The sequence below is a fragment of the Papaver somniferum genome, chromosome 4 (genome assembly GCF_003573695.1).
Source record: "Papaver somniferum cultivar HN1 chromosome 4, ASM357369v1, whole genome shotgun sequence".
NCBI lineage: Eukaryota > Viridiplantae > Streptophyta > Magnoliopsida > Ranunculales > Papaveraceae > Papaver > Papaver somniferum.
Genome location: NC_039361.1, coordinates 118,644,318 through 118,710,129, shown reverse-complemented (window position 1 = coordinate 118,710,129; position 65,812 = coordinate 118,644,318). Strand labels below are relative to the sequence as shown.

The 65,812-nt window shown below is 36.8% G+C and overlaps 1 protein-coding gene across 4 annotated transcripts; it reads left to right on the top strand.

Moving 5' to 3' along the window:
- The first annotated feature begins 39,079 nt into the window (after positions 1 to 39,079).
- Positions 39,080 to 49,686, top strand: LOC113276437. 4 transcript variants are annotated; one of them, XM_026526037.1, is made up of 21 exons: positions 39,080 to 39,544; positions 40,281 to 40,343; positions 40,939 to 41,249; positions 41,381 to 41,480; positions 41,559 to 41,636; positions 41,757 to 41,816; positions 41,930 to 42,034; positions 42,416 to 42,526; positions 42,998 to 43,039; positions 43,265 to 43,393; positions 43,472 to 43,668; positions 44,456 to 44,745; positions 44,818 to 44,939; positions 45,242 to 45,284; positions 45,387 to 45,478; positions 46,477 to 46,525; positions 47,532 to 47,602; positions 47,703 to 47,822; positions 48,013 to 48,101; positions 48,604 to 48,649; positions 49,214 to 49,686. In XM_026526037.1, exons 1-21 carry the CDS (start codon positions 39,326 to 39,328, stop codon positions 49,262 to 49,264), a joined length of 2,388 nt encoding a protein of 795 aa, XP_026381822.1. In that variant the 5' UTR covers positions 39,080 to 39,325; the 3' UTR covers positions 49,265 to 49,686. The 4 variants fall into 4 exon arrangements, with proteins under 4 accessions (XP_026381822.1, XP_026381821.1, XP_026381824.1 ...); XM_026526036.1 differs by having other exon boundaries at positions 43,469 to 43,668; XM_026526039.1 differs by lacking the exon at positions 42,416 to 42,526.
- The last annotated feature ends 16,126 nt before the right edge of the window (positions 49,687 to 65,812 follow it).

Here is a 65,812-nt window from a genome sequence, read left to right as displayed (position 1 = left end):
GAAAAAATAAACAAAGTTGATGCGAAGATTATAGAGAGATTGGGACTAAGGATCTCACTATTTACCTATATCAAGTGATTTAAATTCACTAATTATAATCATGCAATTTACACGTTTAAGTTGATTCTAAATTAACAGTAGATTTTTCGGAAATAACAATTGTTAATCCAAAGCATGGGACATCAAAACCTTAGGCTCAACATGCTCCATCAATAATGAACACAATTGTGTAACAAAAAATCGTAAAATCAATTTTAATCTAGGCAAATAATCATAAATAAGATTGCGCAAATTAAATAATTAAAAAATACCATTTTTGTGTTGCCAAAATAGCTTCCTCTGTCGCCCCAACGATTAGATTTAGCTCATTATGTTGGAAAATCTCTCAAAATATTAATTTATTGCTCAAAGTGTACAACCGATGAGAAGGAGAGAAAATGGTGAAAACCGGAAATTTAGAACGATTATATTCGTTGCAAATATCACTGTTACATAAAACGATAAAAAAAATGCGTTGCAGTTACTGTTGGTCTGTCGCTAAAATATTGTTGCAAATTATATGAAAATATGACAGTTTTTTACGACTGTCTTTGGCAGCACTTTGTTCTTTGTGTTTTTCAGTTATCACCGGCAACAAAATTTTCTGAAAATCGATAATTCTTCACTCTGCTCTCTCCCAAACTCTCTCTGTTCGAATCTAGTACTCCCATCTACCTATTTATACACAACAAGACTAAGAATCTCCCCTAATAACTCCCAAAATCTCCGTAATAAATAAAATAAATCTTCACGGGAGTTATTGCTTCTTAACGTGTTTGTTGGTGTCAACACACTCCCAACATGTTGATTTCATACCTCAGCTGACGTTGAACACGTTGTAGCTTCACGCCAACCTTCCAAAAATAGTAAAAAATCCTGAGATATCTTTAACTGAAATACACGTTGTTAGAGCATTGCTTGGTTGAACCCACCAAGCGTTGGTATGTCAAGTTTGGTTGTCATATTTTTGTATCAAAACTCAATTAGGGTCGCTTGAATAAATGTACTAGAGTCAACTTCGTTTAGGTTAGACTAGAAATTTTAGGAATGTTGAGACATATAAGTTTTACCTTGAAGAACGTAAAGACGTATCGACTACAATGAAGACATCATCCTTCCATTCGAGGTTACTGATACTGACCTGACTTGTTTCCATTCCTATTGTTACTTTCAAGTCATGCGAGGTTATATTTAGTACTATAGTATTAGACTTGGTCATTTTATTATGATCAAAGTGTCAAGGAAGGATATTTAGTTATGAAGTATAACGTTTTTCTTTTGAACTTCGTAAATGTGACATCGGCATAATCTATGTAACTCGTTACTTGATTGTGTATTGGATATAGGTGTGATTTCATCCTAGGAAACTATGTTTCGTTACATATGTTTAAAGGAAGTACATACGAAACTTGTTTCGTAATCGAAATGAAATCAATACGTGTTTTGGTCCGGTTTTCTATGAAAATCTATTGGATGACCAATTCGAACCTAAGGTGGGAATTCTGATACAACCGATCTTAACTTATGTTGATAGTTATGGTAGAATAAATCCCTGCCTACTTTGGGATTCATGGTATAACCGATCCTAGCTTTTGTTAAGAGTCTTGGTAGAACCAATCCGTACCTATATTGGGATTCTTGGTAGAACCGATCCTAGATTTTGTTGGGAGTCAAGGTAGAAACGGTCCCCACCTATATTTCGATACTTGTTAAAACCTATCTTAAAATATATATGTTAGGAGTCATGGTAGAACCGGTCCCAAGAGCAAAACCGATTTTCAACATTCACATAGTACTTACGGTTTTGTGTAAGTTTGGAATGAGGCTTTGCTAAATAGGAATGTTCTAGATGTCGACATGATTTGTACATGTACATAATTTTTATCTTTAATTCTTCAAAGATATTCCGATCTCAAACCGAAATATTGAGAATCTTTTAAATAAGCTTTTCGAATTATATGTTTTTGATTTTCCAGCAATCAAAACATATCTATTGAAAAGCTATAATAATTAAGTGCTAAACTAATATTGGATAGTTTCTAAAGAGATATTTCAGAATTACAGGTTGGATATTAGTTGGAAATATGAAAACCGAAATTAGGTACTTATTGCATATCTTGAGAATCTTTCGGTTTTGGAATTTCCTTGTTATCCAAACAAGCTTGGTCTATAAATAGTTAAGTTTTCATTTATTGCAAACTATCCTAAGAGTCATGCAAACTTCATTCGTGTTATTTTTGGTGGAGCCGACTATAGGAAACTACCGCAATTAGGCGAAATCTCTTAAGTCCTCTCATTTAAAAACTTATGTCGGATCAAGAAGCTCTATGAGTATCGTTGGAGGGAAACTAGATAATTGCATTGTTATTTTAGTTTTCGATTAATGATTTGATTGGCTAATGGTTGTTGAAACTTTGATTGCACCTAGTTTGATTATTCTTGAGAGCCTTCTCTTCTAACATAAGGTCACTCAAACTATATCAAAGTATTGGTGGGATCTTCAAACTGTTTTTAGATCTAAAGACATCTTGTGATCATCCATTGTTAACGTACTCCATTCTGTGTGTGATTGATCATAAGTAGAATCAAGTTTGTGGTGTGCAGGTACAACAGAAGGCAAATGAAGATTTGAAGACAAAAAGATTTTTATGATTTGTTTTCGCATCTCATGATATTTGTGCACACATCTTGATCGGCTGGGATCTGACTAAGATCTAATTTATCTCTGATATATTTTATCATATGGTCGTTTATATCGGCAACTATCATTTGGTGGTATTCTTCAGTATCCGGATCTGATAGTTGTGAATCTAGATCTGATTATTTCGGATTTGGATTGATCTTACCCGACAAAGAAATTTACAATTTTAAAAGGAAGAGACTTTGTCAAAACTCAACATATCTTTGCTTAAAATATTATAGGAGTAGTTACCAAAAATCATTGTTCCTTTACTGTTTGGAAGACGATCAAAATGAGTTGTGTTAGAGCATTGCTCGGTCGAACTCGCAAGCGTTGCTATCTCGAGCTTGTTTGTCAAGTTTAGTTTCCAAAACTATAAGTCTTGATTTCTAGTCTACTTATATCTAAGTCTCGGATTAGGATAGTAATTGTAGTTGAGCTTTAGACTCCACGACGTTTATCAAATGAAGACGAAGAACTACTCAAGGAACTTGTGGAACTTCATCGACTAAAAGGTATGTGGATACTTGAACTTATCTATCACTCAAAAGTCTATCTATTTTATATCATATTTTAAGACAAAAGTCGTATTACTATATAGACTTCAATTATACACATTTGCCATTTCGATCCGGTTGGTAAGCTTTCGCTTTGGCCACGTTCATCTTTACTCGTGACGAAAGCCATGTTGATTATTTAAATAACTTGAAAATCGCTTTGATGAAAATAATTTGTGGATAATGACTATTTTAACATCCTTTAAGAAAGTTTCAATGATTGAAATGAGAGTTTAGAACAAGTAACCATGTTTGGATATAAACATAGTGTGTTCTCACATTTGTGTAAAAGTCCAAAACCGGGAACCTAAAGTATGTGTACCTGTACGCCTACCGGTGGTTGTTGGAAATCTGGGCAAGTATGCGTACCCGTACGCATACTAGCGGAAGTTTCACGTCCGTGAATTTCTGCTGGAGTTTGGAAGTGTGAATTGGTACGCGTACTGGTGTAACCAAACTCGGTCCGGCTACTTAGGTATGCGTACCCGTTTGCATACTTAAGTAGGTTACTTTCTAAAATTGGTTTGTTCATGAACTAAAACATTTATATAATAAGAAATGCAATCTTTGCAAACCGTAGCTATAATGTTCATGATTTGATTCGAGTGAATCAAAATCGATTTTGCTTCGATTTTGTCTTGTATACTTCTATGAGATCTAAGCAATTGAAAAACTCTCTAACTAGTTCATTTGAGTCATTTGAACAGGTTATGGTGAAGATGAATAAGGTTGATATGAAAGTGTTCATATGAAGGTGCATTTCATTTGTGTATAACAAGCTATGTTCGATCTAACGGTTGAAAGATATTAGCTTGAATCTAATCAGGTTTTCATCTAACGGTGAATATTGAATGTTTTGTTACCAAGGTAACTTAAATTGAAAACCCTGATTTGAAATCTATATAAAGGAGAACTCTAACAACTGGGAAACCTAATCCTCACACCTCCTGTGTGATACTAGTTATATAAGCCAGAGTCGATTCTCCTTTAACCTTAGGTTTTTCACGAAACCCTGTAGGTTAACGACTTGAAGACTTCATTGGGATTGTGAAGCCAGACCAAACTATTTTCTCCGTAGTTGCGTGATCTGATCTTGATGTTTTCTATCGTGTGTGAGTACAATCGTAAGATTGGCTTGAGATTTATATCTCCGATAGGAAAGATAGAAAAGTAGTCACAAGCACCTTCGTCTTATCGTTTGTGATTCCACAATATCTTGTTTCGTTAATCGATTAAGATTATCGTGAGTGATTGATAATACTAGGATGTTCTTCGGGAATATAAGTCCGGTTATCAATTGGTTCCTGTTCACCATGATTTATCAAAAGACGGAACAAAACCCCGTAGGTATATCTGTGGGAGACAGATTTATCTATTCAATAGACTTTTTTGTGTGAGACAGATTTATTTATCAAGTCTTCGACTTTGGGTCATAACAACTCTTAGTTGTGGGTGAGATCAACTAAGGGAATCAAGTGTGTAGTATCCTGCTGGGATCAGAGACGCAAGGAGCGAAAATGTACCTTGAATCAGTGTGAGATCTATTAGGATTCAACTACAGTCCAGACCGAAGTTAGCTTTGTAGTGGGCTAGTGTATGTAGCGGCTTAATAAAGTGTAGTGCTCAAATCTGGACTAGGTCCCGAGGTTTTTCTGCATTTGCGGTTTCCTCGTTAACAAAACTTATGGTGTCTGTGTTATTTCTTTTCCGCATTATATTTTGTTATATAATTGAAATATCACAGGCTGTGCGTTGTATCGATCAATTGGTAAATCCAACCTTTGGTTGTTGATTGAAATTGATTGACCCTTGAACATTGGTTTTTGGTACCGTTCAAGTTATTTCTCTTATATTCAATCAGGCTCGCAAATTCTTATTTGTTTGATTGCGGATTGAATTGGAAGATTGAGATATAACTCTTTGATATACTTTTCTTAAGATTGAGTCTAATTGTCTAGTTTATTCTCTTGAAAGTATATTGGAGTTAGTCCATACAGATTGCTAAGCGGAATATTGGGTGAGGTTGTTAGACCCCCGGTTTTTCAATTGGTATCAGAGCAGGAAAACACGTTCAAGACCTTATAAGTCTGTGTTTGTAGCGATCTGAATCTATAGACATAAGTGTTATCTTAATAAACATACCACCAGTGTTCGATGGCTCGAATTACTTATGGTGGAAAATTGTGATGCGTCATGGGTTTACGTGGTTAATGGCTATAGTCCTCCGGTTGTTACAATAGGCACTGTAACGGTTCCAAAGGATATTGGAGATTATGATGATGCCGAAAGATTCTTGATGCGAAGAAAAATTCTGACGGATTGAATGCAATCATCCATGCCATAACCCCATATCTTCAGCATCATGTGACTACTTGCACAAAGTCTAAAGATGTTTGGGATATCTTAGAAACCGTATTTGAAGGGAATACCTGTGAAAAGGAAGCTATGCTTCAAAACCTAAATTCTGATTGGGAAAACATTTGTATGGCAGATGAAGATTCATTTGATGAGTTTAATCACAAAGTTCCTGAAATTGTTAATGCGTATTTTGCATTGGGTAAGACTATTCCTGAAAAGGACATTGCGATGAAGATTCTCAAATCTCTGCCATCTAGATACGATTCTAAGAAACACGTCATCGTTGAAGGAAATAACCTTGATGTGCTTTCCATAAATACTCTTGTTGGGAAGTTAAAGATCTTTGATCATGAGCATATATCCAAATCGGGAAAGGATATGCTTTCAAGGCACAAAAGAATACTAAATTGCTTGATAAAAGTAAAAGTGTTGGCATCTCCGATGATGATCTTTCTGAGAATGATTCTTCAGATGAAGATCTTGAAAAGTCAGTCTCATTGATCACAAGGCATTTTAGAGATCTTCTTTTGAAGATAAGTAAATGGTTCACTAGAGACAAACCTAATTCATCAGTTAAACCCCATAGTCATATTCTTCCTAAAAACAGGGATACTGACGATACTGATGATGAGGATATGCCACATTGCTTCAAATATAAATGTTTTGGTCATTTTACAAATGAGTATCCAAATCGTATAAAGTACATTGGAAACAAAGTTCTTGCTGCAACTCTTGATGAAATGTTTGACCATTATGATTCTAATGAAGACGAAAAATCAAATGTTGCACTCTTCTGTGCAAAAAACGGTTTTTATAACTGTAGAAATATGTTCATCAACCTCGATATTCTTCCAGAATAAACTTTGAAAACATTGGAGGATAAAATGGATTTATCTTTACTCTCTGGAAACTCTGTTTTTAATTTTGCAGGTTCTGCAGTTTGTCTAGCAGCCTGCACAGATGAGATGTATAAACCTTCCTCCAGTTTGACATGTTCTTATTGTACTCTCAAAGGTCATGAGTTATCGAAATTTTTCAAGTACAAACATAAGATAAGATATGTCAACAAACTTCAACGAAGAGCAAACCGATTAGCTAACAATCTCAAACTTGTTCAAAAATCGACTGAGGTATGTAATCTTAGCTCCTCTTCAAAGAAGTTAATATCCAAAGATGTGTCTAGAGAATTAAGAAAAAGATATTGGTCGGAACAGTCTGGGAAACAGAGAACTAGGAATTCCATTCAATAAAGGTATGGTGGACATATTGTTGTTCACCCGAGCACAAAGTAATTGTGTTGGTTAAGTGTCTTGTCTCACGAGCCTGGTTCAAAAGAGACAAGAGTTGGCACTCCACGGGATTTAGAAAAAAATGGTCTTTTTTGGTTTTGTTGTTGATTTTTTTTGGAATTTTTCCATCTTTTCATATTTTATTGATATTGAAAGGACTCTTCTCCATTTTATCATTAAAAATGGGTTAAAATAGACAATTCTACCTTTTTTAGGGTAAGAGTTGTGCGTACGTGAATCCTTTAAGTGTATAAATATTCTGTAACCCTACATTCTTTTTTCCTTCCCTAGAAACTCTTTTATCACAAGTTTGCTTGTAGAGCTTGTTCTGAGAATTTCCTCTCACAAACCCATATTGTTATGGAGACTCCAAGCATCATAAATTCTGATTGAAAAGATGTTAATATGATTGTTAAGCCATCAATCATGAAGAAAAAATATATTCCTCTTGTTCACTCAAACTTGAAAAGAAAAAGGAGGAATGTGAGAAAACCAAGAGTTGTCCCTTCAAATCTTCAGAAATTTTCTGGTGTTCTTGAAGAATCGAAGGAATTGATAAAGGAAGTGCAACAAATAAGGCTTTTGCGTTTAGGACTCTTGAGATTCAGAAGGCCCTGGTTCGGCATCAGTCAAGAAGGTTTGTTGATATCAGCTTCTATCTTTATGAACCTTATGTCCCAATGGTTGTTAACGATAAGGAGTTCGGGGATGATAAAGAATTTTTCAAAGGTCTTAATATCTAGGAAACTTCTTGTGAGAATTTATTCTTGTGTCTTAATAAGGATAACTAGGGTTTGAAATAACAATTATTGTGAGTACACATAGCTACTTCCAACGATTTCATCTTGCAATTTTTTTAGATTTATGTATTTAAATTCTAAAGTTTATTTGGAAGATGATTTTGTAGTATAAATCTATATGGTTTCAAATATTGCAACTTGTTATGGGATATGTGTGTTTGCATCCGTGAACTATGATTGTCCCATACATGGTCAAAAGTTAAGTCTTTTATATGTCATTATGCAAGTATTGATAAAAGATTGAATGAAATTTTGACAAACAAAAGTTAAGCCTATTATGTCATTATGCAAATATTGATGGAAGATAGGATGAACTTTTGTTTACAAAGATTGAGTCTATTATATGTCACTGTGCAAATAGTGATGAAAAATATAATGAATCTTTGTTTATTCCGCGGTATTGATCTTCCATGATCCATATCTTTATGAAAATACTGTGTGGTTCCGTAAGTTCTCTTATATGAGCATTTCCGATTAAATTAATATATCATGGGTTCTCTTGTGGTTAAATTAATTGAGATTTTTGGATACAAATTTCATGGTTCATGTGATTTGTTAATGTCTAAAGAGATCCTTCTTTTCGTGTGAAAGTAAGGTCGCTCTTGTTGTACTTTCGGGAATGAAATTTTATGGGGGAGAGTTCTTAATTGAACTTGTACTTAATTGCCAAATCTTTGTGGGGAGTGCGGCTGTGGAATATTATAGGGGTTATCTTGTATCTTTATAAACTCCTTGATGAATGCATTTAGTCTCGGCTATATGATTTCATATAAAAAAGTTGATATGTGCTTTTCTTTTGGTCATGAAGTATCTCTATGGAAATTTCATTAGGATCCCACTAATTTTCGTACCTTTGCCAATTTTATTGACAAAAAGGGAGAGAATTAATGTGTAGTTCACACTACAAATACATATGGTTTACGGATCATTATGTAAGGGGGAGTGGTTTTCATGTGAGATGAAGTATTGACTAAGGGGGAGTGATACATATCATCATAGTATTGTTGTCAAAGTTGTGATACAATTGAACTTTGATGCTGTGTAATAATACTATGACATTGTATAACAATGATTGAGAGTTATTGTTTTCTCATTGTTATAGCTACGGATCTTCCATAACAATGATGCTGAACTGAACATCTGTAAAATCATTGGAGTACTTGGAAGTGACGAAGATTTCGAGTAATGTTGAAGAACCAAGGAGATCAAGCATTTGAATGAGAAGCTACAAAGTTTATTTATTTTGTATTCCAAATGTATTGATAGTTTTGTCACAAAAATTGACAAAAGGGGGAGATAGTTCGAGCATTGCTCGGTCGAACTCGCAACCGTTGCTATCTCAAGCTTGTTTGTCAAGTTTGGTTGCCAAAACTATAAGTCTTGCTTTCTAGTCTACTGATAGTTAAGTCTCGGATTAGGATAGTAATTGTAGTTGAGCTTTGGACTCCACGACTTTATCAAATGAAGACGAAGAACTACTCAAGGAACTGGTGAAACTTCATCGACTAAAAGGTATGTGGATACTTGAACTTATCTATCACTCAAAAGTCTATCTATTCTATCATATTTTGAGACAAAAGTCGTATTGTTATATAGACTTTAATTATACACATTTGTTATTTCGAGCCAAGTTTATCTCGCTTATCTATTTCTCGAAATATGTGTTGGTAAGATTTCGCTTTGGCCAAGTTCATCTTTACTCGTGGCGAAAGCCATGGAGAAATCGGCTCGAAAAGTAATAAAGACACCCCATTTTTGGATAAAGGCAACCCCAGAAGCATGTTGAAAAAGCCCCAGAAAACTTGTTAAATAACATCCAAGGAATTTGCTAAGAAACACACACAGATTGCTAAGGGGCACCCCAATTACTATCGCCACCCTCAACAGACTGGTTAAGGGGTAACCTTCTTTCCCATTTTGAATTCTATTTTTGGCGAGAAATAGTGTTGCAGCAAGAACAGTTTTAGGGTTTAAATGTTGAGGGAGTTTGAAGGAGATTTAATCGCCAAGTCAAGTTGGAATGAGCTCGATTTAGCTAAACAGGGTTGATACAGTTGTTTGGATCCACCAGATTGGGTTGTATTATGGATTCGAAACATAACAGGGAGATATATATTTACGGGAGTTTCAGGCGAGATTCAGAGGGGTTTTAGTCGAATTAAATTGTTGGATTGGACAGGGATTGGAATGTCATGGTAAAACAGGCCTGGTATTGGAGTTCAAATTGATTAACTTGGGATGAATCATCGATGGGAGCGAAACAGGGGACGTGTATCACCGGAAGAGGTAAAATACGAGTTTTCTTGTGTTTGTGTATGGATGAGACGAGATGGGAGAGTTTGAGCTAGAGTTTGATGCGTGGAAGAGTTAAAAAAAGGAATATAGACAATCTAAAGATGCGTGCAGAGACAAATCACACCCATGGCCGGCTGGAATACAGAAGTTTTTCACCAAAAAAGGAAATAAGGTATTCAGAGTAATTTCAAGAGATTTCTTGTCGATGTTGAATATAAAAAGGGTCCTTGGGAGACAGAGAAGGGATACAGAGAGTTAGGGGAGTCTAGGTAGCAGAGAATCGAGAGTTACCAAACCTCTCTGCTGCTGCCATTGAAGAGGAAGGACGAAGAACATTTAGCTCACCAGAACAGTCGCAAAAGTAGTCTTATATTCATCCACAGAAACAGTTTATCATTGCATAATAATTAGTGAAAGACTTTTTGTAGTTATCATTAGTAGTTGTGGTGGATAACTACCTTTAGCGACTGAAATCGTTGTAAGCATATTTACATCTTTTGAATACAATGATTAATCGATTTTTCTCCAACTTTCGATTCATGGGTTGCTAAATATAATTTCTAGGGTTGAGGAGGAAACTACTTTTGACATGTAATTTTTAGTATTTTTTTTCTTTAGTTATTACTCTACAATTAGTTTTAATTGTCTAAAAGTTTTCTCTTCTTTAAATGCTTCATAATAACTGTTTTGGATCGTCTTCGGCGGTCGATCTTTTATAAGCGAAGGAAAACTAGGCCTTAGATTATCGACTTAGTCGCATTGATGTTTCATTAACGATGAATTTTCAAAGGCATGATATTGGGTTCAAAATGGTCTTGTGTAGATTTGAGAGTAGATTAAAGAAAATAATTATTGAATTTACAACCGTTAGAAGTAGTGAAATCCGAAATCCTAGACCTCTCTCTCTTCATCTTGTTACGCTATTTTATTTTTAGTATTTTCATTTATTAAGTCTAAAATCAAATCTTCAAAAAAAAAAGTCTGAGCGAACGATACTCTACTTAACACTTGTAAAACTACATCACGATCATCATACAAAGACGAATAACTACTCAAGGAACCGGTGGAACTTCATCGACTAAAAGTTATGTGGAGACTTGAACTTATCTATCACTCAAAAGTCTATCTACTCTATCTCCTATCTTGAGACAAAAGTCGTATTGCTATATAGACTATGATTATACACATTTCCTATTTCGAGCCGAGTTTATCTCGCTTATCTATTTATCGAAATATGTGTTGGTAAGCTTTCGCTTTGGCCAAGTTCATCTTTACTAGTGCAAAAAGTCATATTAGTTTCAATTACTTGAAAATCGCTTTAACGAAAAATAGCTTGTGAACAACAACTATATAACGTCCTATAAGAATGTTTCAATGATTGAAATGAGAGTTTAGAATATAACCTTGAAAGGATATAAACATTGTGTGATAACTCATACGTGTGTAAGTCCTTATTCCTCGAACCAAAGTATGCGTACTTTGCTGCTCAGGAAAACCGGAACTGAAGTCCGCGTACCAGTACGCGCACTGTCGGAAGTTTCCCGTGAATTTTTGCTAGAGTTTGTGAACTGAAAACAAACTTATTCAGGGTACTTAAGTCCGCGTACCCGTATGCGTACTTAAGTGGGTTAGCTTCTAAAAATGATTACTAACGAATGCATACTTGCAAACCGTGGATATAAAGTTCATGAATTGATTCGAGTGAATCAAATCGTTTTTGCTTCGATTGTGTCTTATATACTTCTATGAGACCTAAGAAATTGAACAACTCTCTAACTAGTTCGCTCAAGTCATTTGAACTAGTTATGGTTAAGATGAATATGGTTGATATTAAAGTGCTCATATGGCTAACCATTTAGTTAACCACTGTTGAACCAACTAAATGTACATGTTTGGGTACGGTTACACAAACCTAAATAAACGTGCATTTCATTTGTGTGTAACAAGCTAAGTTCGATCTAACGGTTGAAAGATATTAGTTTGAATCTAATCAAATTTTCATCTAACGGTGAATATTGAATGCTTTGTTACTAAGCTAACATTAATTGCAAACCCTGATTTGAAAGATTATATAAAGGAGAACTCTAGCAACTGGGAAACCTAATCCCCACACCTCCTATGTGATAATAGTTGTATTAGCTAGAGTCGATTCTCCTTTAACCTTAGGTTTATATCGAGACCCTGTAGGTTAACGACTTGAAGACTTCATTGGGATTGTGAAGCCAGACCCGACTATTTTCTCTTTAGTTGCGTGATCTGATCTTACTGTTTCAATCGTATTTGAGTACGATCGTAAGATTGGCTTGAGATTAATCTCTCTGATAGGCAAGATATAAAAGTAGTCACAAACACCTTCGTCTCATCGTTTGTGATTCCACAATATCTTGTTTCGCTAGTCGATTAAGATTATTTTGAGGTGATTGATAATTATAGGCTGTTCTTCGGGAATATAATTCCGATTATCAATTGGTTCCTGTTCACCTTGATTTATCAAAAGACGGAACAAAAACTCGTAGGTATTTTTATGGGAGAAAGATTTATCTATTACCTGTTGACGGTGGTTTTTAGTTCAAGGCTAAATTTTTAAAACCCTGCATTTAATGTGCCGTATCTCTGCAAAGAAACAGAGCCATGTAAAAGTGATGAGTGTTCAACCTCTTCACTGGCGCATTTATTGAGCCACATATATTCACATGAAAGTTATCAAGAATGGTGCATGTAGCAACAATCCCACATGTTCTGTAAATTTTGGCACCTTGCATGTATTATTCAGTTAATATAAGTTTCTTTGAATGCTTTCTGTGCTATGTTCCCTGGCTGAACCCTTAATGTTGATATGGCATGACAATTAGTGTTCACTCACAGCAGAGTAGCACGAATTTCCAAGTATCAAGGTTAAGGTCCTTGCATAAAGTATTCAATCGGAAAGCATACTACTCTCTGGCAATGAACTTAAAGAACTTTGTGTCAACACGTAGAATTCAATCAATTTTGTGATAATTCGCAAAATTCATATATTACCCTGACTAATTTACATAAATTAGGGTTTTGCGCCCTGCGCAGTATAATAGACCTCGCATGTCAAAATTAAGCCTGGGCAAACTACGCAATTAATCCTCCATGGATTAGTAGGTGCAAAATCCTACCCATAATCAGAAAACAAAGAATAAAAGGAGCCGCGGAATAGGAGTAACAACAAAAGGAGGTGTGGACATTCCATAGGCCAGCCGGCGCCAGTTGCAAGTTCCCACACCCCATGCTTCTCTAACCGGCCCCTATTCTCGCCACATGCACATGAGTTGTGGCTGGGCCCATACTTGCCGGCCCTATTTCTCATCGACCAATAAGGTCGCTCTAAATCCGCCACACGCACACTGGAAGTGTGGCCACACATATGCTTGTCCGCCCTCTTTTAATCGACCAATCAGGTCGCTCCAAACCTACCACAGTATCAAAAGAGGCAAAGCTGCGCCAGATAATCGCTTTCCGAAGTTGCGCTAATGCGCTAATTGGCATGCCAAACGTGCCATTCCGCTCCGGTATATTAGTGACATGCCGAACATGCCATGCCTCGCCAAAACACTAATCGGCATGCCAAACATGACAAACATGCCACTTTGCCTCAGAAGCATGCCGAATGTGGCAACTTACCATAAATAGCGCACCAATGTGCTAACCCATTTCTTGTTCGTGGCCAAACGCCATAACATGTTCCAATTAGGGTATTCCAAACACGGCTCTATCTTAGTGGCGTTAGCCGTAACCCTAATTTCCAGTCGTAACCCAATTACACCACTTTGGCCCTATAACATGCCATGAGCCATGTGGGACCCGCCAAACCCTTGAAATGGCGCCATTCTATAACCACCCGTGGCCATCCTTGCGCATGTGGTTATTCCCATGTTATGGCCTGCCATAATTCCTTTAATGTGGCCATGTCACCGATTGCATAAAGTACCACCATGCCACGACCATGCCACACGCACTAATTAGGGTTTCGACATGCCAAACCCTAATATAACTAAATTTGCTACGCTGACTAAGTCAGGTAATTCTCCTAAGGCCTTAAAGTTTGATGTAACAACAGGGCCAATGTTACCGGAGTCGTATTTGGGTCTAACACCAATATGCAAAAATAGCTGCCATGGATATGCTTGGCGCCACTGGCATGTCGCTATATGCCACTACGCCATTGACATGTGCCGATGATGCCACTGTGCTACCATCAGGAACCAACAGAATGTGGCCATAATCAATGGACACCCTTTCTCATAATTTACGATCTCAGCCGTCTAAATTCGCCACAAAATTGACGGGCATGTGGCAAGTTTTGGGCGACCAACCAAGACAAGATAAATAGCATCACATGCTATTCTCCAGTGGCAAGTCTCCTAACTTTGAATTCCCACACATAGCAACCCGCTACACGTTTTCCATGAAAACACTCGGGACATCAAATATGTCACAAACTGGGGGATGCTCATCAGGGTATTAGTCCAGCGGTTTACAGCGTGCGGCGCACAACACTCCCATTATAAGAAAGTGTCAGAAAGCAGGGCAGTTAGTGGCGGTAAGAAATAGTAGGTGTAACTAACGAGTTTCCTACATGGTGGGAACGTGGTCTCTGTCCTTTACACATGATCCCACTTCTCCATTACTCAATCATTCCCACTTTCTACGAGATCAGGGTGCGTTCAATATGACTTGTTTAAACAGGTTTTACCTATTTCCACAAAACAACAAGTTTTGGTGAGAACAACAACACAATATCCATAAAAATACCAAAGAACTGATAGCTTTCATTCTGCAAGCCAGTTCCAAATTTTGATACAAGTCATAAAATAGCCACACCTTCAGAATTAACCATTCTGGTCTTAACACCTTCTTCGCTTCCCTCCCTAAGACCAACCCTTCTCCTTCATTTTGTGACCGAAGCAAGACTGGAACGGCCATTTCTTGGTTTAGGCCAGGAAACGACAGATTGATCTCTCGAATCTAAAGTACTCCCGTGCAGTGAATTTGTTTTAAGTTTAGATTTGTTTCTCATCCACATACCCAAATTTACCAAAACCAGCAGAAATAGTTTTTACCCATAAACAACTGGCGACCACAGTGGGAGATTAATCTCTCGGTTGCAAAATCAATTTTCAATTTTCAGTTTCATTTTTTTTCAATCTCAATTTCAAGATGGTAGAACTCAGATCCAGATCAGCAACAAGCCCTGATGCCACCAACGCTGAGAACGTCCTTGGTATCAACGTCCCTTCTAGTGGCATCAATTTACCACCTGTCAGCATGACCAAAACCAGCGGCGCAGGAAACGTTACCTCAGGTGTTACACCTCCGATCACCAGAGCCAGAGCCGCTGCAGCCACCCCCAACATTTCTTCAAGCATGACGCCCCCAGTTGTCACTAGAGCTGCCGCCACTCCACCATCGGGACGAGAAACTGGAGGAACCAGAGGAGGCCAACCCCCTATTACCATTGCTGATTTGATGGAAAGACATGAAGTTCTTTCTGAGGCTCAGACGGACATGGATTCAACTCATAAGGAGGTACTCACTTTCCTCAAGACGCTAACGGAGCGGCTACCGCAGGAACCACGCCAACCAGAGCCAATGAGGAGCACTTTTAATACCCCTGGCGCCAGTACCTCAGCAGGGCACACCCTTGTAGCTGAAGAAGCCCGCCCATTGGAGAGGAATCAGCCATCCAATTTCATCACACGTGAAGATTTGGAACGACTTCTCCGAAATCGAGACAGAGAAAACCCAGTGGACATGCACCAGCATCAACCTCTGTATCCTCCTGATGTGCAAATATTCTTCTTCTCAATTCTCCCTTTATAACGGCACTGGTAATGCACGTGAACATATCTCTCGATTTTTAGAATTCTTGGGTGAGAACGAATACAATCATGTTCTCCGCTTGAAAGAATTTTCAAAGTCACTCACTGGAAGAGCGTACACCTGGTACAACAACATTGCACCAAACAACATATCCAACTGGTGTGAGATGGTTGCAGCTTTCTACAATAAGTATTTCTTTGTGTCTGAGCAAATCACCTTTTCAGACTTAGGAAGGATGTTCCAACGAAACAATGAACATCTAAATGATTACGCCAAAAGATTCAGAATTTAGGCACTAGATTGTCATGACCCAAACGTGACTGAGCAACAATTGGTGGAGTCCTGCATCAATGGCATGGTTCCCATTTACCGCGCCTTATTGGAGAATATACGCTTCCAGACATTCTCTGAACTTTATGAAGCCTCTAAGCGGTCGGCCACAACAGCACCGGCATTGTTAGAAAGAACTTGTCCGGCCAAGAGTGAAGACGCACGCAAAACTCGAGGAAACAGACGCCTCATCAACAAGCAATATAGCACTGTCCCCTCTGTAAGCGTGGTGGGTGAAGGAGGAAAAAGGAAAGCTCCACCTCGAAAGGCCGCGCCTAAAGCTCCTGTACAACACCAAGAAGCTGGAGAAGCTGCCATGGATTTTTCATTTCCAATCGAGGAGGTAATTGAACTCTTGGAAGCATGGATTCAAGATGATGCCATCAAGCTTCCTCATGTCAGACGCCCGCCAACCGAAGAGGAAATGGCAAATCCCAAGTATTGTCATTACCACAGGTTCGTCCATCACCCGACCAATGAATGCAATAGATTGAAACGCATCTTCAAGGTATGGGAACTTCAACTGGGCAATGAGGGAGTGGGTACTCCGTTCACAAAACTGTGCAGTCCATGATGCAACGTGTATGCAAAATCCTTTATTTCTCCAAGGTGCAGCGTCAAGACATATTTGCAGCCCTCAATCGCGTTGTGTCGGGAAAACGGCTTTTCTCTGTCGAAGAAGCCATCCCTAAATCCGGATCTTTCTTGGGAAACACTGTTGGAAAGTGCAACTGGGGACTGCTGACCACTGCTCACCTAAAGGATGTCGAGTTCGATAACACACTAATCGACGCGACCTCCGACTTCAACATTGTTACCGTCAAAACTTTGATATCTGCAGGGGTTTCAAAGCAAGAGGCTACTCACTCCCCAATTGTGGTCAAAAACCCAGAAGGAGAAGCAATGAATGCTCACAGCTACATCAATCTCGAAATCAAGGTGGGAGATGCTTTAACACACGGCAAATTCCATATTGTCAAAGAATGCCCAAATTATGACATGATTCTGGGGCGCTCGTGGGTACATAAAAATAAATCAAAATTAGGAGTGTGCCCTCTGCCAGTGTCAATACCTGAGAGGATTTGCAACAAGCCATCCAACCCTGAAGATTATCTGTTGTCGTACCAGCAACTTGCCAATGTGACGCAATTACCTGGAGAGAGCCCATCAACATACATTCGAAGGTTTAGAACCCAAGTAAGTCTTATTGAACAACCCTTTCTGCAACCAGTCACTCCTCTTTCCGCCAAGGCTCGGGGACTCGCCCCGATCAACGACCCAGCCGCCACTGGGAGATGTGAATGGGGGGGGGGGGGGGGTGGTCCTTTCAAGTGCTTTGTCAAAAATTTAGAAGTTGTCTCAGTCAAAGATAACGGGCTCAAGAATCAATTGGTTGTAAAATGCCCAAACCCATTTCAAATTGGAGATATGGTAGTCAAAGTGACCTCGTTTCAAGTTGGAGATGTAACAGTGAAGGTAACCGCTCAACCTGATTCGCCTACAGAAAGGGAAGACGAGACATACCTGGTGGCATATGTTATCTTAGGTGGTTACTCCAAACTCATCAATGCCGACAAATTGGAAGGCGTGATAATTCACTAACGATGGCTCAATCCCTTCAATACCTAAAACGTTGTGCTACCTTTTTCTCCAGCGTTTTCCTTTTAGTATTTCCTTCAGCAATTTCCCTTTTCATTCGATATTTGTAATTCCTCTAAAAATGATTGCACTGCTTGCATTCATAATTAGGGTTTCAATTTCAATTAAGAGCATCTTTCCTTAAAAATAAGTTTTCCTGAATCATCTCAAAGGAAAAATACCAAGTAAATCCAAACCCTCACAGAGCCATTACCCATCAATTAGAAACCAATTTTTTTATCAAACCCTACAAGAAATATCTTATTCAAAAAAAATACTGAAGAAGGGAATATGCAAGGAAGAAGATCATCAAGTGACGGCACAGACACCTTCCTTCAAGAACATATGGCTTCAACTTCCGCCCATCGAGGTTTCTCTACTCCTCACGACGTGCTTCCCAGCTTGTGACGGCTCACATTTCTGCATACCTAGGCGGCATGTCACGGACGTCCGGTATAATTTGCAAGGGAAGATCCAATAAAAGGTTGGTCAAATCCTTAACTATTGCCACTGTTTTTCCCTGTTTTGAGTTACTGTTGCCAACGGCATGCGGGGCATTGCTATGGAAGTATCTAAACGGAGAGAATATGACACACCTACTAGCATTATTACTGCGCTATTTATGTGATTTGGCTTCCCATCTGCTAAATCGCTCTGGAGGAATGGAAGAACTTATTTTTCGCAAAAGGGATTTTGGGATTCTTTCGGGGATTTTATCCATTCACCCAATTAAAGATATGAAATTATCAAATCAACATAAATGAAAGAATATTACTCTGTGAAGCATGGATCCAGTCACACGAGCAAAAAAAAACCTTGAAGTATCAAAAACATCTACGAGCTACGAGAAGATTGTTTTCTCTACGGAAGAGAATCACAAAATAGGAAAACTAGTTGTCAATATCAACGCCAAGGTCAGCAGCGCCTCCACTAGGGTTCCTTTAAGCACCTGCTCCAGCATCCTCTCCGGCAGCAGACATCCCCTTTGGAAGTCGTTCCAGCATCTACCTCGGCATCCTCTCCGACGGATGCCTCAGCGTCTTCTCCAGTGGCTGCTTCAACAGCATCCTTAGTTGCTTCATACTCTCCATAAGCCGTTTCGTTTTCCTTCTCGCGGGCCGCACCGGCGTCTTTCTCAGGAACTGATTCAACAACTTCTTGAGGATACTCCGGTTCGTCAACATCAGAATCAAGGATTACAATACCGTTATGAACAGGGTAATCAAATTTACTCCCGCCTGGAGGTTTCTTATGTTCGACCCTGCGCCGCTTCAGCCGAGCTGCGAACCTTTTATCCCTGGCGCTAGGTTGCTGAGACGTTTTGACAGGTTGGCGTGCCTTAACACACTGGGATGCTTCATCATGTCTCCACTTTTCTTTCATATTGACCGAAGCCATGAAAGCTTGAGCACGCGTCCGAACAATGCGTAGATGAGAGAGAGGCATACCTTGTATGATCCGGCCAGCTTCACGAAATAAAGGATCGATTTTTTTCAATACTTCCTCATGTGCAGAAACCCTGGGTTTGTCAACTTCAAAGCTTTTCTCCGAAGAATCGGAAGAATGATCATCGTCAGGAGTTCCCACTATATACTGCAAAGAAGCATTATGCCTGCATCAACAACCTACGTGGTAAAAGAAGATGAAAGAGGAGCTACGAGAGTATGGAACAATACCTGGAAGAAAGATGAATGCAATTCTATGGTGATCTATATGAAAGAAAAGGCTTAAAGTGGTCTTTTATATCACGCAGATTGATGAAACCTGAGAGTGAAAACTCTTTTGCCTGCCGTATATTAAGGCTCTGGATATGGGATGTTAACTGGATTAGATATTTATCTATATGGGATAATTGACTTGTGTGGACTACTGATGGAAGGAAGTTCGCCGCTACGGAAGCAAATCAGATGAAGCAAGGAATGAAAGACGGACTACACCTTTTATGTGTGTAACACTTTTTGAATTCGAACAGAAGAAGGTTTCCTTTTGGGCCACTCCCAGAAGAATGCGTCTGGGCCTGCAGTATCAATGTTCCATGACACCAATTACCGTGGCCAAGCCAGCAGCGCCAGCGTCAACAGTCCATGTCCAAAGTCGCGGTGCCAGCATTAGCACTCAGTGCCCAAAATTGTAGCGTCGATGCCAACACCCTATGGCCAAGCCGGAAATACGCCAGACCGCCAACACAAGGATCCTATCATGCCTCCTGCCAAAGGTTAGTCGAATTTTTCCTGGCAATCTCTCCATGTATTTCCCTTTTGATTTTATCCTTGTCTATCACCATCTCATGCTTACCCGCAACAATGCTACTATTACGTGCTAAGCAAGGGACTTAATGTTGATGGTGGTTTTTAGTTCAAGGATAAATTTGTAAAACCCTGCATTTAATGTGTCGTCTCTCTGCAAAGAAACGGAGCCATGTAAAAGTGATGAGTGTTCAACCTCTTCACTGGCGCATTTATTGAGCCTCATATATTCACATGAAATTTATCCAGAATGGTGCTTGTAGCAACAATCCCAGATATTCTGTAAATTTTAGCACCTTGCATGTATTATTCAGTTAATATAAGTCTCTTTGAATGCTTTCTGTGCTATGTTCCCTGGCTGAACCCTTAATGTTGATATGGCATGACAATTAGTGTTCACTCACAGCAGAGTAGCACGAATTTCCAAGTATCAAGGTTAAGGTCCTTGCATAAAGTATTCAATCGGAAAGCATACTACTCTCTGGCAATGAACTTAAAGAACTTTGTGTCAACACATAGAATTCAATCAATTTTGTGATAATTCGCAAAATTCATATATTACCCTGACTAATTTACATAAATTAGGGTTTTGCGCCCTGCGCAGTATAATAGACCTCGCATGTCAAAATTAAGCCTGGGCAAACTAGGCAATTAATCCTCCATGGATTAGTAGGTGCAAAATCCTACCCATAATCAGAAAACAAAGAATAAAAGGAGCCGCGGAATAGGATTAACAACAAAAGGAGGTGTGGACATGCCACAGGCCAGCCAGCGCCAGTTGCAAGTGCCCACACCCCATGCTGCTCTAACCGGCCCCTATTCCCGCCACATGCACATGAGTTGTGGCTGGGACCATACTTGTCGGCCCTATTTCTCATCGACCAATCAGGTTGCTCTAAATCCGCCACACGCACACTGGAAGTGGGGCCACACCCATGCTTGGCCGACCCTCTTTTAATCGACCAATCAGGTCGCTCCAAACCTACCACAATATCAAAAGAGGCAAAGTTGCGCCAGATAATCGCTTTCCGAAGTTGCGCCAATGCGCTAATTGGCATGCCAAACATGCCAAACGTGCCATTCCGCTCCGGTATATTAGTGACATGCCGAACATGCCATGCCTTGCCAAAACACTAATCGGCATGCCAAACATGCCAAACGTGCCACTTTGCCACAAAATGTCGAACGTGGAAACTTACCATAAATAGCCGCCAATGTGCTAACCCATTTCTTGTTCGTGGCCAAACGCCAAAACATGTTCCAATTAGGGTATTGCAAACGCGGTTCTGCCTTAGTGGCGTTAGTCGTAACCCTAATTTCCAGTCGTGGCCCAATTACGCTACTTTGGCCCTATAACATGCATGAGCCATGTGGGACCCACCAAACCCTATAATGGCGCCATTCTATAACCACCCGTGGCCATCCTTGCGCCTGTAGTTACTCCCATGTTATGGCCTGCCATAACTCCTTTAATGTGGCCATGGCACCGATTGCATAAAGTACCACCATGTCGCGGCCATGCCACACGCACTAATTAGGGTTTCGATATGCCAAACCCTAATTTAGCTAAAGTTGCCACGCTGACTAAGTCAGGTTATTCTCCTAAGGCCTTAAAGTTTGATGTAACAACATGGCCAATGTTACCGGAGTCGTATTCGGGTCTAACACCAATATGCCAAAATAGCTTCCATGGCTACGCCAGGCGCCACTGGCATGCCGCTATATGCCACTACGCCATTGGCATGTTCCGATGACGCCATTGTGCTACCATCAGGCGCCAATAGAATGTGGCCATAATCAATGGCCACCCTTTCTCATAAGTTACGATCTCAACCGTCTAAATTCTCCACAGAATTGACAGGCCTGTGGAAATTTTTGGGTGACCAACCAAGACAAGCCAAATAACATCACGTGTTATTCTCCTGTGGCAAGTCTCCTAACTTTGACTTGCACACATGTTACACGTTTTCCATGAAAACACTCGAGACATAAAATATGTCACAAACCGGGGGATGCTCATCAGGGTATTGGTCTGGCGGTTTACAGCGTGCGGCATACAACACGCCCATTATAAGAAAGTGTCAGAAAGCAGGGCAGTTAGTGGTGGTAAGAAGTAGTGGGTGTGATAGACTTACCAAATATGTCACAAACTGTGGGAGACAAATTTATCACAAACTGTGGGAGACAGATTTACCTATTATCATAGACTTTTCTGTGTGATACAGATTTGTTTATTAAATTCTTCGACTTTGGGTCGTAGCAACTCTTAGTTGTGGGTGAGATCAGCTAAGGGAATCAAGTGCGTAGTATCCTGCTGGTATTAGAGAATTAATGAGCGCAACTGTACCTTGGATCAGTGTGAGATTGATTGGGGTTCAACTACAGTCCAGACCGAAGTTAGTTTGTAGTAGGCTAGTGTCTATAGCGGTTTAATACAGTGTCTGTTCAATCTGGACTAAGTCCCGGGGTTTTTCTGCATTTGCGGTTTCCTCGTTAACAAAAACTTCTGGTGTCTGTGTTATTTCTTTTCCACATTATAATTTGTTATATAATTGAAATATCACAGGTTGTGCGTTGAATCGATCAATTGGGAAATCCAACCTTTGATTGTTGATTGAAATTGATTGATCCAGGCAAACACGTTTAAAGACCTTATAAGTCTGTGTTTGTAGCGATCTGACTCTATGGACAGTAACGATATCTCAATAAATGCACCACCAGATCCAGGGATTTTAGAATTCTCTTCCATGTCTGATTTAATTAAATATTTAGAAGAAATTCTATTTAAACCTCCACCAGGTTTAAAATCCTTTGAAGTTTTTTTTAGGAATTGAAAAGAGGCTTGAAAGCCTATCTTATGATGTTGATCCATAGCTCCAGATTAAACAAGAATCTCTTGATAGGCTAAATCAAGTTATGATGAACAATAGTCATGTTGAGGTCGATATTGATTTGTTAATCAGTAAGAGCAATGCTCCTCCTCTGTGTAATCCAATCAGTTGTAACAAACTAAACGATTTACAAAAGGAGTCTATATCTCAGTAATATGAGTTTATCAACTGGTGAAATTCAGGTTGTAAATCTCAGTAATAAGAAGACCCAAGACCATCATGAATATAACCCATTCATGTTGGTTCATAAACTGGTGAAATTCAGGATCGCTAACAGTACGATTTATCAACTTCTTTTGTTAAGTGATACTATGAAGGTTGTAATAACTTTTATTTAGCTTTGGATATTTTTTCTTCATGCTAAAAGTATTGCATCCATGAGAAGTTTTTAATACCTGTTCAAAAGTTTTCTCTATTATGTCGGTATGAATGTACTAATAGAAGATAGAATAAACTTTTAACATTACAAAAGTTAAAGCCTTTTATGTCATTGTTTTGATGGAAGAAAGAATAAAACTTTTGTTTACGAGGATTATGTCTATTGTATGTCATTGTGCAAATAGTGATGGAAAATAGAATGAATCCTTGTATATTCCGTAGTATTGATCTTCCCTGATCCATATTTTTATGTATATACTGTGCGGCTCCATAAGTTCTTTTATGTTGAGCATTTTCGATTAAATTAATCATGGGTTTTCTTGTGGTTAATTTAATTGAGTATTTTTGATTCAAATTCATATTCGTATGTGATTTGTTATGTCCAAAAAAATCCTTCTTTTCTTGTGAAAGTAAGGTCGCTCTTGTTGTTCTTTCGGGAATGACATCTTATGGGGGAGAGTTCTTAATTGATTTGTGCTTAATTGCCAAATCTTTGTGAGGAGTGCGGATGTGGAATATTACAGGGGTTATCTTGTATTTAGCTTCGGCTATATGATGTCATCTAAAAAGTTGATATGTGTTTTCTTTTGGTCATGAAATGTCTCTATGGAAATTTCATTAGGATCCCACTAGTTTTCGTACCTTTGCCAATTTTATTGACAAAAAGGGGGAGAATTAATGTGTAGTTCACACTACAAATACATATGGTTTTCGGATCATTATGTAAGGGGGAGCGGTTTCCATGTGAAATGGAGTATTGACTAAGGGGGAGTGATACATATCACCATAGTATTGTTGTCGAAGTTGTGATACAATTGAACTTTGATGCTGTGTAATAATACTATGACACTGTGTAACAATGATTGAGAACTCTTGTTTTCTCATTGTTATAGCTACGGATTTTCAACAACGATCTTACAACCTTTGGAATTATTGGAGTACTTGGAAGTGACGAAGATTTCGAGTAATGTTGAAGAACCAAGGAGATCATGCATGTCGAAGAGAAGCTACAAAAGTTTATTTATTTATTATTTATTCCATATGTATTGATAGTTTTGTCACTAAAATTGACAAAGGGGGAGATTTTTAGAGCACTTCTCGGTCGAACTCGCATGCGTTGCTATCTCAAGCATGTTTGTCAGTATTAGTGATCAAAACTATAAGTCTTGATTTCTAGTCTACTATTATCTAAGTCTCGGACTAGGATAGAAAGTGTAGTTGATCTCTAGACTCCATGGCGATCATCATACAAAGACGAAGAACTACTCAAGGAACTGGTGGAACTTCATCGACTAAAAGTTATATGGAAACTTGAACTTATCTATCACTCAAAAATCTATCTACTCTATCTCTTATCTTGAGACAAAAGTCGTATTGCTATATAGACTATGATTATACACATTTGATATTTCGAACCGAGTTTATCTCGCTTATCTATTTATCGAAATATGTGTTGGTAAGCTTTTCTTTGGCCAAGTTCATCTTTACTACTGACGAAAGTCATATTAGTTTCAATTACTTGAAAATCGCTTTGACGAAAAATAGCTTGTGAACAACAACTATATAACGTCCTTTTAGAATGTTTCAATGATTGAAATGAGAGTTTATAACATAACCTTGAAAGGATATAAACATTGTGTGATAACTCATACGTGTGTAAGTCATTGTTCCTGGAACCAAAGTATGCGTACTTTGCTGCTCAGGAAAATCAGAAATGAAGTCCGCGTACCAGTTTGCGCACTGTCGGAAGTTCACATCCCGTGAATTTCTGCTGGAGTTTGTGAACTGAAAACAAACTTATTCTGGGTACTTAAGTCCGCCTACCAGTATGCATACTTAAGTGGGTTAGTTTATAAAAACGATTATTCGTGAACTTAAACTTATTTAAACTAAGGAATGCATACTTGCAAACCGTGGCTATAAAGTTCATGAATTGATTCGAGTGAATCAAATCGTTTTTGCTTCAATTGTGTCTTATATACTTCTATAAGATCTAAGCAATTGAACAACTCTCTAACTAGTTCTCTTGAGTCATTTGAACTAGTTATGGTTAAGATGAATAGGGTTGATATGAAAGTGCTCATATGGCTAACCATTTGGTTAATTACTGTTGAACCAACTAAATGTACATGTTTGGGTACGGTTACACAAACCTAAATAAACGTGCATTTCATTTGTGTGTAACAAGCTAAGTTCGATCTAACGGTTGAAAGATATTATCTTGAATCTAATAAGGTTTTCATCTAATGGTGAATATTGAATGCTTTGTTACTAAGCTAACATTAATTGCAAACCCTGATTTGAAAGATTATATAAAGGAGAACTCTAGCAACTGGGAAACCTAATCCCCACACCTCCTATGTGATAATAGTTGTATTAGCTAGAGTCGATTCTCCTTTAACCTTAGGTTTATATCGAGACCCTGTAGGTTAACGACTTGAAGACTTCATTGGGATTGTGAAGCCAGACCCGACTATTTTCTCTTTAGTTGTGTGATCTGATCTTACTGTTTCAATCGTATTTGAGTACGATCGTAAGATTGGCTTGAGATTAATTTCTCTGATAGGCAAGATATAAAAGTAGTCACAAACACCTTCGTCTCATCGTTTGTGATTCCACAATATCTTGTTTCGCTAGTCGATTAAGATTATTTTGAGGTGATTGATAATTATAGGCTGTTCTTCGGGAATATAAGTCCGAGTTATCAATTGGATCTTCTTCACCTTGATTTATCAAAAGACGGAACAAAAACTGGTAGGTATTTCTGTGGGAGACACATTTATCTATTAACGTAGACTTTTCTGTGTGATACCGATTTATTTATTAAAGTCTTCGACTTTGTGTCGTAACAACTCTTAGTTGTGGGTTAGATCAGCTAAGGGAATCAAGTGCGTAGTATCATGCTGGGATCAGATACGTAAGGAGCGCAAATGTACCTTGGATCATTATGAGATTGATTGGGATTCAACTACAGTCCAGACCGAAGTTAGTTTATAGTAGGATAGTGTCTGTAGCGGCTTAATACAATGTGTGTTCAATCTGGACTAGGTACCGGGGTTTTTCTGCATTTGCGGTTTCCTCGTTAACAAAACTTATGGTGTTTGTGTTATTTCTTTTCCGCATTATATTTTGTTATATAATTGAAATATCACAGGTTGTGCATTGAATCGATCAATTGGAAAATCCAACCTTTGGTTGTTGATTGAAATTGATTGATCTTTGAATTGGTCTTTGGTACCATTCAAGTGATTTCTCTTGTATTCAATTAGACTCTCAGATTTTTATTTGCTTGAGTAAGTATTGAATCGAGAAAGTGAGATATAACTCTTTGATATACTTTTATTAAGATTGAGTCTGACTGTCTAGTTGATTCTCTTGAAAGTATATTGGAGTTTGTCCATACAGATTGTTAAGCGAAATATTGGATGAGGTTGTTAGACCCACGCTTTTTCAATTGTTATCAGAGTAGGCAAACACGTTCAAGACCTCATAAGTCTGTGTTTGTAGCGATCTGACTCTATGGACATAAGTGTTATCTCAATAAACATACCACCAGTCTTCGATGACCCGAATTACTTATGGTGGAAAATTGAGATGCATGCCTTTCTTCAAGCGCGTGATTTTCAATCATGGGTTTACGTGGTTAATGGCTATAGTCCTCCGGTTGTTACAATAGGCACTGTAACGGTTCCAAAGGATATTGGCGATTATGATGTTGCCGAGAGATTCTTGCTGCGAAGCAAAATTCTGACGGATTGAATGCAATCGTCCATGCCATAACCCAGATCTTCAGCATCATGTGACTACTTGCACAAAGTCTAAAGATGTTTGGGATATCTTAGAAACCGTATTTGAAGGGAATACCTGTGAAAAGGAACCTAGGCTTCAAAACCTAAATTTTGATTGGGAAAACCTTCATATGGCAGATGAAGATTCATTTGATGAGTTTAATCACAAAGTGTCTGAAATTGTTAATGCATCTTTTGCATTGGGTAAGACTATTCTTGAAAAGGACATTGTGATGAAGATTCTCAGATCTCTGCCATCTAGATACGATTCTAAGAAACACGCCATCGTTGAAGGAAATAACCTTGATGTGCTTTCTAGAAATACTCTTGTTGGGAAGTTAATGATCTTTGATCATGAGCATATATCCAAATCGGGAAAGGATATTTCTTTCAAGGCACAAAAGAACACTAAACTGCTTGATAAAAGTAAAAGTGTTGGCATCTCCGATGATGATCTTTCTGAGACCGATTATTCATATGAAGATCTTTACAAGTTAGTTTTATTGATCACAAGGCAGTTTAGAGATCTTCTTTTGAAAAGAAGTAAACGGTTCACTAGAGACAAACCTAAGTCGTCAGTTAAACCCCATAGTCGTATTCCTCCTAAAAACAGGGATACTGACGATACTGATGACGAGGATATGCCATATTGCTTCAAGTGTAGAGGTTTTGGTCATTTTAAAAACGAGTGTCCAAATCGTAGAAAGTACACTGGAAACAATGGTCTTGCTGCAACTCTTGATGAAATGTCTGACCATTATGATTCTAACGAAGACGAAAAATCAAATGTTTCACTTTTCTGTGAAAATTTCGATTTTGATAATTGTAGCAATACGTTCATCAACCTCGATATTCTTCCAAAATAAACTTTGACCACATTGGAGGATAAAATGGATTTCTCTTTACTCTCGGTAAACTCTGTTTCTAATTTTGCAGGTTCCACAGTATGTTTAGCAGCCTACGCATATGAGATGTATAAACCTTCCTCAAGTTCTTACTGTACTCTTCATATGAAATGTTCTTACTGTACTCTTAGAGGTCACGAGTAATCGATTTTTTTCAAGTACAAACATAAGATAAGATATGTCAACAAACTTCAACGATGAGCAAATCGATTAGCTAACAAGCTCAAACTTATTCAAAAATCGACCGAGGTATGTAATCCATATGTATTGATAGTTTTGTCACTAAAATTGACAAAGGAGGAAACTGTTAGATCATTGCTCGGTCGAACTCGCAACCGTTGTTATCTCAATCTTGTTTGTCAAGTTTAGTTGACAAAACTATAAGTCTTGATTTCTAGTCTACTTATAGCTAAGTCTCGGATTACGATAGTAAGTATAGTTGAGCTTTAGACTCCATGACGTTCATCAAATGAAGACGAAGAACTAATCAAGGAAATTTTGGAACTTCATCGACAAAAGGTATGTGGAGACTTGAACTTATCTATCATTCAAAAGTCTATCTATTCTATCTTCTATTTTGAGACAAAATTCGTACTGCTATATAGACTTCAATTATACATATTTGGTATTTCGACCCGAGTTTATCTCGCTTATCTATTTCTCGAAATATGTGTCGGTAAGCTTTCGCTTTGGCCAAGTTCATCTTTACTCGTGACGAAAGTCATGTTGGTTATTTCAATAACTTGAAAATCGCTTTGATGAAAATAGTTTCTGGATAACGACTATTTTAACATCCTTTAAGAAAGTTTCAATGATTTAAATGGGATTTTAGAACAAGTAACCATGTTTGGATATAAACATAGTGTGTTCTCACATTTGTGTAAAAGTCAAAAACTGGGAACCTAAAGTATGCATACCCGTACGCCTACCGGCGGTTGTTGGAAATCTGGGAAAGTATGTGTACCCGTACGCATACTGGCGGAAGTTTCACGTCCGTGAATTTCTGCTGGAATTTGGAAGTGTGAATTAATATGCGCATCCGTACGTGTACTGGCGTAACCAAACTTGGTCTGGCTACTTAGGTATGCGTACCCATTTGCATACTTAAGTAGGTTACTTTCTAAAATCGGTTTGTTCATGAACTAAAACATTTATATAATAAGGAATCCAATCTTTGCAAACCGTGGCTATAATGTTCATGAATTGATTCAAGTGAATTAAAATCGATGTTGCTTCGATTGTGTCTTGTATACTTCTATGAGATCTAAGCAATTGAACAACTCTCTAACTAGTTCATTTGAGTCATTTGAACTACTTATGGTGGAGATGAATAAGGTTGATATGAAAGTTCTCATATGGCTAACCATTGGTTAACTATTGTTGAACCAACTAAGTGTACAAGTTTAGGTACGGTTACTCAAACCTAAATGAAGGTGAATTTCATTTGTGTATAACAAGTTAAGTTCAATCTAACGGTTGAAAGATATTAGCTTGAATCTAATCAGGTTTTCATCTAACGGTGAATATTGAATGCTTTGTTACCATGGTAACTTAAATTGTAAACCCTGATTTGAAATATTTATAAAGGAGAACTCTAGCAATTGGGAAACCTAATACCCACACCTCTTGTGCGATACTAATTGTATAAGCTAGAGTCGATTCTCCTATAACCTTAGTTTTTTAACGAAACCCTGTAGGTTAACGACTTGAAGGCGTCATTGGAATTGTGAAGCCAGACCCAACTATTTTCTCTGTAGTTGTGTGATCTGATCTTGCTGTTTTCTATCGTATACGAGTACAATCGTAAGATTGGCTTGAGATTTATATTTCCGATAGGCAAGATAGAAAAGTAGTCACAAATACCTTCGTCTCATCGTTTGTGATTCCTTAATATCCTGTTTCATTAATCGATTAAGATTATTATGAGGTGATTGATAATACTAGGATGTTCTTCGGGAATATAAGTACGCGTTATCAATTGGTTCATGTTCACCTTGAATTATCAAAAGACGAAACTAAAACTCGTAGGTATATATGTGGGAGACAGATCTATCTATTCAATAGACTTTTCTCTGTGAGACAAATTTGTTTATCAAGTCTTCGACTTTGGGTCGTAGAAACTCTTAGTTGTGGGTGAGATCAGCTAAGGGAATCAAGTGCGTAGTATCCTGCTAGGATCAGAGATGTAAGGAGCGCAACTGTACCTTGAATCATTGTGAGATTGATTAGGGTTCAACTACAGTCCAGACCGAAGTTAGCTTTTTAGTAGGCTAGTCTCTGTAGCGGCTTAATACAGTGTGGTGTTCAAATCTGGACTAGGTCCTGGGGCTTTTTTGTATTTGCGATTTCCTCGTTAATAAAACTCCTGGTGTCTGTGTTATTTCTTTTCCGCATTATATTTTGTTATATAATTTAAATATCACAGGTTGTGCGTTGTATCGATCAATGGTAAATACATCCTTTGGTTGTTGATTGATCCTTGAACATTGGTCTTTGGTACCGTTCAAGTTATTTCTCTTATTTAGGCTCGCAAATGCTTATTTGTTTGATTGCGGATTGAATTGAGAGATTGAGATATAATTATTTGATATACTTTTCTTAAGATTGAGTCTAACTGTCTAGTTAATTCTCTTGAAAGTATATTGGAGTTAGTTCATACAGATTGCTAAGCGAAATATTGGGTGAGGTTGTTAGACCCCCGCTTTTCAAGTTGAGTGCTTAAGACTTTACATCGGTAAAACAACTCAAGATAATGATTTATGTATTGGGATTCACGTGCATTGACCAGACGGTTGTAGGCGCAGGATTACTGAGGGAACTAAGTAACTAGGGGTAGATTACGTGGTTTCGACTCTACGAAGTTGGCTTTGTTCTTTGTATAGCGGATTAATTCAAAGAGTATTCAAAACTGAACTAAATCTGGGGGTTTTCTGCATTTGTGGTTTCCTAGTTAACAAAATATTGTTGTGTGATTTACATTACATTCCGTAATTATAATTATTTTATTATAATTATAAGTAAAAACACTAGTACGTTAATCCATGATACTTGATTGTGATCCTATAATATATCGGTTTCATACCGTAACTATTATCAAGTGTATAGCTTGTTGTTGTATTCTCTCGGCTTTGTCCATAGACGATCACACTTGGTATTAGACTTATAGATTGAACCAAAAAAATTATGTTATACTTGGACACCCTCATCATTTCAATTGGTATCATAGCAGGCAAACACGAAAAGATATAACAATCTGTGTTTGACATGATCCAACCTATAAAACATGAGTCAAAGTAATATTAAGCGAAAGCGAAAATTAATGAAAAACTCAGTTAACGTGTCGCAAGAGGTTGTTAAACCACTCTTAGAATCAGAGATAAAAACAATGGTAATGGTTCTTCCTCATCTGAATCAAGTTCGGAATGTTCTACTGATATTATCATGAATGAGACTAAAAGATCTCATGATGAGTTAAAAATAAGTCTTGTAGGCATGTCTGATGACTCAAACAAAAATTCTTATAGGGATGATGCGAGTCATGTGGATACAGTAGTCTCTATCTCTAGTGAGCAATTGCTTGCTTACAAAAATCGCCTAAATATCTCTAGTGAGATAATAGAGAAACTTCAGGTTGGTTTAAAATCAAAGACTGCTGCATGTGAAAGGCTTCGTCTAGATCACGGAAAGTTGATGGAAAATGAACAAATATAGAGTCTTAAAGACAAGGTAAGTGCTAGTATTTCTCGAGCGGAACTATTAGAGAAAAATTGTGATGTTGCTCTTTAAAAGTCTATTTGATAGAAAATAAACTTGTTGAATCTGAAGCAAGGATTAACTCTTAAAATGTGAGCTTTAAAGAGAAAGAAGGTACATATCTCTCAAGACAAAAATACCTTGAGGCTGATCCAACTGGTGCTCTTGATTAAATCAAGATGTTGGAAGGAAAAAATTTGGACTTGAAAAAGTTCAATAATATCTCAAACAAACTAACCTCAATGCTAGAAGCAAGTAAAAATCATCGGGATACACGGGGATTTGGCTATAAGGGAATAGATGATTCAAATACTAGCAAAGAGGTAAAATTTGTCAAAGCCAGAATTTTTTTTCAACCAGAGGCTGACACTTATTCCAAAGGTACAACATCTTCAGAAATTGAAAAAAGGAAGTAAAGTATGTCAAGCCTAAGAACAGTGTTCAACCAGTCTCTTCAAGTGCAACTATCAAAGAAAACACTTCTGCTAAAGCAAAGAAAGCAACAACTTTGAACAAAGACGGGAAAAACAAAACTTGTAGAGCTCCAGTGCAAGAGGATCCACAAAAATGTAACCTTAAAACTCACACTCATTATGTTACTAAGCCTTATTATTTTTGTGGTAATTTAAAGGACACTTGCAATTTGGATGCAAAGTTCCTAAGATGCAAAGTGCACTTTATTTTGTATCGAATGAATTTGATAAGTTTTCTCCCCGAAAGAACTCAGATCATTATTTCCCAAAGTTTAGATAAGAGAATTATTATAATGATAGTTCAAGATTTGCCTATCGCCCGACAAGGTCATCTCATAAAAGACCGGATTATAGAAAGAGAGATGACTTTGTGAATGCAAAAACAAGACCTGATATTCCAAATTAGAGAAAGATTGTTTCGCAAAGTACCCAAAAGAGCATTGGTACCAATGGCATGGAGGAGAAAGCCGTTCATGCGAAATCCATCTATAAATGGGTCTCGAAGTCCTCCATAGCCAAGGAAAGACCAAAAGGTAGTCACAAGAATAACACTCATTTGATAAATACCGGTAACAATGTTTATGAGAATCTTCTCGAAAGACTAAGGAAAGAAATATTGTTGCCCAAGTATCTTGTACGAATGAATGTTGTGATAATGACACTCTTCATCACAAAAAAGAAGAAATACAAGAGATGGAACAATAAAAAGCGAACCAAGAAAGAGGTCAAGAATGATGATTCGGGTCTTAGTCACATGTGACGAACAAGACAAGGCTCACCTTAATTAATACAACCTAGTTTTGTCGTAATACGCATTCTTACCTTTGTGCTCAATATTTTAAAAGTAAAGAAGCACGTGAAACTTATCACATGACCTCCCGGTTATTATATGACTATTTAACATCTTCAAGGAGATTTTTCTCTTATTTACTCATACCTTCTCTATCCAAAATTGAGCATTTGATAGAAACGACAATTTTGAGTTTATGGTGTTGATATATACAAGTCATATATGTGAGGCTCTTGTTTATATGGTTAAAACGAGCCAAAAATCACTCAATTCATACATCTTATGCAAAAGTTATGCCTAAAACAATTTTGTGGGTGAATTCATGTTAGGATCCATCCCTAATAGCCTGTTTGGATAGCACATCAGAAATTGCTTCTCGACTTCTAGATGTCGAAAAGTCAGAAGTCGGTTTGGGTGTCTAATTTCAAAACGACTTTTAGAAGTCGAAAAGGTGACTTTTTGTGAAGCAAAAGTATTTGGCTTCTGACTTCTACTAAGGACCATGGTAGGATCGGTACCTACCTATCTTAAGGACCGTGTTAGGATCAGTCCTTACCTAGTCCATACGAAGGAGTGTAAAACTGTTTTTTCCATAACTTCTTCGTCCGAACTCGGAATGACCTCATTATTTTTGCGTTATTTTCGTAATTTCATTTCCTACAAGACTAAAGTAATTTCAATACATGATATTCTGTTGAATATTTATGGTGTATTGCAACTGAGTTCATGGGATAAATCGTAGTGTTTCAGTCTTATATATTGTCTCACTTTCTTATATGGTTAATGACTTTTGAGTATAGTCGATCTTTGGACCATATCTTTGTGATTGATATATAAAAATCATAAGAAAGTTGTGATAGTAAAACTCATATGTGAACTCACGATTATACTATTATCAACTTATGTTGACATAAGTTGTGTATTTAGTATAATATATGAGTTTAGGTTTTAGGCTTTTACTATCGGCACGTAATAGCTAAAACCTTTCTCTAGTAAAGGTTGTTTTGATTTTTATTCTTTTGTTTTGCAGGGGAATAAAAACTCACAGGGGGAGTTCTTATTGAACTGATGCTTAATGATAAATCTTTGTGGGGAGAGTGGTTACGAAAATCGAGGGAAGAATTATGCTTATAATCTTTCCAGATATGAAAACTAAGTTAATTATGATCCTAGTTTTTCATGTCGAAGCGTAAGGTACGATTTTTGTGATTAGTTAATCGTCTTCCTGTTAAGAAAAGCTGATTTAAATGCCTATTTTTTGCTTTTGCTTAACGAAATACGGTGCAATTGTTATATTTTCATTATTTTGTATAGATTGTTGTATTTTAATTGTTTCCAGTTAAGAAAAACTTTGTCAATTATGATTTGTGTTTTTGCTTAACGAAAAAGGGATCATTTGTTTTAGTCCTTTTGATACTCGATAAACTTAAGTAAGTTAATTTTGATCTTAGCTTAAGCTTGCCAAATTTAGGATTCGATTATTCAAGTCTATTCGATTCCTTGCTGAGAAAAACTAGTTAACTAACCTACTTTTTGTCTTGTTTAAAAGATGGTACAATTGTTTTAAGAATAATTGGAACCTGATAAAAGAAATTGAGTTAATTCTGATCTCTTTTGAGTTTTATCGAATAAAGCGATTACACATACATAGTCGGTTCGGTTTTGTAACTAATTTTTCTTTGTTTACTAATCGGACTAAGGGAAAATTGCTTCGGGAAATTGTTTCCTTGATGACATACTAAAACACGATTACTTAGGTAGTTTCAGTTTTAGTATTGGTTATCTAAAATGGTATGTGAAACTTTCGTGCTTAACTCTTATAGGTTGTACAAGTTCTCATGGATTTGTAAAATCCTTTCGATTTGCTCTTATATTTATTCGTTTATTTGTCATTTTTGTGATAAAAGGGGGAAAAATATATCGAGTAAACAAGTTGAAAAGACAAAGGTATCCAAATACACCACAATCATTTAATTTCAACCTATAAGTCCGATACCAAGTGTGATCGTCTATGTACAATAGTCGAGACAATACGACAATATGGGGAAACTTGGATGATACATATCTTTCCTCTTTTAGAAAAGTTAGATTGAGGGTAGAATTGTACTTTATACGTACATCTTTTATTCATTCATACTTTATCCAATACTTAAACAACACACGCGTAGTTTCATATACTCTACAAATTTCATTTTATCATCTACTCAGTCGAAATCATTTCATACCTTTACAAGCATGGTATCATTTAACTCAACTGAATATTTAGTCATAATCAAAACATGGTATAATGAAACTCGACATGAAGATGTCCAAGCTGAAAAGGTTGCACCCAAAATATTTTGGGGGAGGGAGTATATCCAATATATGTAATATTATGGAAATACAAAGCGAAGATCTCTAGGACACATGCCAAGTTGTCCAAAAAGGATAGTTGATTGTGCAACATATACGAACGGAAAAGGGAAATTCTCTGTCAAAAGTGTCTATAATGTACTATCTGGATCCCCTAATTCTCTTGCAGGTATTCAAACAGTTTTTCCTCAAGTTTTGGAAATCTCTATGGAAAGTTACTTTACCCCGTAAAATAAAACTTTTTGTTTGGAAGTGTCTTAAAGACATAGTTCCAACAAGAGATAAGTTATCTAGATATAATGGAATGTAGTTTGTGTAATCATCCTGCAAAATCTATCAATCATCTTTTTTTGGAATGCCCTCATGCCAAATCAGTTTGGTTGGATATAACATCAATGTCGGTAATGTTATGGCTCAACATGGTTCTGTTAAGAACTGGATTCTCTCTTGGTTCTCCGCTGGATCTAATCTTACTTTTGGTGCAGGGATTACTAGACATGATTTTAACAAACTACTCATGGTGTCAGTCTGGACCATATGGAAGGACAGATGTACTAAGATTTTTCAAAACACCAGTCCTAATAGGTTTATGTCTATAGATGTCATTAATAAGATGGTATCCACTTTTCCTAATTATGGCAATATTAATACTGGTATCCCGCAGGTTCGTAAATGGAAACCACCAGAGAAGGGTTTTGTTAAATTCAATTTTGATGCTTCATTTAGACAAGATATATTACAAGGAGGCATTGGATTAATAGTAAGAAATTGTGCAGGTTTCTTGGAGCACAAGGGCAATACTTCAATGGAGGAATGAGAGCAGGAGTAGAAGTTGAAGAACTGGAACGCACAACAATGAAAGTTGCTGTTGATTTGGCTATTGCAAAGGACATCAACAACATCATCTTTGAATCAGATTGTGAGTCTTTAATAAAATCCATCAATGAACCAGTTTCTTATGTTCATTGGATGAACCAATCTTTAGTTTTGGATATTGGGTTTCTTTTAAGTAAAATCAGTAGATGGAAGTGTATTTCAGTTAAGAGAGATGTCAACGGTTTGACTAATAAACTGACTAAGAAAGCTAGAATCACACAGTCAAATTTTGAGTTTTATAATGTTCTTCCCCATGATATACAAGAATGGGTGGATCATGACAATTTTGTAATCCCTCATTAATTATAAATACAACTCCCTTTTTGAATTAAAAAAAAAAAACAGATTTTTTGTTGTAACTATTTAGGCTCTTCGACTCAACTATTTGTAAGTATTTTTCGAATTTCTTTTACATAAGTTAAGTTGTTTGATCTTCCAATTAAACAACACTCATAAAGTTTGTTTTTGTGTTTTTCTAGGAGAGGCTCGCAAAAAGGCACTACTCAGAGGAAATATAATTCTTATTAGATGAAAGCTATGAATGCATGAAGTCAAAAATTATAGAGTTCAAATTGGACAATATGTAATTCAATGATTCAGACGAAGATTCCGATGAAGATTGAGACTTACGGTAACTTTGATTAGATTTTGTGGGTAAATCTTTATGTAAACCCTCGCGAGAAACAACCCGACCACTAGGATCTCCTAGAGATTAAAAGGGTTGTTGCACATGTTAATTGCAGCAGTGACGCCTACAAAAATGAATTAGATTGATTTGAAATGAATGAAATTTCTAAAAGTACGAAGTTTTTTTTTTTTTTTTTTTTTTTAATGAAAGTGTATCATAATATGTTTATAGAAAATCCCACATCTACCGATTATTTTAACTCAATAGGCCATTATTTTTTACTTATATCCGCCAGTTTGTTCAAATGAATGAAATTATTCATTATGAAAGCATATAACAATCGGCTTATATAAGCCCCTACATCCATCGATTGTTTTGCTACAGTTGGTTTTTATATTAACCTATATCCACAGGTTCTTAATGTTCATGGTGGATGAAAAACACAAATCCAGAATCGTCACACCTGTGTCATTGTATCCACTTGGTCGGTGTTCCTAAAAATAATTCAAATTTCTTTAATTTTTTTTTTTATGTGTTGATGATTAATTAGAACTAGCTGAGTTCACATCTATGCGGTGCTTTAACCGTTACCAAAAATAAGTGGGAGGGAGGATCCCCTCACACTCCTATTTTCATATCATCTCACACTATAAACACTATTTTTTTTTCCAAAATCAGACCATAGCGTATTTAAAACTATTATTTTGAGGACATTACAATGCTCTACATACACACAAATAACGGGCACATTCAGAAATGTATAACTCCACCATCTACTACTTAGAATATCAACCGTCAAAAATCAACGAATTTTCAACCGTTAAAATCAAGATTGGTAGATGGTTAGGTTTAGTATTTCGGAATGTGCTCATCTTTTGTGTGTATGTAGAGTATCGTAAGACGAGCACATCCTCAAAATATTAGCTTCAAATACCCTACAGTTTAAGTTTTATCAAAAATAATACTCCCTCAATCCCTAAATAGATGACTTAGTTATATCTTTATGGATATTAATTAGTAAAATTTAGAAAGATTTATTTCTCAAATTATAGAGGGAGGATCCACTGATAATTCTATTTTCACACTATCTCACATTTCAGGAGTCTTTTTACCTAAAAAATCCTAAACGGTAACGGATTTGAAGTCAATATTTTTGGGGTACGTTACTCTTGCAAAGCTCTACATACCCACGTAACCCACAAAAAATGTGTACATTCCAAAATTCCAACCCTTGTAACCTGTCTATCTTAATTTTAATAGTTGAAAATCCGTTAATTTTCGACGACCAATTTCCAAAGTAAATGTTGGTGTTATACATTTCAGAATATGCTCATTTTTGGTAGGAACATAGAGCTACGTAGGAGGAACATGCCATTTACGATCTTTTAGAAGAAAAAAAAGACGCTTAAAGTGTGAGATAGTGTGAAAGTAGAAGTGTGAGTCCAAATTATATCACGAATATTTGTAAACTTTATACCATTGAAAAACATTTTAAAACATCTCTATGACGAATATAAACATGTCAATCAAATTATACATATTTCTTATATTAACAATAATCAATTAAAAAAATAATTTTAAAACTATCTCATTATTTAATGATATAGATCATTTATTAGTAGGTCAAATTTTAAAAATAAATATGTCACCTATTTAGGGACAGAGGAAGTATCTCCCATAATAGTGTAAATTTAAGAGTGTATCTCACTAAGTAAATTTTTAACTTTTAATGGTAGGCGTCTAATAATTTGAGTAAGCCTCGCCTTATAGCGCGTTTGGATATATCAAAAGGCAAGAAGTCAGTTTGGGTGTGAAATTTCAGAACAACTTTTAAAAACAAAAAAATCAATTTTTTGTGAAGCAAAAATATCTGGACTTTAGAAACAGAATTGTATCCAAAAACGCCTTATTAAAGTACCATAATTCTTTTTAACCAAAATTGGGATTGCAAATCTACTGCCACCGCCACTGGGAATGGGAAGATCTGTATGCGTCACACCACCTACTTTTTCATTAGTGCCTACGTTTTAATAAGCATCATAATCAACACGTAGATTATATCAAATCAAAGAGTAACACGTAAATAAATCGAATGGCCCCAACCGTAAATTACCAGAAATTGATTAACCCTCATCGGCCAATCATAAAAACATCTATCATTTCCCTCAGAAGAGAGAAGGAAAATAAAATAAAAATCATACTCATTTTCACTCTCTTTTCTTTTGTTTTTGGGTTTCTTCTTATTAAATAATCTCTCCACACTGTTTAAATTTCTAGGGTTTCTTTGGATCATCGTAGAATCTTATGTGAATTTCGTAATTCCTAGTATTTTTAGATTTATTTAAGTTTTGATGGAACTGGGTACGTAATAGTTGTGATTTTGTGTGTTTTTTGTGGTTGGATTTGGATATGGGAGCTTACAGAAATGAATCAGATTACATAAGAGAAACTCGATCTCAATGGAATACTAATTCTAATATGGAAAGCGGTGGGATTGGGAATTTGGTTGATAAGTTTTCAGAAATAGGTGTTCATAGTCATCAACACCAGGAATCTACTCCTAAAGATAATAGTCTATTTCAGGTTATGAAAGCTGTTGAAGCTGCTGAAACTACTATTAAACAACAGGTTAGATAAATTTCTTTGTTTTTCTTTTACCTATTTGAATTGGTTTTGTGTAAGTTTATTGAATTAGGTTATAAAATGTGTAGAAATTGTCTATGATTTAGGCTTAAAATGTAATCGTTTCCATGTTAGGTGAGTTTTATCTTGGCGTCCATTAAATCCATGTACCCTAGATCTTGGTTTGGATGTTTTTAACTATTGGTACATTTGAAACTACTTATCAAGCATGCTTTAGGCATTAAGTTGTAAGTGATTGAATATGTTTTTGAGGTTCAATAACTTTAGGAATTTGGTAGAATTTTTTAACACGTAAGAGAGCTGGTAAGTGGAGGCCATCTAAAATGGCTAAGTACGAGCTATTCGTAGTGCAAGTAGCAGTGCCAAAGATAGAGTGTGATAGAAAAACAAAAGTACAAGTGGTCGCTGGTTTATACTTGGATATTTTTACGAAGAAATACTGCTGAGACGGAAGAAAAACATCCCCTCACAATAACATTAGTTGAAATAAGGATATTAGTCATTTCTAATATTTGAATGATCCAAAGTGCATGTTATAGCTGTCTTTACAGAGGTTCTTGAGGCAACATGCTTGACATGCATCCAGTGCCACACTTCTCGGTGTAACTTATAGCGCCAATATTGTTTGGTTATTTTGTTTCATTTTTCTTCTCTGCAACTTCTTCCCTTTTTATTGGCTCAAAAAGGGTGGGGCTCATATTGTCTGTAAACATATTCCTAGGTAGAAGAGAATAATTGCTTACGGGCGGAGCTTCAGAAAAGAACACAGGAACTTGACAGATATGTAAGCGCTCATACTTCTATCGTTCTAATATATGTATACTTAGCACGCTAATTCGTTATCCGTGAACTTCTTAATGGTCTTTGCCTTTGTTGTATGCAGTTTTCCCTAACCTGTGATAATAATTTAAATTTTTCTCAAAATACACTTCTCTGCACATGTTTCTTTCTTTCTTTTAGTATGTTAATTTACCTATTCACTATTTTATCATAGAAGTGGGAGGTTCTGAAGTATTAACTGGCGAACTGGCGACACCTCATAAATAGTTTGTTATATTTGTTTTCGTAATGATCTAATCATTTGATTGGAACCTTAACATTTCATAATTTACCAAACAGTGGTACCTATATAGGCAAGGCTACTGACATTAGAACCATATAGAGGGATTTCAAACTCTGCTGGAAGGGAAATGCTTCTGCACATTACGTGCCAGAATAAACTCAATCTTCTTTTTTTTTTTCTTTTTTTTTTTTTTTTTTTTTCATTTTTTGGCAGTTTTTCTTCTTGTTCATTTGTTTTTTTTTTCAACATCAAACACCATGTAGCCTTTTTAGTTTTACCTTCTGATCATACATTGTGGTAAACTGTGCTCCGGCAGAAATCAGATGAGTCAAGTTCTCCGAGACTCCAATCGGATGGTTTACAGGATGAGCATGTTCAGGGAAGTTACAAAGCACAGCGATTAGAAAATACCTCAAGGAATCAAGACGATAGGGTTAGATGGACAGATAATGCGACAGTACTTGGTTCACAGGGCGCTCTTGTTCTGCAACAAAATGGAGCGCCAAGAAACGAGCATCCTGCTGTACATACTTTTGGTGAAAGTCAGCACTACACTGAATCCAACAAGTTGAATGGTACTCTAAGTCAGTTATCCTCACCATCTCCAAGGTCCTATTCTCCAAACAGGTAGTTCCCAGGGGAACACAAGACACCTTTAACTCATTGGTTTTAGATATGACCTTTCAAATTGATTCCGTGCCAGAGTTTTCACATTATTATTTACATAGCAGATTTGTTACAATTTTATAATCTAATAGGTACCTCCGAGAAAGAGAGTTTGATTCCAAGATGAATCTGTCTGGACAAGGGCTGGTTCCAGTTTCTGAACAGGATAGTCAGAGCAGCCCATGGAAGAAGGTACCGCTTTTGTTGGTATGAACCAGTTGATTTGAGTATGCATCAGAGGTTATGGACCAACATATTTATTCTTTGCAGGAGCTTGTTCTCAAGGTTAGAGAGCACGAAGAAGAGATTTTGCAGTTGCGAAAACATCTCGGTGAATATTCGATTAGGGTAATGCTGGCTCATCTGTTTGTTGTCATTTTTCTGGATGGTTGTCATTTACCTGATAACTTCAACTTATTGATGCCTTTATTGACTTGCATATTGAATAACTCATCGCCACTTCAATAGGAAGCACAAATACGTAATGAAAAATATGCTCTGGAGAAACGTATTGCTTATATGCGTATGGTGCGTAAGATTCTGCTTCTGTTTCTTACATTTCCTCTTTCCCTTTCTTCTGTTACTTTTTTCTACCTCTATAGCTAACTCTGAGAAACTTGTGTTTCAACACATACTGCCAGGCATTTGATCAGCAACAGCAAGACCTTGTTGATGCTGCATCAAAATCTCTCTCATACAGACAAGACATAATTGAGGAAAACATACGCCTTACATATGCTTTGCAGGTACTTACCCTTTATTTGCTCGTTTAAAGGTATGGTTTTGTGTGTGTAAGTTTGCATATACCTTACAAAAGCCATAGCTTTGAGTTTTTGGGTGTGGTGTCTGAAAATGCTAGGCAAACGAGCTCTCCAATTTTGATATGCACGTGTAGAATGTTTTAAGAAATCAATCCTTTTAAGAAATTTCGGTGACCTATTTTGGTTATCATCTATTGTGTGTTAAAAGTAATCAATCCTTTTCGGGAATATCTGGTTTCACATCGTTTTGTTTGATGGATTTTGATAACTGTTGCTAGTTTGCCTTTGTCAACTTCGTTTTCATTGTTTATTAAAGCTGTATCTGCTGCATTCTAAATCAAATTGTCTGAGGTTTGATTCTTTCAGGCAGCACAACAAGAAAGATCAATATTCATATCGTCTTTGTTACCTCTTTTAGAAGATTATTCTCTGCAGCCGCCGGTGCTTGATGCTCAATCCATTGTCAGCAACCTAAAGGTTTTAATGTGCAATTAATGTATTATAGAGTTAACTGCTCCTGCATTTCTAAGTTTTGTAGTGGAGTTTTTTTCTTTCTTTGATTAGTTTTCATTTGATTATCTCTTTGAACTATTTCCGTCGTTACCTATTTACGCTTTGATCAAATTGTCGATTGCCTAAATCAAGCTATTGAATTTTTACATGGACCTTTTCTGAAAGGGTCCAGGTTTACGGAGAAAAGATGTGTCTAATAGTTTTGAGATGATTAATGATGTGGCTTCATCAGGAATCCTTTGGGTGTTTTAACGGTCTATTGAAGGCTGGAATCTGGCACAATTTCCGAATGTGCAAAACTTGAGCCTGTAAAAGTGAATATATATTCTCATCAAAATAAGATGGACAAAGCTACATGCGTAGAATTATTGTGCTTATAGATGTCAGATAGCTGTGTTTAGATTAGCCTATGTAATAGTTTCTTCCATCTTGCAGGTTCTGTTTAAACACCTGCAGGAGAAACTCATTCTTACAGAGGTATATTTACATAGATCAGAAAAACTTTAGCAATTGTTTATTTGTATTTATTAGTTATTCTGGTTTGATTGTCTCACTGGCAAAAGTTTTGAACTATTAAGCACCTGCACTCAATATCTTCTAAGGATATTGGGGGAGCATTACTGTCAGGTGTAGAATTACTATTGAAATTGCTCGATTTCTTACAGGTGTCAAAACTTATATGTAGTTTTCTAAATGTCACAGGCAAAGTTAAAGGAATCTCATTACCAGTTGGCGCCATGGCGTTCCGAGTCTTTGAATCCCCCAAGTTTTACTCCACAATCACAATCACAAGCACAATCACCTTCCAGGAGTCCAGCGCTGAATACATCAGTATGACGGCATGCCTTTCTGTAATTTTCTTCCTCCATATTTAAATGACTTCTGTTAATTCTCACATTTCCGTAGCAGAACAAAAATGGGCTTGAACTGGTGCCTCAGCCAGCATATTCTCATAGTCAGACGCCTATTTCAGCTCGGGCAAATGCTCAGGCAGCCACAGATTGGAACTCATTGGGGCAGCATACACACCAAACTGATTTTGTTGGTGATGGGTCAAAAAGCCCGGAACCTGATAACTTGGGACAGCCATTTCCTTCTACAAGCAGGTGAGTTTGAACTGAAGACTAGATGATTAAACATAAATTGCTAGTACAATTATGTTGCTGTTTGATTTGTTACATTGACATGTATTGAAATAGAAATCAGTCATGCACTTAGTAGTCTTGCTTTTTGTTATGAACATCTGATGGTTTTAAATAGAAGAAGAAATGAGTATCATCTGTCAATAGCACAAAAAGGGGTATCTTAAGCTTAAACCATGTAAGGACTGGAGGAGAATAAATGGTTTCTGTTCTAAACCTGTTTCATAAGCAGTTTGATATATGTGATTTCAATTTGTAAAGAAAAATATTTGCAATTCTTGATTGATTAGCTAGAGATTTAGCCTGAAGTTACTCAAATGAAGGTCCACAGTACTGTTTAAGAGAATAATCATCATACATCAGCATAGTTCATTATTTGTTTTTCAAAGATCCCTTTTCTTCTATGAGAGCATGTTAGATGAGTCTCTCCTTGTAATCTACAAAGCTTCTTTTACTGAGTTGAATTTGTGAAGGACGTCCCCTACAATTTGGTTAATTAGGACCATGAATAGCCAGTAAGTTATGGAGTATTTGGCATGCTGAATTAACTGAGCCTTCTTACACTGGGACTCAATTTTGTTAACAAATGAGTGAAATGATTTTTGATAACACTGGTGCGCTGCGACAATTTTTTTAGGTTCTTTACTGATAGTTAGATGCTCGTCTTTGTTGGAAATGTACGTGATAGTTCGGGCTTGTGTTCAACTGCTTTTAATGAATGTCACCACCTCGATGTTTAATCTTACTCCAGGAATCCTGCAACCCAAGATGTATCACTGAACATCAGCCAGGGTGGTTTCCGTAATAAGCATTTCAGTGAAGAAAACGCTGCTAAACAACTTTCTTTTAATAACGACTACCTTGGTAGTGGTGGGATGGACGACCCGGACGCTGTTGGACTTGATAGTGGGCGAGAGCCTTCACTTCATTGGAGTTCTGGAAATTCTCCTTATATGACACCGACACATGATGATCCAGGCACCTCATATTCTCCTTATTTACCCGCAGTGCTTGAGGAGCCTTCATCCTCATTTTCTGAAGGTAAGTTTCTTTTACTTTTAAGTGTCAGTTTGATCACCGGGCCTACTACTTAAATCATATTCTAATTTGCAGCTGCTGAAGATGATCCTTTACCTGGCATAGAAGGGCTCCAGATTTCAGGTGAAGCTTTTCCGGGTAGGGATCTTCAAGCTTGTGGCTATTCTGTTAATGGAACAACCAGCTGCAATTTTGAGGTAATTTTTGAGCTTTTGAATATTGCTAGCATTTCTTACTCTCATTTTATTGGAGATTAGGGTATTAGACTACCATTGGTGGGATGTTACCTGGACACTTCAAATGTAGGTTACTGTAGCCTCCGTCTGACCTTATTTTTGACTTAAATCCCGTGTCTATATGCTGTATTCTGGAAGTAGTAATTCCAGTACATGTGTACAATAGTTCTAGTTTCTGAAAAATATTGCTAAATTGTGGAAACAAAGTATCTCTTCCAAACATAAGTTGTTTGGAGTCTTGACCTGTGTTTGAACTTTACCAGTGGGTCAGATATCGGGAAGATGGATCAGTACACTATATTGAAGGTACTAAGCTTTTTCTTTTTTGCTGATTCTGCTCTGATTGTTTCTCCCTCCTGTTCGATTATTTCTCATCCTCGGCCTTGTCTGAATAATATTTGTCCACAGGTGCAAAGCAGCCTAACTATCTGGTCACTGCTGATGATGTGGATTCCTACCTTGCAATACATGTCCAACCTCTTGACAACAGAAAGCGCAAGGTATTTATTTTCTCAAATAGTTGTGTTAACATGTTAGCATAACTATTTTCAGAAAGATGAGATTTGTCTGTATTTCAGTTTGGTAGCTATAGCTTATGAAAGTGTAACCGAGAAGTTAGGATACCTATGAAGCACGGATACTGATACGGGGATTCGTAAATTTTCCAAAAATGGGGATACGTTGGGATACGTGTATTCATTAAATAATATTTAATTTATTAATAGTGAAAAGAATCACATAAAATAAGAAAATTCTTAAATACTATCTAGAATATTAAAAAAATAAATAGATAAAAACTCTAAACTCTAAACTCTCGCTCACCCATCAATCATCAATATTGTCTTCATCAAAGAACACCGTTTCTAGTTCTGGTTCGTCAAGTGAAAGATTTACAATTTCAAGTTCTCCCACACCGGTTAGTGGATCAAATGCATCTCTAAAATTTAACTTATTCTGTATATAAAATAATTTTTGATAAATACGAATATATTACATATCTAAAAATATTTAACATATTCTGTATATAAATATTTGGCAATATATATATATATATCTTATACTATAAGAAGTATCCCCTCTAGAGTATCCGAGAAGTATCCCCTACCCTTTTCGTAATTAATAAAAAGGGACACTTTAAATGGGGTGGCCGATACGTACCCCCAAGTGTCCGACACGGATACGTCACCGGTTTTGAAGTGTCCGTGCTTCATAGTAGGATACCAATTTCAGCTGTACTTTCTAATCTCCCTATTCAAAGATAATAGAGAATATATGAGATTTCAGTTTTCATGTTTTCATCACTACAAATAGTTTATAGTGGTATCTTGTTCAGGGAACTGTCTAAAAATTGAGGGTGTGTTCTGTAAAATCTGTAGTTTGTTAGAAAATTTTCTTTGTCATGAAAGAACCTAATTTCACAGGCCTTACGGCTGCTTACACAAGTTATGCCTATGTTCCTTTACTTGTGTTTGAGAAAATATTTTTTGTAATATTTCAGGGTGAACTCGTAAAAGTGTTCGCAAATGAGCAAATAAAGATTGCCCTTGGTAAGTTTGCCCATTTCACCTTTTTCATTTTTGTTTGTGTGAAATAACATGAACTTCATGAAAAATGAAGGGAACAAAAACCAAAACCTCCAAAGAGACTATTTAATTCAACAGTTGGGAAGACCATTCATATCTCTCCCAATTAGAGTAGCGGTTTCACCTGGCGAAGCTTGTCGCCACTGTTATCCGGAAGAATCAGCTCTATATTTAGCGAAAAAGTCCACACAACTATTACGTTTTCTATGAATTCGAGAGTGGAGAAAGTTGACATTTTGAGGCCTACTTGTGTAATATCTCATCGGACTTTCAAACACCAGGCATCAGAAACTTACCATTGAAAGCCATAAGAAGAAGTTCAGAGTCACGCGAATCAAATTCTCGACCAACCTATATTTAAACAATACCCTATGCTAGGATTGCAGCGAATGATTCCTTAAGTTTTCCCCAGCACTTGTATTTCCTAGATTGCCAAAAGAACAACCATCTGTATTTATTTTAATCCCACCAGGACCAGGAAGAACCCAGTTGACTTGAATTATACGTTAATTGCATTTTTTTAAAAGCCAAAACTTTGTATTGAATATGAACTATACGTGTTTCGAAATGTGCACCAAATGCTGCTTTAAAGATCCTAGTTACAACTCTGCAAGAGGTATTTGTTACATTTACTTCAGAAAATGCTGTCAGCACACAAGAAATGTTACATAGCATGCTTATTAATGCAGTGTCTTTCAACTACATCTGTTCCAGAATCTTATTATGCTAGATGAAATCTGTACTTGTAGCTTGTTCGAAGAGAGTATTGTTGCTGTTGCGATTATTTCAACATAGAAATCCAATTGCCTTTTATGCTAATGTGCTTTTAGGAATTTTTGTTCCATATATACCAGCTTAGCCTGAATTTCTTGAGCATTCCTTCTGTTTTAATTATTAGTTCCAGCTGCTCGCGCTTTTAGTCAAATAGCAAGTTGCTTGTAGTTAAACTTTTCTCTGCTGTTGGTTGCAGATCCTGATATGCAAGAACAGATAGAGAAAACCCTTCATAGTGGACATGCTTCGTATGAAGTTTCTGTCGCGGTACGACAGCTTCATGTATAAAGATTGTTATTCTGTTGTTACTTAATCTCATGCAGCATGTAACTAAATGCAACTATGCCATATTTTCTCCTTGATGCAGGTCGGATATCTTGATATATGGGAGCCAGCTATTTTGGCCATTAAGAGAGAGGGTTACAGTATCAAGTGCAATGGACCTCGTGGTGTTGTTGTCACAGAAAAGTTTCTCCCGATCACAGCTGTACGATTTTTCACCTTTATGTTGATCTAGTCATGATTATCTGAACCTTTTGAAAGACTGATGCTGTCACTGTCTCGGTTTTCATAACTTAGCATACAATATCTATTATTTGTCTTCAGGTTCATTATCCCAAATCTTCCCATGCTGGTAATGCATTAACTATCTTCTTATTTCATTGCATCTTTTGCAGGTTACAATTCCCTACGGAAGTCCTACAGCATTTTCGATTTCTGGTGCTGGCGGGGTTGAACATCCTTTAAAAACAACAGATAGTAGCGCGTAAGTACTGATTGGTCATTATGTAGACAATATGAAGACCTTAGTTGCTAGAGAAGAAAATAAAAACCAGGAGGAGATTGCTTCAAATATGGGGTGTCTGCCAAGAATAAATATTTGTAACTCCATGTCACTCCTTTTTGCAAGTATACCCTATCATTCAAGCCTATGCCTACATTAATCCCAATCTGTTATTTTATTCATGCTCAGTCACTTGTGGAAGAGCTTAGCAGCCTCACTACCCTTCTATGGCCATATCTATGAAGAGAATGAAACATCTGTTAGGAAAACTACTAACCACTTCTATGAAGCTTAAATAATTAGATCTCGCATTACGGAGTGTAGATGTTTATATTTCGAAGCAGCTGTTTTGCTGTGAAATAATTTAGCGAACATTCTAAAGTTTTGTAATTCTATATTTATTTCTGAGATATATTGTTGAACAACATCCCACCTCTTGTTCACCAAGTCTGTCTTTAATCTCACTTTAATTTTCTTTATGCAGGTTAAGAGATACCATTGTGCTCACGATGAGATTATTTATCATGAGGGTATAACTTTGACTTTTAAAATTGAACATTTGTTTGTAAGTGGTAATTCCATGCACTATGCAGCACATATCGTTCGTATGATGTAGTCTTTTAAAAACTACCTTTGCATTGTTAGGGTTCTTTAGGCAATGTATTGTTATTCTAAACTTACTTCTAGCTGAAATTGTGATGATACTATCACAGTATTCTATAAAGGCCATGTTAGTAATTTTTCTTGCTCTCGCGCTTCTGTATGCAAGATTCTATTAGTGATATATTTTACTACTGTATAAACTACATAGATATCAGAAGTCAGGTAGCAATTTTAGTGGACTTCAGAGGCCAAGAATTTTACTAGGCAAATCTCCTGAGAATCATAGCATACTTGAACAGTTTATCTTTTAGATTGTAGCAGAAATGGAAGCCCTAGAATTAACTTTGTTGGTCTCATATCAATGATAACATAAATTGAAGCGGCATCATCTTCTTATTTGATGACCTATCTCTATTTTTGTTGAAACCCGTTGCAGCCTTCTGCTCAGCTCATTGGAAAGTGTATATATGAACATACTCTTCATTTTGCAGGCTGTTGAGAAAAGAAAAGGGAAGAAAAAGGGTCTGTTTTTCCACAAGTAGAGTGCATTTTTGGGGGGCTTTTGTTTCAAGCTCAATTGGGGGTGTTTTCTGTAAAGTGTTTGTAGTTAAGTAGTAGGTTACTCATGTGAAATGAGTGCAGGGTTGTAGATTTTTCCTGCAGTTAGTGCATCTAAACCTCATCTTGTAAGAAGTCCAGTCAATTTTTTAACTGAGCGAAGTGGAGGCATTCCAGGGACGTTCCCTGTTGTAGTTCTTAACAATGTGGTACTAAGTTTTTGCAAGCTCTATCTTCTCCTTAGATGCAGGTTTGTCAGCAACTTTGTTATTATTGAATCTTGTATAGTTACCTGCAGTATCCTTTATTATTTTCTATTGACGATGATGATGACCTTTCAGATTTCTAAGTTCGAAAGAATTCGACTAATGTCTAAGAGCTGCTAATTTGCTTCAGCTACTTTTTAGACGAATAATCTCCCTTGTTTGTTGCTTTACTTTTGACACCCATGGTTATATTACATGGTTAGTTTGAGCTTTAGCTACAGTTAGATGTTCTTTGACCTATGAATCTCACAGCGGAACCCATGTGCATCTCATTGTTCACTGAAACAAGTTTTACTGTAGATAATTTGTACTTGTAAATTCCGGGTTTTAAGTTTGATCTTTAGCTACATTAAGATGTTCTTCGACCTGTGAATCTCATGAGCAGAACCCGTATGCATCTATTGTTGAACGAAACAAGTCCCACTGCCACTGTAGATAATTTATACTTGTAAACTGCTAATGTGGGATATGAAAACCCATCAAGACAAAAGTAGCTGGTGGTACCCATTAGCAGGGCAGGATTTTTATCTTTTTTTTATCTTTTTGTTTCTTTTATGTGAACTCCTTTGGAAACGCAAAAATAGTGAAAAATCCCGCCTCATCCAAGATTTCGTCATATGCAATTTTGCGGGGGAATTGGTTTTGAAGATACATTAAAAACTCCATTTATCAATGAATCATATTATAGGGCTCCGGAGATTTGGTTTTGAGGGCTCCTATGTATTCAAATGTCCTGACTATGGATGGAGGGGACCTAATCTATAATAAAAAAAAATACTCTTTGATAACTTACCTAAATAGTTGTTGTGCCCATGCGTTGCACGTGTCTAGATGTTTTTCAAACAAAAGTTAGTGTGTCTAGATGTTTTGCAGACAAAAGTTAGTGTTGGTAGTTTTTTTGGTTTCAAAATTTGAAAACAGGCACTAAAAATAGTAGAATACTAAAAATGATAATGTTAAAAATAGCGGATTAATAAAATTAATTAACAATAATCAAGTCAATCGAAACTGAAAAGAATCTATTGTGATTATAACTTTTTTTTTTTATTTTCAAGCCTCGTTGTCAGATAGCAAAACAAACCTTTGTAAATCCTTTATCTGCATTGCCTCTTCCCTTGATGATAAAGCTTAGTAACCCACTGGATGTAAGAGGAAATGGCTTCTTTCCACGCAAAATATATCTGAACTTCTCATGTTTGGTCATTTTGCAGACCTACTTCATGGTTTCTGATTGCTTAGGACGTTTTTTAAATAACAAAATAGATCGAGTCAACTTTGCAATACAGTAAAACTAACATGAACTTGAGTAAGTTTTGTTACTTTTGTATAAACCTCAGCATAAAATTTCTAATGATTGCAGTACAATAAGTATGACCTCAAACATTTGTATTTAACCCCACATAATTAACAGAATAGGCACAGCATATAAGATTAGCTCTGGACATTAAACACATCTCTTCTTACTCTTCAGCTAGCCAATTTACTATAGTATCCAAAATGCAGGTATGGAGCATGAAATCAAAGGTCAGTAAATAATTTTTATCTGATAGTATTTGTATAATAACACGGACCTAATGTGAATTAGACGCGTAACCTTCTGACAATAGAGTCAGACGCGGTATCATTGCGCCACACATCTGTGGTTAACCTGATATCCAGTTCAGAATTCTCTCTTTGTAGATATTTTGACAATTAAGTGCAAAGAAAATGTGAAAGAAGAGATAGACAAATAGCTAGCACATAGAGTTCATTTTGACGTCATCATCAAAACTAAAGTTAAGTTGGATTCTGACTGCATTAATGGTAGCCTACATTTTGAAAGCAAAAGACAATTTTATTTTTCAGGAAATGATGGTGAATAGCAGAGCCCATGAAATCAAGTGCTTAGCGTGCTATGTGCCATGCTGTGCCGGAAATTATGATATGTCGTGCTGTGCCGTGCTAGAATGCGTGTTGTACCAGAAAAATAAACGTGTTGTACCGTGCTGTGCTGTGCCAGGCACATTTATTTTATATTTTCCAATATAAATGTTTTCCAAATATTTAGGTAATATATGTGTTATTATGAAAATAAGTCAATATAACGGCAGTAAAATGTCAATAATTGGCTAGAATAAAGGTTTTTTTTGTGAAATATACACAAAATGTGATGTATTGTGCCTTGTTTTGTAGTATTTTATGTATACTATGACGTGCTTTCTTAACGTGTTGTGATCTGACGTGCCACGTGCTAATCCGTGCCGCATGCTGTGCTGAGCTACTGTGCCAATTAGTCAAACACAACATGTCCCATTTAACTAACGTGTTGTGCCGTGCTGGGCTGAGCTGGGCTCAAATTTTAGCGTGTTGTGCTGGACTGTGCTCGTACTGACACAACCCAATTTACACCTCTAGAGGTGATCATAGTGCTTCGGATATTAAGTTAATTAGGATATGTTACCAACTTTGCAGCATCTAATTGACATGATTGTACAACAATCTACATGTACTAAACAAAGAGACTCACCATAACAGAGGTTAAGAGATCAAAACCATTCGGAAGAGCAGGAATGATACCGTTCTTGACAACCTTCCAGAGTTGCTTCCATCACAACCTTGCTAGATAAAAATTCACCATACCTAGCAAAAGCAAAAAAGAAAATAAAGGAAAATAAAGGAAAATTAATAGAAATGCCCTCACATTAGGACCCGAAATACAAATGTGTCCCGTTTTTTTTCGAAATTTAAAAACTGTCCCTTTGTCCATCCATTTAGGCGTTAAGTCAGTTTTTTTTTAAGCATGAAAAATATTATTAAAATTAAGCAGCAATTACACGAGAGTAGGTGATACCCAAAGAGTCATCCATTACAATTTGATTAATGCATGGTGGGATTGTATGGTCCCAAAATAAAGTTGTAGGTTCTCCAGTTGGTTGTTGTCTGCTGCCAGATTGGCCAATCCATCCGCTGCCTGATTGCCTTTCATGTAGTTGTGTTTTGCGGTGCAGTGGGGGATCTGTCTCATGATTCGTTTGGTTTCAGAAATCATTTCTGAGATGTACCAAGGCGGATCGACATCTGAGGTTAGGAATCGAAGCAAGTTTTCCGAATCAGTTTCAAATTCAACCTTTGTCCAGCTTCGTTCTTTTGACGTCCTGATCGCTATCAGCATTGCCCATGATTCAGCTGTGAGGGCGGTGGTGATTCCTAGTGGTTGTGATACAACTACTAGGGTGTTAGCAGAAGCATCCCTACAAATGAAACCTGCTCCAGCTATTCCTGGGTGTCCTCGCGCTGCTCCGTCAGTGTTGATCTTGATCCAATCTAGATTAGGTTTGAGCCATCCTATGTAGATTGTTGTAGTCGTTCGTGTTCCATTTCTTGGGTTTGCAAGAGCTGGCATTCCAGGTATCACGGGACGGAGGTTCTCCTGTGCCCAAGAGAATTCTTGTTGCAGACTGATAGCCATCTGGGTAATGTTCTCTGGATTTGGTTGCTTTTGTCGATAAGTGTAGTCATTCCTAGCTATCCATAAGGACCAGAAAAGGAAACAGAAGGCTGTTTTGACCGAGTGATGAGTTTTCAGATGTATAATTTGGGTGATAGTCATTTGAGGGTTTGGAAAATTGGGAAGATTTTGGGATGTGGTCGAATGAGTATGGAGTCTTGTGAGAAGAATGTTCCATGAGGCCACTGCCACTTGACAATGGAGAAGAATATGATCAGCAGATTCCGGATCAGAGTTGCATTGTGGACAGATGTTGGTATCAGTGAGGTGGATATGATTTATAATAGTGAAGGTTGGAAGGCCTTCGTTGATTGCTTTCCACAAGAAAAGCTGTAGTTTTGGAGGACATGGGAGTGTCCATAGAAACTTAGTTGGTGGCAAAGGGTTTAGGTGGGAATGATCCGATAAGCTGTTTAAGCAGTGATATCCAGATGATGTGGTGTATTTTCCAAATTTGGTGAAAGGCCGGATGATTTCGTCAAAGGAGTTGGTTTGGGGTAGGTGGATATTCACGATTCGTTGGGTTATATGGGGTGGCAGGAGGTTTAGTTTATCATGATTCCAAGTGTGAGTGAAAGGATCAATGAGATCAACGACTGTCTGGATTGGGTAACAGCTCGCTGGGTCCAACGAACTAGCGAATTGAGGGATCCAGTTTTCTTAAATAGGGGTTGTTAAGCCATCTCCGATTTTGTAGAAAAGATGTTGTTTGATTGTGGGAATGAGGGATGCTAGTTGCCTCCATTGGGGACTGATTGAAGATGGGGTTGTTGGAGTTCCTGAAAAGAGAGGTTGCTGCTTCAGATATTTTTCGTTGCAAAGGCTAGCATATATTGAATCTGGTTTCTCGTGGATGCTCCAGACCCGTTTCATGATCAACGCCTTATTATGATCTCTACTTCTTCGAATTCCTAGCCCACCTTCTGATATGGGCTTAATTAGCTTATCATAACCCAGTTGATGAAGCTTTTTGACTGAGGAGTCATGTCCCCAAAAAAAGTTTCGGGTGATGCGATATATTTTCTTATTCACATTGATAGGTAAAAGTTGTGCTTGCATGATGTGGTTTGATGTAGGGGTTAGGGAAGATTTTATGAGAGCTAATCTTCTTGAAGGTGTTAGGCATTTCGTCATCCATCATTTTGCCTTGCGCGCCAATTGATTTAGTAGAGGTTCAAAAATGTGGTGAGAGCATCTTCCATGTTTGAATTGGATTCCTAAGTAGATCGAGGGTATCGAGGTTGTTGGCATATTAAAAGCTTGATGAAGGTCGAATAATTGGTGTTGGGTGAGCTTTGGATGATGGTTGATTTCGAATAATTAATGTGCTGACCTGCTGATGTGCTGTATGCTTGGAGAAGTTGTTTGAGTTGATTCGTTCCCTCCTTTGTAGCCGTGTACGTGATGAGGAGATCGTCTGCATACATAAGATGGAGAATTAACGGAGCTTTTTGTGAAATGCGGAGTCCCTCCACAGTTTTTTTGACCTCAAGGTTTCCCAAGTTTGTTGAGAGAATTTCCGCACAAATAATAAACACATATGAGGAAAGTGGATCTCCTTGTCTTATTCCTATAGTTGAAGTGATATACCCATGCATCGTGCCATTGATGTTGATTGAGTATGTGACTGTTGATATACAAAGCATGATGTATTCTATGAAAGTTGTCGGGAAACCTAACTTGGTAAAAGCTTTTCTAGCGAAACCCCAATCTAGACTATCATAGGCTTTTTGGATATCCAATTTAAGTGCTATTTTGGGGTCTTTAGTGTTGGTTGAGGTTTTAATATGATGAAAGATCTCCCCAGCTATTGCTATGTTATCCTAGATAGATCTTTGGGGTACAAAAGCGCTTTGAAAGGGGCTTATTAGGAAAGGGAGTAAGGGGCGTAATCGGTTGACCAGGATTTTTGAAATGATTTTGTAGGTGACATTGCAGAGTCCTATAGGCCTGAATTGTGATGGTTTGGATGGGTGGTCTATTTTGGGGATTAAAGTGAGGTTCGTGTGGTTCATGAGTGGGTGGATACTGAAGGAGTTGAAGAAACTATGTACCATCTCTATTAATTGCACGTGGGTTGTTTGCCAAAAAACTTTTAAAAACTTACTAGTGTATCCGTCTGGACCTGGAACACTTTCAGAGCTAATGGAAAATAAGGCTTGTTTGATCTCTATGGGAGTTACTTCTTTCGTCAGCGAAGCACATTGGCTGGGTGTTAACCTTGGGGTTATTGCCGCAAATATGCTTTTATCTATCATTGTACTTGGAGCCGTATATTGATCAGTGAAGTGATCGATCATTAATCCAACCACGACATCTTTATCTGTAACCCAGTTGTTTTGATGGTCTTGAAGTTGCTGGATGTTATTACAACTTCGGTGGATTGTTGCTTTGGTGTGGAAGAATGTGGTATTACGATAGCCCGATTGTATATATTGAATTCTTGATCTTTGTCGCCAATAAGTTTCATGGCAGTCAAGTAACGTCATATGTTGTTCTCTGAGTTGTTTTTCACGGAGTTGCCAATGTATCAAGTCATTGCCAGTACGGATGGCACATTGATGTTGGGCCATTTTGATTTGCGCTATAGGTTTCTTGATCATCGTGGGGAGGTGGCCGAAAGTTTCTTTGTTCCACTTGGTAAGGATTTCACTGGTTGAAATGAGCTTGAGTCGCAAATTCAGTTCGGGTTCTGAATCATGAATCTTGGTCCACGCCGAATTCACCACTTGTTGTAGTTGTGGATGAGTAAGCCATAAGTGCTCAAAATTATAGTTTCTGCTCCCTTGCCAATTAATTGCTTTAGTTTGGAGCAGAATTGGGGCATGGTCTGAAGCTATTCTCGGTAGGTGCGTAACTCCTGCATGCGGTTTGGACGTTCGACAATGTTGAGTTGTAATAGCTCTGTCGAGTCGTTCCAGAATGTTATCTTGCCCTTGATGATTGTTCGTGAACGGATCTCCTCGGAATCCCAGATCCAAGAGTCCCATTTTATCAATTACATTGAGAAATGGTTGGGTCTGAGCATAGGTTACCTGTCTGCACCTTTTTTTTTTCCCGTTTGGTCCATAATTTCATTGAAGTCTCCAATGAGGACCCATGGTGCATTGATGTTGGAAAAAATTAAAAATTAATGGAAAGTCCTGCCATAAATCTTTTCTTGCAGCCGGGTGCGGGGGAGGGGGGGCATATATTCTGGTGCACAACCAAGGATATTCAGGTGTCGGAGGAGTAATAAGTACATTTATATAACTTTGCGAGTGCAAGATGATTTGCACATCGTAGTTATCCTTCCACATTAAACATAGTCCTCCCTTTCTGCCGACTTTGGGGATAGAGAAATGATTCTGGTATTGAAGTGATTGTGCGACAAAATTCATATGATTTTTGGTAGATATGGTTTCAGATAGAAAAACAACTTCGCAGATGTTGTATTGTGTTTTGCTGATTGAGTCCTTGACAGTTCCATGCTAGAATGCTCATCTTGGCAAGCCAACAACTTTGAGGTTATATAAGCTGAATACTGAGCAGGTCCGAGAGAGATAGCACTTACAAAATTACAATACCACTAATAAAATTACAATACAATTAAAACTGAAAAGTGTGCTTTATAATGCAGCACATACAAGGAAAAATACAAGAGAGAAAATGGAGAAAAGTTACTTAAGTCCGACTATCGACTATTACATATTTGACAGACCTATTACACAATTGAAAATGTATTGTGCACGGAAATAAAACTACAAACTAAAATAGCAGGGTAGTTAGCCGAGGGATAAAGCAAATAAAACAGCTCAGAAAGGATGATAAAAAACAGTAGTTTAAGTGGACTTACCTGGGGATTTAGATTGATCAGAGGAGCTTAGGATTGGAACTGAGGATGATGAAATCTTTATTTGGACACAGAAATTCGGTAGGCAGAAAACGACTCAAAAATCATACCAGAAGAAAAAGAGGTTCTAACTATTAAGAAAACTAAAACAAACAGGCACTAAACTATCACTAGAGTTCACAACAGTTAAAACAAAATTGAACAGATTAGGATAATCCAGCAGGCAGTAGATAATTAACAGAACAGGCAACAAACACATAATTCCCAAGAAGTATTCAAACCTATCTAAATTAAAGAAACTTACATGGAGAAAAAGAGAAGTAAGAGAAGCAAAGGTGAAGAACTCATTACAATTAAACATAAAATTTTATGAAGGATCAAGGGTTTAAAAGGAACATCAAGCATGCAAGGATTAACAATACAATCCTACAATCTTATAAGAAAAACTATTCAACATGCATATTCCTTATTTGAACAGAACCACGGAGGAGAAAAGATCTATTACAATTACAAAACAGTAGTATACTACATCGATCCCAACTGTAGCAACTACAACACAAGCAAAAGAAAATCCATTTTCGAAAAAAGACACAGAGAAGCACTAGATCCATTATAAAACCTGAAAACAATAGTATACAACTTCATCCATAACCGATGCAACTACTACATAAGAACAATAAATAAGAACATAGGCATAGAGAATCAAAAGTACTATTACAGTAACTAGAAACAGTAGCATACAACATCTACACAGCTGAGGCTACTACAACACAAGCAGAAGAAGCAAAAGGAACTGGCTAAGAGACCACCAGAAAAGGAAGGAACACAGACTAAAAGGAAGGATTTCATTTTCCTTCAAAATCAAAGAATCCCTAATAACTCACTTTAAGAGATTCCAATTTAAAACACCTTTTAATTAAATTAAACCCCAAATTCACAGAAATCACGTAATAAAGTTTTAAATTTTCTTTCAAGACAAAGTAATCCATTCTAGTGACACCACAAATCAAATCAAGGAATACAACTCATAAAATCAAGTAGTCTTGATATAAGATTCGAAGAACCCAATTCTAAAAACAACCACAAGCAGAAAATTGCAATTACGAATCAAAGAAGATTGCAGCAACTAGAGACTAATGAATAGGAACTAAACATCCTAAATCAGAAAAACCTTAGAAGAGGCAAATCAAAAAGGAAGATAGCAAATCTAGGAATTAATACTAATTAATAGGAAAAAGAACTTGAAAATACTATTACATAGACCTTCTTCTAAAAATCAAAACAAAGAGATTTCTACCAAATAAGAAAACAAATCTAATCAAAGTTAGAAGAACTAAAAACTAAAATACCTTACAAAAAATTGTGGCTTTCATCATTTCCTCAATCCACAACCATCAGCTCTAAATCATCATCCTCCCCAGGGGTCCTATGGTTTACTCTTGTCTGAAATTTGTAGCCATTGAAGCCATCTTTTGGATTTGATTTAAAGACTGAGTCTAGGGTTTTGGAAGAGAAATAGGTTCGAGATCAAACAAAGGCTATTAAAATTGGTTTTTCTGTGGGTATTATGGGTTAGATTAGACTCAAGATCTGATGTTATTGAAATAGCTGAATTTCAGGGATCAATCTGAGGAGTTCATATTCGGAAGAATGGGAATCAGTGAGATTTGGGGTGACTCAATTATCGCCCGATTCCATTCTCTCTTTTGAAAATTTAGTGTTCGGCTGTTTGAAGGTGTCTCAAGTTAAGTCAATATTTTGACAGTTGAAAAGTCAAATCTCGAGAAATGGGATAAAAAATGTAGGAAATAACTATTAGTCCTAGAAATAATATACTAGGATGAGTCTAGTCCAGTTGACTGAGTCAACTATCTGTTTGATCCTTTTTTGTAAAATATAATATAGTTTGGTCCTAGGATGACGTCATGGATGATGTAATTGTCATTAGGTAGTGAAGAAATACCCTTTTGGTACCATATATATATATATAAAAAGTCAATAGAAAATATCTTATTTCAGATTTACTTTCTCTCTCCTTCTGTTTTTAGATCTAGTTTCTCTCTCCATTTTTTTTTGTTGATGCTCATGTAAATGATGAAGAAGGATGATAATTTTTTTGGTTTTTTCTTCTATGTAGCTACTGTTGATGTTGAAGATGATGAAGACGACGAAGATTTTGTCTTTCTTCGTCATTTGTTGTTGCTACTGCTGTTGAAGAAGATGGAGATGATGAAGACGACGATGATTGTGTGTTTCTTTCTTCTTTGCTGCTGCTGCTTTTGTTGAAGATGATGTAGACGATGAAGACTATGAAGATTTTTATGTTATTTGGATGTATTTTTTTGATTTTGATGTTGAAGATCTTGATCTTGATTTTGCTGCTCGTGTTAAAGATGAATAAAGACAATGATGTTTGCTGCTGCTGTTGAAGATGATGAAGATGATGCTACTGCAGTTCATTCCAGAAGTGAACTTTGTTTTTTTTAGGTTTTTATATGGAGTTCATTTCTGGAATGAACTTTGTTTTTTTTAGGTTTTTATATGGAGTTCATTTCTGGAATGAACTATGGTTTTTTTAGGTTTTTATATGGAGTTCATTTCTGGAATAAACTCTAGTTTATGTGTTTTTTGAAAAAATAATTAGAAAATAACAGGAGTTCATTTTGACGAATGAACCACTACAAGAAAATAAGTAAAAATTAAGACTAATTTTGTCTGTTTTATATTTTCAAATTATTATGGACCAAACAGTAAACGCGTTTTCCCAAAGGACTAAACAGACATGGGACCACCTAGTTTTTTTTTTTGGAGGTGTTATCACGTACCCACCTAGGGGTGTAAATAATACCCGAAAATACTCGGCCTGCCTGTATCTGCCCGAGCCCGCCTGTACCCGAAGTAGCTCAAAGCCTGTTATGGCCTGTCATGGACCACCCGGCCCGGCCTGGCCTGGATTAATTTATTGGGCGGTCTCGGGCTTTGCGATTAATTATGATGCCCGGCCTGATACCCGGCCTGAAAGCCTTCTATGTGCCATTAATCATTTAATATCCTCTTAAAAAGACTTAAAAGTTACAATTTTATAATTGTCAATTTTGTGTCAAAAAAAATAAAAAATATAATTGTTTTTACTTATAATTAACCTTTTCAAAACATTAATGGTAATATATTTTCTTATTAGAAAGTTTATTGTACTCTAATTAATTATTTATTATATGCTAAAATTAAAAATTTGTCAGTGTAATTTAAATATAAAATAATATTATCACTTACGATATGCGATGCTGGAAAGGAAAGGATATTGTATTTAATACCGTTCATTTGAAAATTTAAACTTAAAAAAAAAATTCAAAATAGTGGCATGTCCGGCCCGATCTGGCCTGCCCGTATAAAAAGCGGGCTTTGGGCGGTCTTTGGGTAACAAATTATCTACTTGTGCCCGGCCTGAATTTGTTTACGGGTTCACAAATATTAAGCCTGGCCTGCCCGGCCTGTCTTAGTTTTTGGGTCGGGCGGCCCGGCCGCCCGAATTTACACCCCTATACCCACCCTTCAAATTACTCAGTTTATCTTTTCTTCTTCTATTTTTCCTTTTGTCGACCATCTCTGTCACTCTGTTCTTCTATCTCTCGCAACTCCCTGTCTCTTGTTCTAACTATTCTTCTTTCTCGGAACTAACACTTGAGACAATGCCGATGGAGATCAACATTTGGAAGGAGTAAGAGAAAAATGGTATTCAGTGAAGAGAGTGATTTTACCATAAATTTTTTTTAGTCTTTTTTAGGATCATGAATACAAAATTTACGATCAGGGTATTGTAGAATAATACCATTAACGATCGAAACCATAAGCTTTTCTAGAAAAAGCTTTAACTGATTTGAAACCCATTAACGATCTGTTGCTTGTTGCTAGAGTGCTAGGGGGTTTTTCTCTCGGACTTCTAATAGAAATCAATACCGGTTTTTAATTAGAATTTGAAGCGGTGAATTTTGGAAATTCAGAGACGCTGCTGCTGTTAGAGTTTTTTAGGTTTTATTTGATGGTTTCACTTTGGTTTTAATGATAATGAAAATTATGAAATCATGAAGGAAAGAAGAAAAAACTGAAGCATGGAACGTTTTATTTTGGTTTGATAACCGTTGTCACTACAGTAAATGGAATTAACAATAACTGTTGTTGCAGAGATTGATTGTTTTCGAAGATGAACACAAGGATTGCTTGGTTATAGCATTTCCTGTTACTTTGTGTTCTTTTATTCGTGTCAAAATAAATGAGTAATGACGTTTTAAAGGTTTCAAAATTTTATTTAAATTGTTCGATATTGATTTTGAACCAAAGTTAATGGAGATTTAGATGAAGAACAGACTTAAGAGGAGAAAAAGAAGACCGAGAATTCATGAGATTCCATGTATCGAGGAATTAGATCACATCAAGGGTAAATAGGTACTTGGCATCTGCAAAAGCTAGTGACACGTTTTAACAAAAAACGTGATGGAAAAATTTGTATCATGACATGTTTGAAATCTTGAAAAAAACTGGGGCAGTACTGTAAGGTGCACTCTAAAAATGGGGGCATATCAGTAAAAAGCCCCAAAAAAAGTTCACCCTGCCAATACCAGCCCCCAGTTAAAAGAAAAGTGAAAGAGATGGTTAGGATATTGATATCAATGTGCGATGTTGATCAGAAAAAACTCCATAAAACCCCTTTCGATATCAGGTCAAGCTCCTCAAAGTGCAGTGGGGAGACTTCGAGGAAGATGTTTTTTTCCATCGTAATGATTCACTGCCGATTGCGAGCATTGCATCTACAAAAGCAAGCTTCTATGAAACAAATTCCAAACAAACATGTCGAGCTAGCTGGTATATGTTCAGGAAACAAATTACAGCTTCATTATTTTGTTTCCATTGATAATCTTTTAAGTGCAACAAATGTTTTCTACAGGTATACAACAAAGTCAGTGCAACATGCTAGATATTATAGTTACTACCCTCTCCAAAGGAACATAATAGCAAATTTAAAATTCAGTATCAAAACAATATTCATAAACCATTCAATAACTACTTCAAGATTCAATAACTACTTAAAACTTCAAACTGGAGAAAAACATATACCATCTTCCCTTCAATTCAGTATCCCCACTATAACTTTCTGGTCTTGTACTTCATGCAAATCCGATCATGAGATGAAGTGAATACTAAAAATTGTGTGTATTAACCGATAACTAATGGATTTACCTAAGCAGTATAATCTCAACATTCTTACCAAATTGTAGGATAAGAAAAACAGTGAAAGAAAACGAACTCACACGGTTAATTTTGTTAATTAATAGCCGTTTTTGTTAATTAGTACCAAATTCTAGTTTTTGTTACTTACTCGGTGGATAGACATAGAATTGAGGACGCAAGTTTCGTCTGTAGCAAAGAAAAAATAAAATCGGTGGGTAGATGGTTTGAAGTTCGGTGGATAGCAAATAAATAAACTCGGCGGTGGTATTGGACGAAAGATTGGTGGTGTGAAAAAACATAAAGTTCTTGTTGATTGAAATACTCTTCTGCGAGGCCAGAAGCTCTAGGAAGAGAGCTTTGTTCATCTTTTAACCACAACAGAGGAGATTCACCTGAAATCATATTATTATTTGAAAAAACGGGGGTACAACAAGCACACCCAATATTTCGCTTAGCAATCTGTATGGACTAACTCCAATATACTTTCAAGAGAATCAACCAGACTCAATCTTAAAAAGTATATCAAAGAGTTATAATATCTCGATCTCTCGATTTAATCCTTACTCAAGCAAATAGAAATCCGCAAGTCTGATTAAATAAGAGAGATAACTTGGATGGTACCAAAGACCAATATCCAAGTGTCAATCAATGTAAATCAATAACCCATGGTCGAATATTCTATTGATTGAACTAGCGCACAACCTGTGATATTTCAATTATATAAAAAAATATAATGCGGAAAAGAAATAACACAGACACCAGAATTTTGTTAACGAGGAAACCGCAAATGCAGAAAACCCCCGGGACCTAGTCCAAATTGAACACACACTGTATTAAGCCGCTACAGACACTAGCCTACTACAAACTAACTTCGGTCTGGACTGTAGTTGAACCCCAATACATCTCACACTGATCCAAGGTACAGTTGTGCTCCTTTCGTCTCTGATCCAAGCAGGATACTACATACTTGATTCCCTTAGCTGATCTCACTCACAACTAAGAGTTGTTACGACCCAAAGTCAAAGACTTTGATAAACAAGTATGTATCACACAAAAAAGTCTACAGTAATAGATAAATCTGTCTCCCACAGAAATACCTACGAGTTTTGTTTCGTATTTTGATAAATCAAGGTGAACAAGAACCAATTGATAACCCAGACTTATATTCCCGAAGAACAGCCTAGAATTATCAAGCATCTCACAATAATCTTAATCGACGCGGCGAAAGAAGATATTGTGGAATCACAAACGATGAGATGAAGATGTTTGTGATTACTTTTATATCTTGCCTATCGGAGATAACAATCTCAAGCCAATCTTTACGATTTTACTCGTACGATAGAATATGCAAGATCGGATCACACAACTACGAGAAAGAAGTATCGGTCTTGCTTCACAATTCCAGTGAATTCTTCAAGTCGTTAACCTGGTTTACAAGAAGAAACCTAAGGTTAAAGGAGAATCGACTCTATATAATACAACTAGTATCACATGTTAGGGATTAGGTTTCCCAGTTGCTAGAGTTCTCCCTTATATAGTCTTTCAAATCAGGGTTTGCAATCAATGTTAGCTTAGTAACAAAGCATTCAATATTCACCGTTAGATGAAAACCTGATTAGATTCAAGCTAATATCTTTCAACCATTAGATCGAAACTTAGCTTGTTACACACAAATGAAATGCACGTGTATATAGGTTCGTGTAATCGTACCCAAGCATGTACATCTAGTTGGTTCAACAGTAGTTAACCAAATGGTTAGCCATATGAGCACTTTCATATCAACCATATTCTTCTTTACCATAACCAGTTCAAATGACTCAAATGAACTAGTTAGAGAGTTGTTCAATTGCTTAGATCCTATAGAAGTATACAAGACACAATCGAAGCAAAAACGATTTGATTCACTCGAATCGATTCATGAATTTTATATCCACGGTTTGCAAACTTGCATTTCTTAGTTTATATAAGTTTAAGTTCACGAATAATCGTGTTTAGAAATAACCAACTCAAGTACGCGGACTCGGTTCACGGACTTAAGTTCCCGGAAGGAGTTCTCAAACTCCAGCAAATTTTCTCGGGTCGAGAACTTCCGCCAGTTCGCGGACATAGTTCACGGGTCTTATTCCGGTTCTCTTGATCAACAAAGTTTGCAAACTTCGGTTCAAGGAATAAGGACTTATACATATATGTGTTACCACACAATGCTTATATCCAACATTGGTTATTTATTCTAAACTCTCATTTCAATCATTCTTAGAGGACGTTATATAGTTGTTATTCACAAACCATTTTTCGTCAAAGCCATTTTCAAGTGATTGAAACATAATATGACTTTCGTCACTAGGTAAAGATGAACTAGGACAAAGAGAAAGCTTACCAACACATATTTCGAGAAATAGATAGGCGAGATAAATTTGGCTCAAGATAAGAGATAGAGTAGATAGACTTTTTAGTGATAGATAAGTTCAAGTCTCCACATACCTTTTAGTCGATGAAGTTCCACCAGTTCCTTGAGTAGTTCTTCGTCTTGTATGATGATCGCCATGGAGTTCTTGAGATCAACTACACCTTCTATCCTAGTCCGAGACTTAGCTATAGTAGACTAGAAATCAATACTTATAGTTTTGATCACTAACATTGACAAACATGCTTGAGATAGCAACACATGCGAGTTCGACCGAGCAGTGGTCTAACAATCTCCCCCTTTGTCAATTTTAGCGACAAAATTATTAATACATATGGAATAAAAAAATAAATAATACACTTTTGTAGCTCCTATTCCACATGCCTAATCTTCAACATTACTCGAAATCTTCGCCACTTCCAAGTTCTCTAATGATTCCAAAGGTTGTAAGTTTAGCATCATCGTTGTTGAAAACCGTAGCTATAACAATGAGAAAACAAAATTCTCGATCATTGTTATACAATGTCATAGTATCATTATGTAGTATCAAAGTTCAATTGTATCACAACTTCGACAACAATACTATGGTGATATGTATCACTCCCCCTTGGTCAATACTCCATCTCACATGGAAACCACTCCCCCTTACATAATGATCCGAAAACCATATGTATTTGTAGTGTGAACTACATAATAATTCTCCCCCTTTTTGTCAATAAAATTGGCAAAGTTACAAGAATGGGATCCTAATGAAAATTTCCATAGAGACATTTCATGACCAAAAGAAAGCACATATCAACTTATTTAGATGCAATCATATAGCCGAAGCTAAATGCTTTCATCAAGGAGTTTATAAAGATACAAGATAACCCCTATAATATTCCACAGCTTCACTCCCCACAAAGATTTGGCAATTAAGCACAAGTTCAATTAATAACTCTCCCCCATAATATGTCATTCTCGAAAGAACAACAAGAACGACCTTAATTTCAAAAGAAAATAAAGATTTCTTTGGACATAACAAATCACATACGAATATGAATTTGAATCCGATTAATACTCAATTCAATTAACCACAAGATAAACCATGATTAATTAAATCGGAAATGCTCAACATAAAAAAACTTACGGATCCGCACAGTATATACATAAAATATGGATCAGGGAAGATCAATACTGCGGAATAGACAAGGATTCATCCTATTTTCCATCACTATTTGCACAATGACATATAATAGACATAATCCTCGTAAACAAAAGTTTATACTATCTTCCATCAATAATGACATAATAGGCTTCAAACTTTTGTGATGTCAA

Bases quoted from the DNA above. Each gene is read 5' to 3' on its own strand.
- LOC113276437 (XM_026526036.1), top strand. From the start codon at position 39,326: ATGGGAGCTTACAGAAATGAATCAGATTACATAAGAGAAACTCGATCT. The intron at 45,479-46,476 runs GTATTTATTTTC...GTAATATTTCAG, and splicing joins TTGACAACAGAAAGCGCAAG to GGTGAACTCGTAAAAGTGTT. The intron at 47,603-47,702 runs GTACGACAGCTT...TCCTTGATGCAG, and splicing joins CGTATGAAGTTTCTGTCGCG to GTCGGATATCTTGATATATG.